The sequence below is a fragment of the Amphiura filiformis genome, unplaced genomic scaffold, assembly GCF_039555335.1.
Source record: "Amphiura filiformis unplaced genomic scaffold, Afil_fr2py scaffold_39, whole genome shotgun sequence".
NCBI lineage: Eukaryota > Metazoa > Echinodermata > Ophiuroidea > Amphilepidida > Amphiuridae > Amphiura > Amphiura filiformis.
This window is the reverse complement of record NW_027305503.1, coordinates 1-65,000: the sequence shown is the minus strand read 5'-3', so window position 1 is coordinate 65,000 and position 65,000 is coordinate 1. Positions and strand designations below refer to the sequence as shown.

Sequence of the window (65,000 nt, the reverse complement as noted above, 5' to 3'; positions counted from 1 at the left end):
TGCGGAGTGCGCGCCTTATGCATTATACACATATATTGTACCCCAGACATTTTTCTAACGTTTGTTCTGCCGATTATTTCTCGCTATCTACCAACGGTATTCACAGAAGCGGAACATAACTATAGCAACCTTAACCTGAACGTTACCATGAGAACCTACTACTAGTAAGAATTTCTCACCTACAAAAACGCTCATACGTTATATGACAATATGACGTACAATCACGTATGTGATGCATGGTTTGAGTTTTATTCAGCTAGTAAGTTAGATCTCGTCATACACATTATTGTCATGGTATATTGTAATTGTATACGTCAATTTTGTTCAGTTTGATTCAACCGGCTTATAAAGTTTTACTTTACACGGAAGGGCGAGGGGTGGTTTTGGGGGAAGGGGGGGACAAATAATATTTATAAAATTATAAGTAAGGCGAGAAAGAGAGAAACCCTGAGCTATGGTCGAACGGACCTTTCAAGTAGGTTCGGTCGGTCGGTTGGTATTTTTTTTTTAAATTTTTTAATAACCCAAAAAATCACAAAACTCTGTAAATAAATTTCAATTTGAGAAAATACAAAAAAAATTGTCCTGAGATTTCCGAAATTTGGGGTCGGCATTCATTTGTACAGGAAAAATTTGTTTCCCAATTTGTTCAAAATAGAACAGGGTTTTCGTTTTTCGTCGCATAAATAAATAAATAAATAAATAAATAAATAAATAAATAAATAAATAAATAAATAAATAAATAAATAAATAAATAAATAAATAAATAAAATAAATAAATAAACATTAGTTATGTTTGTACATGGGGGGTGCTGTGCAATAATCATGATCCTTTGATATCCATGATTTATCCTTGCAAATTTATAGCATCGAACCTCCAGCCAATGTTTCTTGCCAGTGCTAGCCACGAAACAAGGTCACAACTGTAGCCACTCCTTCAATGGTCACCATTTCAGTGATTGACAGTGATGTAATGCAAATATGGCGCTGGCCATCTGGTCACGTGCGCATTTATAAAAGCGCATTTATATATACAACCGAAGTCTACTGTTTAAGGTCAATATGGGTTTTAAAAACCTGTGATTCGTGCCTGATAATTGTTTTTCTAATGTTGTGATTACTGGAGTGTTCCTTTAATATTCGAAAAATATTTACGTTCTCTATTCTCATATAAAATCTCTTTTTTTTTCTGGAACAGCCAATGAGTCATTGGTTCGAAAATGGTTAAAGTTAGGATTTAGTGCTGAAGAATGGTTATGGTTTAGGTCAAAAATAGGGTTATAGTCGTTTTTAGGGATAAGGTTAGGCTATGTCTATGATTTTTAAAGTCAGTGTTAGGATTAGGATTAAGGCAAGATTATGAGTTAGAGTTACGATTAGGTTTAGAGTTAGGATTACGGTATAGATTATAGATTAGGGCTGGCGTGAACTTTAAATCAGGGTTAGGGTAAAGATTTGGGTCTAAAGTTAATTGTTTTATTACTTCCACGTGAATGACACTTCGGACAATTAATTCGCTCTATTTACTTTCTCTCACTTTCATGTCTCTTATTTTCCTCTCACCAACTACAAAATCATTCTTTTAATGTTGTCAAAATGCTCTTTTAAAGTTTTTTTGACAAATATTGTTGCAACATAAGTTGACAACGCTTCAGTTTCATTATGTCAATTTAGCCGCAGAATTTCAAATATGTTTTTGAATATTATTAAAACGTTTGATACCCTTTAAAACTCTTAACCTTTATAATCTTTATATATATGAACAATGTTAACAATATTTTGCATTTATACGCTGTATGCACGTAAAATCGGACCTCTCTTGGCATAAGTGAACTAATTTTGATTCAAAATTGGAAGAAAGAGGGCGTACAATACTTAGATAATTTTGCAGACGACCAGGTGGTATGCGCTGTGCATTCTCCAAATTCAGTAAATTTCCATCGTCAACCGTGTAATTGAATGGGATTATTTTGAAATTTTAAAACGCTTGAAATATCACAAACAAATAGGCCTATATTAATAAATAATATAAATACAAGCTAAAACCGTTGTGGTTCGATATTGAACCCCACAAATCTAACCGAGGTATTCGAAGTAAGAAAAAAATCCAAGGATCCTCCGGACCCTTGCGTTTGAAATTTCAAAGGTTCCTCACAAATTTTCAAGGGTCCGACCCCGGATCCAATTGCCTTTAAAATGTCAAGGTCCTCACTAATATTCAAGGGTCCGACTATTATAAAGTATTAAATGTTGGTGTAGATAATAGGATCAGTTAGCAACATCCCAACTTGTTGACGCAACCCGCTTGTTTACAATTTACTTCAAAGGTCCCCTACCCACTTGACCGAGTTTAGCGTGTGTAATGGTTCCGAATATTCTTTATGTTATTTGTTTTGGGGAGCTTGAAGCATTATGGGAACCAGATTTTCCAGTGGAACTACAAAATTAGGATTGTGTAAAAATTATTTGGTTTGTGTAAAAAACATGCCACATGATGCTAAAAACTACTGAATGAATAGATTAAAATAAACTTTTGTTCCAAACGTCACGCTTGGTATTAAGTTTTGTGTGTGCTTATCACGTACACCAAATCAGTTTGCGAAACGAAGTTTTGTCATGACTTTCACTTCAAGGGGATTAAGTTCCCGTAAAATGGCCTGGTTTTACTGCAGCAAGCAGTGGGAAGAATTAAACAGGTGCATAACATGTTTAAATGTAACATGTCATAGGTTGTGCCTGGTATACGGTAAGAGAGGGGTGGGGATGAGGAGAGGGAGGGGAAGTAGACAGGGAGGTGCATTGACGGTAGCCAGGGGGACAGCTCCCCACATGGGACATCTTGTCCTCCTTCTTGACCCTCCCCTGTTGGATGCTGGCCGCCGTGATATTTTACGCTTTTAGGCTTTTTTTCTGCCATATTTTGCCCATTTTTGTAAAAATGATTCCATTTGAGAATCGCCCTCACGCCCCCTGGGGAGGGTGAAAGAGGATCTAAGTGCGAGTGAGGTATTATAGGTGGGGGTCAAGTTTGAGAGAGCGAGTACAGATAGAGGGGAGAGGGAGGGGGGAATATGGAGAAGGTAGGGGAGGGGAAACAGGAGGGGAAGGGGAGTGAGATTGAAAAGGAGGGGAAGAAATAAAGAATAGGTATCTCATTAGGCTTTGCGTAGTAAATTGGAATATGAAATTGACAAAGCTGACGAACCTTTATTAAATAATATATATAGGCATATGACTATCGTAAGAATATTAATTGAAAATTAATATGATAAGGAGATTAGCGCTGGGTCCCGGCATAATCCTCGAAGCGTCTGAGATAAAGTCGTTTGTCTTGAAGTGGGACTAATAACTACTTGACTAAACAAAAGAGATACATTTTGATGCAGTCGGTTACAAATTGAACGCACATTGATACACATGTCCCGAGTTTAAGCGAAAAGACGCTGTTGGTGCAGTCACTAATCATACGTTCGAGTTGGAGTAAATTTGGGCAAGAAATCCAATCGATATTTCTAAAGTTGCCGTTCCAGTTGAAGTAAATTTTTAAACTTCATTTCGCAAACTCCCTAATTTTGATAACGTCCCCACCCACAATCCTCCTATTGTTTTGTCAGATCTTGGTGTTCTTGACGGTCATCTGAGAAAAAATAAAAAACAAACAAACAAACAAACAAACAAAAGAGCTTCTTGACGTTCGTCCGCCCGTTCTATGCAGGAAGATTTTGCAGGGAGTTGCCGAATAGAGAAATCCTGTATATCATACATCTAACGTCAGCGCCCACAATTAGCTTTGTTTTTTTTAATACAGCATAGTTTGAATACGGCACAGCCACATTATTATCCCAATGTAAAAGGTCTGGCCATGGGCGTCGATCCCCCGCACACACATTTCGGCATCTTGGTGTAAGTAGGCTTACTGTAAAAATACCGGCAATGTTCATCTTAAACCTTGATTTTTGGCTAAAATAGTATGACATTGTAAATTTTACCCTCTACATATTTAAATTCACATTGATTAGGGGCTAAAATAGTATCCCTGGAAGTAGGATTGCAGAAAGTGAAGAGGATGCAGATTGAGAAGCCAACTAAAATATTAAATCAGCAGGGACTAAATATTTCCTTAAAGTTCTTTCATTGACCCCCCCCACTCAAACTCAAAAAATTCCTTGTTCTTAGTTCTCTTTAAATATCTACACATTTTGGTAAACACTTTAATTTGGGTATAACATAGTGTAAAACTGCAAATATTTGCGCTATGAACCAAATGTGTATCAACTTTCCCGGGCAACTTTCACTTCAAGTAGTATCAAACTGAAATGTTCGCGCCCTGCGCGTGCATTATTATATCCCAGCTTTTTCCAACTAACATTTTACACATCCTCCAAATGCCTTCATTTGGCGCCCATTTTCTAAAATGTGTAGGTTTAGAGCTAGCCTTGTCATTCTGGCGATACGTTTAAGTGACCGCTTATATGAGTTCGGAATTCAACCAGCCTAATCATGAAGCTCCCTTGGCCGAGTGGTTAAGGCACAGGTCTCGTAAACCTGAGGTCCTGGGTTCGATTCCCAGCCGGGATCAATGTTTCTACTTGTCTCCTTTATTACTTGCGACGGCGAACCGGGTGACAAATTATGTTTTTTTACGTTTTGTAGAGTTGGCGCAGTGGTAGTTTCCTCGCCTTGTACCACTGAGGTCCCGGGTTCAAGCCCCGGCCCACAGTGGTCCAGAATCGTCTCAAAGTGTGCTAAAGTAGGAATGGAACTTAATCGTCAGATTTCAATGACGCCTTTTTTGAAACCGAATGACGTCATCAAATTGCTGAATTTTGATTGGTCGGTTTTATTTTAAATGCTCATGTATTATCTTTGTCTACACCGAAAGGCGAAATTTTAATGTTGGGGGTTTCTGGACCAATATAATCTGATTTTTTAATTTTTAAAATGTATGACGTCATCAAAATGCTTAATTTTGATTGGTCGGGTGAATTTCCAATACTTATATACCGTATTCACTCGATAGTTAGCACATGTGCCTACTATCGAGGGCTTTTGAAAACGATGCAAAAACGAAAAAATGAACAGCGCCATCCACAAAAGTGACAAAAGTGTAAAGGGTTTTGAGCAAATCATCGATACACATAGCTATATACGAACAAATAAACCTACAAATTTGTGTGTTAACTACATTAGCTCAGTTGGTAAAGCGACATAATTTGAATCATCTTAAGAAGAGCGAACTGAGCAGGAGTTCGAGGCTCGTTATAAACTTTTCCGTTGTTTAATTTTTATTCTGGGGTTTGAGCTTTTCTTGATAAATTTAATCTTTTTTTGCTTTGTTTTTCATTTTTTTCCTTATTGTTTCTTATTTGTCTTTTCTTTTTCCTCTTTCTTTCTTTTTGTTCTATTCATACTGGGGTCATGGGCTATTTATTCAACAATGTAGTTGGGTATGCTCTCAATGTTAATGAGGTGGTCATGGTCCTCTTTGCCATAACACGCTACAGAAATTCCATAATTTTCAAAGGCTCTGATGATGGTTCCCGTCTATCAAATGACTACCATTGAAGACTGAGTTTCGCAGTCTATTTCAAAATACTGACTTCGTTTTACATCAAGAAGGACACAATAACTGCGACTTAAACGTGATATGGACATGCTTTTTAACCGCAAAGAAATCTTTTGCATTTTATAATTTTAACCTTATCCATTATACTTTTATGATTTTGTGCAATACGAAAAATAAAAAAAAACAAAGAGCGTGTTTATAGTGAGCCAGATTATGCGGTATTTAGCTGGACTGTCACGCAGTCTATATTTGTTTATGTTTTACTAACCATTGCAAATCTAGACTACGCGGTAGTTTAGATAAATAACGGAAAGATTGTCTCACTATAAACACGCTCATTGTGTAACATGTAAAATCCCGCTCCGATTCAATTGTGCCTGTTACATTGTGTGCTTTATTGAATCAGGGACCTTGTATAGAGGCCCTGCATGCAATTATCGATTGGCTCCAGACAAAGGATTTGAACCGGTGTCCTTCACCGTAGTTATAGCGGAGTGCAGGGTTATGTGTGTGAGACGAACTGTCACGGTAGATTGCGCGTGGCTTGTCTTGTACATTGCGAAATGAGCCTACATGTTTGCCTATAATGACAGACTCTAGAAATGCCAACATAAATCTTCAAAGAACATCATCTTAAGAATTATTTCAGTATCGAAATCAGTAGGAATACCAAGCGTACGGTGTACACATTCCAGAAAAAATATAATTTTGTTTGTTCTAGCATTCTGTATCTCCACAAAATTATCACATTTTGTCTTCAAAATCCTATGTAAATGATTTTCCATGCTACACAGATAATGTATATCCAAGAACTATGTTTTTATTCAACATTACTGAAAAAAAAAGTTTTTTATTTGACCGGGAATTTTCAAAGCAAAAAGGCGTATTTCTGAATTGTGCTCAGTTCAACATGTATCGACTGACTTTTAGCACGACTATGCGTAACAATTCGCAAGGGAAATGTTACGTGTAATCCGATTATCACTGTCAGCTGGATCACGCTTTTGAGTTCTGCACCACGATCGATATGATCGCAACACAAAGTCTATGGCATTCAACGCCATTTATTGTTCTATTGTGTCCCAGCAGCTATGTCTGCCATTGAGGTGTAGCATGGGTGTAGGAATGCATGAAATTGGATGTAGGGGTGAAATTTTAAAGTTGATCCAATTATTCGCCAGCGAAGTGTTACGTGTATTCCGATTATCACTTTGTCTATTAGACACGAAATTAACGTATTTATTTGCCTTCAAAAAGGTGCGTGATCCAGTTACCAAGGAGTTATGTAACCACTCCACTTTCAATCCAACTGATCTCTAATTGTTCCTTTGGTAAAAATAAATAAATAAATAAATAAAAAGCCCACAAAAAAAACCTTCAAGAATTGTCAAATGTAGGCCTATATTCGTAGTTAAATAAAGACCTGTAAAACAAACATGGCAGAGAAAAAAAATCTAAATAGTGAAATACTGAACAGGTTTGAACTTCATCGAGTCTCGAAGTCTGGCGTTTTCCAAACTGAGCTAATGGGGTTCAGACATACATTTGCAGGTTGAATTGTTCGTATATAGGTATGTTTTGAATAAATAACACATGACCCCAGTATGAATAGAACAAAAAAGAAAGAAGAAAAAGAAAAGAAAAGAAACAACAAAACAAAATAAATCAAATAAGAAACAATAAAGAAACAAAATGAAAAACAAAGATTAAGTGGCATATTTTCTAAGCACCATGTGGCCTGTACACAAAGCTGAAAGATGAAGGTCAGCCAAATCCAATGGTATTTGGTACTTAGTCTAGTTAGGTCAGATGGTTCACAACTATGATAGTAAAAAATCAGGTGACCCCCTGGGGAAATTCCATGACCCCCTAAAATTGGCCCTCTTTTGACCTGCCTCAGAATTGATATAGCTTAAAAATGCCCAACATTTGACATCATGAAAATGTACTTTGAAATAACCTGGGTCTGACAGAAAGTTGAACATATTGGAATTGAACCATGCTTTATAAGATGATCTATTCAGAAAAAATTAATTCTTTTGATATAATTACGTAAAATCATGGTGGAATTTGGGCAAAAACAGGATTTTTCATAATTTTGAAAGTAGCGAAAAAAGAACATTTTCAAATCAGATTTTCTGCTATATTCAGGCTAACATTGGATCAAACCTTTTGGATAATATAACCAACATGTTGTACTTCTGAAATATGTTTAAATTAGCGTGGTACTTTTTTTCCTATACTGCAGGGGAGTTTGTTGATTTTGGTGGAGTTTCCGTTTTTGCTTGTTTTTTGTAGACTTAATTAACGTTTTCCAATGTATAAACATACTAATTATTTTACATTCACAATACGGCTTCAATTCTCAACCAAGGTTATTATTGATTTGAGTTTGATAACTATTTTCATGTGGATTTTGCTCTTTTATCATAGTGGAATTTGTTAATTTTCATGGAATTTGCATATGAATCTCCTGCAAACTAATGATATGAAACTTGGGTTTCCTAGATTGATATGATAATTATTTTGATTGCTGATTTTAGAAATATGTTTCCAATAACAGAATGTGTTTATTTTGTGTTAATGGAATTTGTTTTTCCAAGGAATTTGTGTCTTTTAACATATTTTCAAAGGTGGAATTTGCAACAAACATTACACTGTTTAGGTAATAAATCATATTTTAAATAAAATAGACTAATCTTTAGTTAAAAAAACATTTATAACAAAACAAACCAAACACCACACCATACTTCATATTATCTACTACCAATGCAATGGAATTTTCATTTCTTTTCAAAGGCGTATTTACCAAATAACAAGTACAGGTACTTTAAGCATGGTCTAAAATTGAATGTGAATATGTACATGTAATGATGTACGTTTACAATATCTCAATATCTCATTGAGCGTGAAACTCACGCATTCAGGGACTTTATCAGGTGTCAGGTCTATTGCCATTTGGTCTAATACCATTTGGTCTAATACCCATTTTATCTACAGACTTGACATTTAGTACCGTATGGAATATTTTCTCACAAAATTCAAGGACTGGGCTGGAATTTCGGACTTTATGCAAAATTGTTCTGTTATTGTCCAATGAACTCACGCTGCTTCTTTGTGTACAGTAAGATTATAACATTTCATCTGGCCCCAGGGGGCCATTCAAACTTTCTGAGTGCGTACCACTTTTAAGAGCTCTTCCCACTTTCAAAACGGGTAAATTACAAGTGCATTTCAGTTCTGATGAACACTTATTGGTATTAAGGTTCAGTAAACATCACCTTAAACCTCAATAAATTTGACAATAATGTTGCTCAAATTCAGAAATTTTACCCCACAAAAATCCAATTCAGTCTCCTTAAACCGCCATTTCAGACTAATTCACTACATTATGAGCGCCATAATGTAAACTAATGGAATTTGGAAAGCACATTTTCTGTCAAAAAATTATGTTACACCATCTCCCGACACACCCCGATTAATATTTAGTCTGTGCGGTTTATGCATACCCCTTCCAGACCAGTCTTGGAATTTTGCAAAAAAATATTCCATACTAAATATCAATTCTGTATATACAAAAGGTAGAGTACCAGAAAGGCTAATTACCACGTCTAATAATCATATAGTCTATAGTCATTTAGCATAATATTGTTTGGTCCAATAACCAGTAGGTCTACTGACCATATAGACTAATAACCATTTGGTCTAATATTTTTTTATGAACAATTTGGCCTAATTACCTTCTGATCTAATAACTGTTTGGTCTATTAACCGTATGGTCTAATAACCAGTTAGTCTAATACTATGTCGTGCATTTGCCAAAAATTCGTCTACAACTGGTTACGGGCTGTAAATATATGTAAATGAGACGAGCATGTGTATAAACATACTACATTCATCAAAACTTATGCATTATTCCTCGGAATTCTCAGAATTAATATTGTTTATTATTGTTTATAATGTACCAAAAAAATTAAGAAGAAGACATGCGGCCTGCATGTATTGAAAGTGACATTTTGCCGGGCTATTTGTTCTTCTTTTCCAGTCTTTACTTTACAAGGTATATAAATAATATAACCGACACTAGGCTCATCATGCATCACCGGGGGTGCCACAGGCATGAGACATGGGCCAGTACGAGTTACCTGCAACTCCAAACATTAAAACGAAATAGGTTTGCCTGTTTACGTCATTTGCATAGAGTTGGAATACTACATGTATTATAGGCCTGTTTATATAATCCCTGTTTATGAAACAAGCAAAGGTATCCTGCTTTTTTATACGACCACGGTAACCCCGGTCTATGACCTCATCATGTGTAGTAGCATCATTGCGCCTACATAGCCTCACACGTGCTATTAGACCAATCGGTTAGTAGACCAATTAATTAGTAGACTAAATGCTTGTTAGACCAAATGGTTTGTATACCAAAAGGGTAATATTAGACCAAATGGCTATTAGACTTAATGGTTATAGACCAGATGGGTATTAGACCAAATGGTTCATTGGAATAAATGGTTTTAGACTTTTTGGTTATTAGGGACCGTTCACAAACACTTGTTGGGAGGGTGGGCTGATGCAAAAAGGGTGGGGGCCTGAAAATTTTGATCCTCCTGGGGGGGGGCCTTAAAAAAATGACCACAAATTTTCCCGGGAAAATTGAATTTATATGCTTTTCTATGGGGTTGACCCATAATTTTCATGTCAAAAAAGGGGGGCTGAAATTTTTGAGGTCTGTAAAGGCGGGCCCCGAAAAAATTTCGCGATGAAATTTTTGGCATCAGGCCCCCTAACAAGTGTTTGTGAACGGTCCCTTAGACTAGTGGGTTTTGGTCGAAATGGTAAATAGGACCAAATGGTTATTGTACCAAATGATAATGGGACCAAGTGGATGTAGTAAAATCTAACAAATTCTCACACATCAAATTTAATTTATTAGGGATTCATTCATGAAAACCACGCTTATAGGCCTACCAGAACATTTTGTGATACTATACTATTTCTTCATCATATACCATTATTTCTCCAACTGAAATCCTCACGCAAATCAGCCGGTCCTAAACGCTGGGCCATATCGCCGTTGTTTAGTCTCAAACAATCAAGCGCACCGTTAGGTAGCGCGTATGTATGTAGGTATATATGAATGTAAATTATTGACCAAATACAGCCAAAAATGGGATATTTGGACATTAAAAAGTCACTTCTAGGTAAAAACTTGTACTCTACATACTGATGTTATATAATATTTTCTTTCTGAATAATACAGATTGTAAATAGTATTAGACAATATTAATATGCTCATTTTGATTTTGTTGATTTACGAACTAATGCAAAATGCAATATTTTAAAGACCCTCAAAAAAATTGGAAAAAGATACCACAATAGAGAAAGCATTTTTCTTTAGGCAAAGGATGGGAAATGTTTATCTAAAAGGTCATATCAAACTCAGCCTGAATAAAGGCGATAATTAAGTTAGAAATTAGGTAAAATTTGCATTTTTTTTTCTCATTTTCGACATTTTGAAAATATGGCTATATTGAGTTTATGAAAAATCCACCTTAATGAAATTGCTGGCTTCTGCAAATTTGTGAGGAGATTCACCAATATATGTATTTTCAATACCAATTTGTTTGGGACCTGTTGAATTATGGAGTTTCCTACAATATTTCCCGGAAATTCGATGAAAAACTGCTTTTTAAAACATATTTTAGGTGATTTTGGAGCGATTTTTAGGGGGTGGTCATATTTTTTAACGGGAGGCTCCAGAGAATTTTTTAGTGTTGTGATTGAAAAGTGTTATCAAAACCTATCAATGTCCCAAAATATTATTAATGGCGGCCGACCTTCATCTTTCACGTCTGCAAGAAATTAGAAAATATGCCACTTAAATTTATCAAGAAAAGCTCAAACCCCAAAATAAAATTAAAGCAACGGAAAAGATTATAACGAGCTTCGAACTCCTGCTCAGTTCGCTCTTATTAAGATGATTCAAAGCCTGTCGCTTTACCAACTGAGCTAATGTAGTTAACACACAAATTTGAAGGTTTAATTGTTCGTATATAGCTATGTGTATCGATGATTTGCTCAAAACCCTTTACACTTTTGTCACTTTTGTGGATGGCGCTGTTCATTTTATTTTCGTTTTTGCACGTTTTCAAAAGCCCTCGATAGTAGGCACATGTGCTAACTATCGAGTGAATACGGTATATGTTATATATTTTGTCTAATTTTCGAAATTGACATTTTTGGCCGTTTCTGGACCCAAAGAGCCCAAAGAAAGTACTTTTAAGAAACGTATGACGTCCTCAAAATATAGAGGTTTGATTGATTGGTTAAATTTTCACTGACAAAGTAATTATACCTGTCTATTAAAAGGCAAATTGGTATTTTGGGAATTTTTGTACCTGTGGAAGCAGATGAAAGTACTTTTAATAATGAGTATGTCATCAAAATGCACATTTTAAGATGGGTCTACCATTTTGGTTACGAGAACATATTTTGTAATTATTATGGTTCAACATTTCAGCGGTTTTTATAAGACCCTGATTCATGGTATTATTTCATATGAGTTTCTTTAAACTTGCACTTGAACATAAAACGTGTTAAAAACGTTATACGAACAAACCAATCAAAGTGGTATAACGTTTTTATATCTTATAATGCTGACTTTAGGAAACATTATGAGAAGGTTTTTAAAACAACTATACTATCAATAAATGTTATTACATTTTCTGCCAAACATTACTAAAATGTTATGCTAACTTACAAAGAACGTCATGTACAACATTTAATTAAACCTTATTAAAAACATTGTAAACATGTTATGAGAACGTTATGAACTTTACTTGAATCGAATTTTAGCGTTTTCTGACAGCCTTTGTGAGCCCTTTACAAACTTAATGTTGAAAAAAAAAATACATATTTTGCTTTTGCTGGGTTTATGTCCCAATTTAATTTCAGCATTAAATCAAATTGCAACATTTTCACTGTGATAACATTCTTACAATGTTTTCAGGAATAACACCAGGATACTTAATTCTGCACCCTAACCCTAAACCCCGATCCCAACCGTAACCCTAACCCTAATTCAATATACACAGCGGGTGTCCCACCCAAAAAAAAAGGTAATATGTAGATTTTTGAAAATAGTCTAAGTTAATGTTAAAATATAAATATCCTTTTCGTGACATTATCTATGTACCCTCTACTAATACCCCTGTGAATGTTAAGTTCACAACCTACGTACTTAGCCCGCATTCTAGGCATTCCTGACCAAGCTCTTTACGTGACCTAGCTCAAAGCCACCGTGCATTTGGCGGGGCGCTTGAGTAGGTCCAGCTATAGCATGGCAGATGTAGTATTTTATTCTAAAACAAAGAATAAAACTCATTCAGTTTTAATTCAAGAGTTAGAAATGTAAAAACAAACAGCAGCGATTTCAAGTCAACAAAATCCAAGTTTTGACATTATTAATTTCCATTGGTAGGGACACTTCATTACACATGTCATGTATTATGCTGTATTCGTAAGTAACATTTCAGTATTTGTAGGTAAGAATTATACTTTTGGTGGATAACGAAATCAAATGTTCATTTTATAAAGCATTTTATATGTATTATTTTCTTTATGGGCGTTTATTTATACTAGAGACCCTATCATGTATTAATAATGTCCGTTCACAGCGGTTGAATGAGGATTGAAGTAAGAAACACACTAAAGTAACTTTAATTTGCTTAATTGCACACAAATCGTTTAAAACTGTTATTACACACTTGTGAAGTCAATCTTGGAGTCAGTCAGAGGGCAACTAAAATTAGCTTTATACCAGTGTCCATCACTACTGTGTTGTCTAGATCACGAGACAATGAGAACAGTAGTTTTTGTCTATGGTATTCGTAGGTAACCTTAGCGAAAATGTCAGAAGTTACGTTTGAATAAATCAATTTGGACGCAAATTACTCAGAAACCAGAAGGTCGGGAAACGTTTAAAATGAAGCACACATGACAGCTGACAAATCCAAGTATTTACCTCCTTCTAATCTTCCTCGAATCTGATTTTTATTTCAAATGAGCAGACCGTCGTCTATTTCAGTACATATTTTTCAACAATTAAGCCGTATTCAGTTTTACATGGCAGACATGTATGTGAATTTGCAACTTTCATTGACATATGATTTGATAGCGAACGTACGGGCCTTCTGTATGTACCGATATGGGCATTGGCATGAATGGGGATTTGTTATTTGGCTAGTTATCATTTGGCTAGTTAAATTCAAAATCAATAGTGGGCGACCTATTTTGGCTAGTTAAATGTTGGTCGCTCAGGCTAGTTAAATTTTAGTCCCCCCAGGCTAGTTAAAATTTTGTCGCTCAGGCTAGTTAAATGTTAGTCCCTCAAGCTAGTTAAAATTTTGTCCCTCAGGCTAGTTAATTTTTTGTCGCTGAGGCTAGTTAACTTTTTGTCCCTTAGGCTAGTTAAATTTGTGTCCCTTAGGCTAGTTAAATTTTAGTCCCTAGCTCAGGCTAGTTAAATTTTAGTCCCTAGCTCAGGCTAGTTAAATTTTAGTCCCTAGCTCAGGCTAGTTAAATTTTAGTCGCTCAGTCTAGTTAAAATTTTGTCCCTTAGGCTAGTTAAATCAGATGAACATTTTCAATTGTTTTATACCACCCAGACAATTGAGCATGATATATGATGATAACACAAATGCTGAGGTAAGGCCAGCATGGTCTTGACATGGTGAAGATCAGCATGGTCAGTGCTGGTCTGACTAGTACTAGTAGTAGCCTAGACTACATGGTCTGAGATGGGGCAGGTCAAACTCCAAGGGGAACATATGCTAATGAGGGTGGGACAGGGAATTGGAAAGGTCATATTACATAAACAGGTTACTGAGCAGCATGGGGTGTAAGTGGTGAGGGTATTATTAAATAAAAATCTTTCATTTTGATGATATTTCAACCAATACTTTGTTTCAACACTGCTTCATAGCCAAATTTGCCTATTTATGACTTTAGAGCACCATCGGTAGCTTGATGGACACAAAATTAACTAGCCTGAGGCCAACATTTAACTAGCCTGTGAGACCAAAATTTAACTAGCTTGAGGAATGTTTAACTAGCCTAAGGGTCTAAAATTTAACTAGCCTGAGCAACAAAATTTTAACTAGCCTAAGGGACAAAATTTTAACTAGCCTGGGGGACAACATTTTAACTAGCTCAGGGACAAAATTTTAACTAGCCTGAGGGACAAATATTTAACTAGCCTAAGGGACAAAATGTTAACTAGCCTGGGTGACCAACATTTAACTAGCCAAAATAGGACGCCCTCTATTTATTTTGAATTTAACTAGCCAAATGCTAACTAGCCAAATAGTTATCCCCCATGAATGGCGGTGTTTCACAATAGGGTCATGATGTCAAATTGTATTTGTAGGCAACTTTCGGCTACCGAAAGTTACCTTTCGGCTACCGAAAGTTTCGGCTACCGAAAGTTACCTATTTATTTTGTTAATATCTCAGAAATAGTTAAATGCAGGCTATTGAAACTTTGTAGTATTCAAGAGTGTATTACCCTGCACCTACTGCTTAAATAATATAATTTACTATTCTCTCAGTTTGTGGAAACCACAGAGCTTTTAACATGTATTCGGAGGTAATGCACATTTTTTACCAAACCTACCTTTGTGCCATTTAGAATTTCTGGCAGCTAAACACAATAATAAAGATGTCTGAATGCAATACATTTCAGTATTGGACATATCAATGCTTGTATCGCCCATTTATTAGTGATTTCCATTTTTTAAAGATATATCTAGTGCTATGAAAAATTGTATTCGTAGGTAATGTAAAAAAATACCACTCAAAAATTATCACAAAAAATTATGTACAAACATGTGAAAAATTGAACAGGCAATCTCTGAATACACACCTTTCAGGAAATCAATTTAGATTCAATCCAATGACTGCTTTTCATAACTGACGTAGATGCATTTTTTTTAAATACCTTAAGAAATATTTTGAAAAAATGGGTCAAAATAGCATGTTTTTCGGTCTCTGTGTCTAAGTTTTTCACAGAAGGGGGTCTTATTATATATGGCGAATAAACACAATACAAAAACGAAAGCCAGTTGTTTTTAAATACTTTAAAGTTATGGCCCTGAACAGGCCGTGTACACTTTTCGTTGGATTCGACCATATGCGTAACATGTGGATGCGCAATCAAAATGAAATATATAGGATACATTAAACATGGACTGTGACGTAGAGTTGCAAATAGTCGCAAATTCCTGTAGTATCAACGAAAAGGTTAGACCTTGGTCAAAATGTCCATATTAAAATGTTGGCGGAAATCGGTGGAAATCCTAACTATAGTGGGAATTCCAATTGAATAAACTCAGCTTTCAATAGCGTGACGAATTTTTGCGTACACTGCGCGATGTACGCCAGCGTGTGCGACTGTGCGTGAGTAACGCGGAAGTGAATCAAACCATGCCAACGCACTCGTGATTGGATAGCATTGTAGCCAAGGTCGTGCGTTCGCGATGTAATTTGAAATACGCAATATACGATCGCGGTTGGATCGAGTGCAGCTGTTAAAAGCTGCGTTCATTCAATTGGAATTCTTACTATAACTGCTAATTGTATCCAAAAAGCCTAATTTTTGAGCGTTTTGGACCAAATTGACTGCCCTTAATTCCTAAATTAAAACGTAAAGCACAATTTGAAATTTTTATTCTAATTTGGTTACTTCTGTGTAAGAATCGTGTGCAGTAAGAAGTTGGTGGCATTCTGCTTGATAAAGTTACAATTCGTTTTTGAAAGATGCCACTTTGAATACTTAAAGAGCAGAACTTGTATATACTTTTTCATGTTCACGGGGGTAAATGACACTACCAGAAATCACAAAAAATTAAATAATGCTAGAAAAATATTCTTTATGATGTTTTTTTTTCTAGAAACAAGTTAAAAAGTTAAAAATTTCACATTCACCAATTTGGACTTTTGGCATACTTTGCCTTTGCCCCTGACCATTGTGCGGCCGTGCCCAAGGACAGTGTGTGCATTTGGTTTATGCCGGTTCCATGCTCGCTGACACAGGTTTTCCCCGGGATCTCTGGTTTCCATCTGCTTTCGAAAAATCGGTGATTAGTTGTTTAGTTATCAAAAACTTCATCCAATGGAATTTGGGGAGAAAAATTGGTGGATGTTACAATCTAAGTGCAGATAGTTCTGCGCCAGGTTCGGCTGCAACTGGTCTAGTTGATGCGATCTGATTGTGATGATTCACCATTGCAGCGAAATTACACCGCTTTACAGCATTTCAAAGATCTCGTTTGAAAAGCTTTATAACACCTTCTGAATGAAGTTTTTTCCATAATTCCCTTTCGTTGGCAATATCGTGTGCACCAGTTGGTGAATGTGTAATGTTGATAAATTTTCTGTCGTAGTAATGCACCGTAAATCGTGGATCATATCCAAACCCATAGATAGTTACTTCATCGCAAAGATACATGGCGGCGAACACTAATAAGGCACCTAATTATAAGATACAGATGATGAGAAATAATGAATTAATAGAGCAATAATATATAGCACAATCAGTATTATGTATTATGCCCCCTTACAGGGTAACCTTATCTTGATGTCAATGCTAATCTTGGCTGAGGCTTTACGAAAAAAAAATATTGACATTATAAGACGTGGGACTTGATTTTAACAAAAGTAGAGTTCTTACTGTTTTTTGTAACGCCGATTTTAATACAGCGTAATAATGACAATGCATTGTGGTTTTCTATCTATTTTTTTTTATTATATCAGCATTTTTGCCAGCTGACCCGCACCTTAGGCAAGTGGCTGCCGAATACAGTAACACGTGCAGTCACGGTAGAAGCATAATTGTTTGATTCTATCATGATTACTATCCCTTTCAGCTGAACCCTGGAAAATGTGCCGATTTGCTTAATGGCTCTGCGTTCTGATATTTAAAGAAGAAACATTTGTACCAGTGGTTGGTCTGTGACCCTTCAGGTCCATGAAATGTGTAAAAATATAACGAAAGAAGTCTGGATGGGTGATCTTGACTCTACTTTGATCTAGAAGCGGCGGTCTGAAGAATTTCCTGAAAGAAACAATCGATGGAAGTACAAAGTTGGTACTAATCGTTATTATAATAATGCATACATTACGCGGATTATTGTAATGTTAGTTATTTTACGTGAATGTGAAATTTCACTCCCTTTGTTTTAACAGTTCCTGTGTGATTATCATAATGTTTGGATATATGGATGTTTGTGATCTAAGCAAATCAACAATTGGGCCATTTTGTGGATAGCAATATTTCTGAAATAACTCCAATAATTGCGTTTAGCTTGTTCCATTGCCCTTTTGTTTGTCTTTTTTTCTTGTTTTTGCTTTTCAGGTTATGTTTTGTTCGCTTTGTATGTATGTCCTCCCTTAATTTAGTGCTCTTTGTTGCCTGTGCTTATTGCCAAATGTAATATACAAAATCGGCAGGTCTGGATTTTTATATCATGTCCCTACGATAAGTCGTCCGAAGTATTTTAAGAAATTATGACATGTACCCTACTTACTTCATTTTTCCTTCAACACTGAAATTACGGCTACTATTATCGCCACGTAACATACTCTCGGCGTAATAAAGATCTACTTTCTTGAATGGAGTAAAAAGGTAAGCAGCATTCTGCAATAATAATGATAATAATTATTATTATTATTGTAATCATTTACAAATGTAGATGGGATGGTTCTAGAGGTGAATTTACACCTGTTTATACCAACCTATTCGCTTTTCTTTTGAAATATTATTTTTTTAGAAAGTTTAAATTTTTATACATTTCAATATTTTAATGTATAATAATTTACCTGTTTATGTATCAGTGATTAAGTCTAATAAATAAAAATTAAATAAATAAACAAATATGTGGTTTTATTTATACATAATGTGGTTTTAAAGACAAAGGTATAGTCTTAATGGGATCATAAGGAAATTCAATCAACATATTCAATATATGATGTCAAAGGTCAACTTTCACTAAATAATGACCGCCCTTCCACGGATTGGCGGGAGTCAAGACGGATTGTAAAGCAATTGCTGTTTTAGAGCAGTGGCATTTTGCAAGAGCTAACAGTTTACAAAGATTTTACACCTGTTTCCCCGCCAGTGAAATAATTGAACATGATCTTGTTTAAAGGTACATAGTAAACCTACCGGATCCTTAACATTCCGGACATGTTGAGATTCCGGGAAGAATTCATAGAAACTCGTTTTCCTGCCGACATCTGAAGCGTGTTTTTCCGATGTTAATGCATGATTTACCCTGTTACGCAGCCCAAATAAAAAAATTAAAAAAACGAAACAAAAATAAATAAACAATTAAATAAATGGAAATTAATTAGACATGTACTGACTGTGCTGGTTTCTTTAATCCTTGTGTTTTTTCTTATTTTGATTTGTCTTATGACTATGGTAACAGGCCACACGTGGCTGGGGAAAGGTTTTGCATGAGAGGGTAGTGGGCTATTGCAGAAATTAACGGCACCTACGATTCTTAGGTTATTTACTAGGCTAGTCAAAGTATGAAAGCACTCACCACTATTTGCAATAGAATCCATTTAATTATCATTCGTTTCAGAAAAGTATACTAAATAAGACATCAAAAGTCCCGGTAAATCCCCGTAGTAGAACAGCTTCTAATTTGCATAAATCCAAAATGGTCGCTTATACAACGGTTGAAATTTCAAAGTTGGTTGAATATATATAAAACCATATACCAATGTATTCCTCACGTCCTAAGGATTTCAAACATATAGTTTGACGTATCTCCGATGTACAATTCTTTAGTTATAGGGTACACATATAAATGTTTAAATTTGGATTCCACAGGGGACAAAAATTGACAAATTCTCTGATTTCATACTTTGACTAGCATGCTATGGGTAAATATCGAATACTAGCTATGGTTTAAATAATCGTCAATGGTCAACAGTATTGAGGTATGTGTAGCGCCGGAAGAATCAACGGTATGGTCAATGACAAAACACAATTACACAAAGCTCACATCTGGCATCCAGGGAGATGCCGGGGGGCATTCCAACTTTGGATGTGACGCGTATGTAGGGCTGTTAAGACCCCCTTTTTCAGCATCGATGTCACCCAAAGACCCCATATATTTTTACAAACACATGCTCTGTCACCCAAAGACCCCTTATTTTTCCATTTGATCTGTCACCCACAGACCCTTACAAGTTCAATTTGAACAGCAACTTCCATTTATCACTGATTTTGTTACTTATTTTTGAAAAAACAAAGAAATTTGAAGCCACTTAGAACTAGAAATTCGATTTTCGAGGTCTCACCCAATGACCCCATATTTTTTACATTTTGCTCTCACCGAATGCCAAAAATCGTGCTCTCACCCAATGACCCCATATTTTTTACATTTTGCACCTTAGTGCGAAAGTGCCAGCCCTACACCTATATCCATTTCATATTGAAGTCCCCCCCCCCGGGGGAGATGGTTTGTTTCAAGAAGAGGCTAATACTGTAAGAACTCAGGAATGACCCTCTACCATTGTCTACCGAAGGACCTGGCCACCCGCCGTACTATTTGGCCTCGAATGTAAATATGAGAGTACGAAATCAAAAGCATACGAGAGTACCGGAAGGTGCGACCCGCAGGCCGGAAGATACGTCAACGGCTACTGGGGAAGAGAGAGATGCTGCTCAGAGTACAACTGTGGGTGATGACAGATCAGGATTAAAGCCTGCTACAGGAAGTCCTGTTCTTGACGGTCCCAGAAAGGAAAGGAACATCACCCCTTTAAGGAAGCCAATAAATATTGGTACATGGAATGTACGCAGTATGTCAGGAGGAAAGATTGAAATTGTGGAGAAGGAGATGGTTGCAAATAATATTAATATCCTAGGAGTAAAAGAGTTGTGGTGGCTTGGACAAGGGAGGTTCACTACAGATGATGGAAGTATGTTCATCTATTCTGGAAAATATACTGGAAGGAAACGAGGAGCTGTGGGTTCCATAATAGAAATACCCACAGAATTCATAGAAACTCGTTTTCCTGCCGACGTCTGAAGCGTGTTTTTCCGATGTTAATGCATCGGGCAAAATCATGAGCCACTCCCTGGCCCACCTGGGACAAATATCCGATACAAACCCCGTGTATGCCACGGCCCAAGTTCCCGGCCCTGGGCATCGGATATAGGCCTCAAACATAATTAGAATGTTCCCAAAAATATAAACTGGCCCAAGTGGGTTTTTCAAAGATGGCGTCCAAAATGGCCCCCAAATGCAGGTAATCACTATAAATGATCATATATGAATACTATTTCTGAATCAAACTAACATTTTTAGCTTAATTAAAGAGCCCAGCATAAACTCAAGTTGATATAAAGGATAAAACGTCCCAAAAGTCAGTGTATTTTCAAAATGGCGCCCAAAATGACCGCCAAATGCAGGTAATCACTACAAATGACCATAATATGAATACTATTTCTGAATCAAACTAACCTTTTTAGCTTAATTAAAAAGCCCATGTGATGTAAACTTGTAATAGGGAGGAAACAACATTTGCTATATCTTTTTTTTTTCATTCAGGGTCAAAGATGTCTCAAGTTTGACTTTATATTTGACTGAACAAGCATTAATATTTGAGACTTTTTAGTCATTTTTAGTATTGGTGCCAATTTTGGCGGCCATTTTGGGCGCCATTTTGAAAATACACTGACTTTTGGGACGCTTTATCCTTTATATCAACTTGAGCTTGAGCTTATGCTAGGCTATGTTACTCATGTCGGCAACAAATGTATATGGTTAATTCTGCTCTCCATAATCAATGCAAGTGACTTTGGGGTATATGTTAGGATGGTTAGTCACGCAAGTGTCCATGTACATACCCCAAAGGCACTTACATTATATATATATATATTATAGAGCGCAGAATTAACCATTCATTTGTTGCCGAAATGAGTAACATGTAGCCTAATTGTGGACATAGCTACATCTGGCTCTAAGCCCTCAATATGTAGCTATTTGACATTTGACCTACCGCCATCCGTGCAACGGTGGGAACATGTTGATATATAGCTATTGACATTTGACCCACCGCAATCTGTGTAACGGTGGGAACATTTTGATATGTAGCTATTTGACCTTTGACCTACCTGAATACGAAATCATGGCTATCAATTTCTTGTCCTGTATTAGATCCGTTCAGGATTCCACCACATCCGACTACGGCACACCGAACACACTTGTCGCTCAAGTCCGTTATAGGCGCATTGATGAAGTTTGGATTGTTCACTATTAACCCAAGAACTGTGGAAACAATTGAAGAGTTTGGTTCCAAAAGGCATTAAGTCCAAAGGCTGCTTTGTGGAATTTGTTTTTTGAAGATATTCCTAAGAGTAGTAGGAACCTTACCAATCTAAGAACATTAGCAGTAGAATAGTTATAACAAGTTTTTTTTCATATATTTAAAACATAATTGCACAGTCCAATGGCAGTCATTTTTAAACCTGAGGCTGATTATTGGAGAATTTTAGGGCACAAAATGATATTGAAAATAGTTAGAGAATAAGCTAGAGTTACAAACATATCCATTACAATCGTTAAATGTAAAAATATACCAGAAAAATGTGACATAAGGCAGCTATTGGATTTAGTGCCTTTTGGAAACAAACTCTTTAATTATGTTTTAGGCTAGCTAATGATATACAATCTGGAAATACTAATTAGAAGAGGGCTACTCCGACCACAACACTATGGACAGTGTAATAACGGGACCATGTGTAAGAGCTGTATACTTGATTTGCTGTGAGTGGCCTTCTTCTTCTTCAAATTCGCTTCTTTATTTTCCCTCATAATAGGACATGCTTATATAAACTTTTAAGCTTGGCTTGAGCATTTTCTCCCATCTGGACCCTCACGGCTGTTTGATGTATTATAGAATTTGCTTCATTATTAACTAAATGCAAACTATAGATGGCGCTATTTATCCTAAATCATATTTCTTTATTTGCAAGGGTTAGGTGAATAATACCGCCATTAAAACAGCTGGAATAGGTGAAACAAGCAACAAGGACATTTTATAAACATATTTTATCAAACAATAAAAGGAAATTTTTGTATTAAAAGCTTGAAAGGGTAATTTCCAGTAACACATTTTGGCATTAATACATACATTTTATATCCAAAAAAGCTTTAAAAAATAATTTTATAAAAGAGGGGAAATTAAAGTTGAGAACAACTAAAAAGCATCTGTATACATTAGCACGATATCACTTTTAGCTGTTTAAGCCTAAAATTTGGTTCTACATGATGTTTTGTTTGAAAAACTAATAAATGATCCCATCAAACAACCGTGCCCTAGCGTGTATCCACCGCCCTATAATATAATGGCCTTATTATACTCAACTGCTTCTGTCCACGGTGGCATATCCAAATGGCATTCCATAATGGGAAATTTTGAAATAATTGTCGAAGTTGTATATGTCCTTCTCATCCAGGAACATCTTAAGTCCAGGTTTAAATCGCTCTTTGAACCAAGATGAATATCTTGCAATGGTACCTAATGTTTTAGGACATTTCTGTAAAAATAATGTGAAATAAATTGTTAAAACAGAGATTCTCTTCAAGTTAGTCTTTTTGGTTTTTGTTTGTTTAACACTGTTTTTCTTAAACACGTTTAATGTTTTTAGCCGTGTTCACATGGCTACATCCCAAGCAAACACCATGGACTAGCAACCTTCATCAGCCAAGACACAGATGACTGGTCTCTTGAGGCCCAGTCCTCACCCGACTCTGATACTGAATGGATCGCTGTGAAAGTGCTTGGCATTAACATCATCAATGTGTACAAACCACCTCTAGTACGCCTGACCAACGCATCTCTACCTCATAAGCCAGAACCATGTGTATACGCAGGAGACTTCAACTGCCAGCACACTGACTGGGGCTACTCTCGCTGCAATAGTGATGGGACTTTGCTCGCGGAATGGGCTTCTACCAACAACCTGACCCTCTTGTTCAATCACCTGACAGCTTCTTCTCCTGACGGTGGAATACTGGCACCAACCCAGACCTGGCATTTGCTGAAACCATCCAAGGAAACCAACTCCCTGTGCGTAAAATCCTGGACAAGTTCCCAAGATCTCAGCACCGACCATCTCTGATAACCCAACCTGTAACTGTTTGTAAAGTTTCAATTCCGTACCTTAAAGGCAACTTAATTTATGAGCGCAAGATGACAGGGGTGTCAAGATTGGCTAACTATCAAAATATCGCACAACAAAAGTTGAACATAAGCAGAACTTTATTTCCAGGTTTCTTCTTTATTACTTTTTATGTTTCTCTTATTTCCATTGTTGAACTTATTACACAGACGAAACACAATGACAAATTAAATATTATACACTGAAAATAAATCAGTTTTAGAGCTTCTTGACTCTTGGTGGTAACAAATAAAGAATGATTAGAGAAGAACACATTTTGGTGAAAGCATTTCTGCACGTTGCATCTCCTGTCATCATCAACATAGTGAAATGAATAACAATCTTTTGCATTTAGGACTTGTTTAGATTTTGTTGACTTGAAATCGCTGCTGTTTGTTTTAACATTTCTGACCGATCTCTTGAAATAAAACTGAACAAGTGTTATTCTTTGTTAATCAGATTAAAATACTGCATCTGCCATGTTATGGCTGGGCCTACTCAATCAAGTGCCCCGCCAAATGCACGGTGGCTATGACGGTGGTATAAAAAATACCCTAAACATCGTGTAGCATTATGTCACGTAAAGAGCTTGGTCAGGAATGCCTGGAATGCGGCGAAGTACGTAGGTTGTGAACTTGACATTCACAGAGGTATTAGTAAAGGGTACATATATTATGCCATGAAAAGGATATTTATATTTGTTAACATTAACTTAGATTATATTCAAATATCTACATGCAACCTTTTTTGGGTCACCCGGTATAAAGCATAATGTTGTGATTGCCGGGATGTTCCTTTAATAAATCGAAAAGTTTTTACGTTCTTTATTCTTATATAAAATCTCTTTTTTCTGAAACAGCCCATGAGTTCGCAAGGTCATTGGTTCGAAAATGCTTAAAGTTAGGATTTAGTGCTGGATAGGGGTTAGGGTTAAGGTTAAAAATAGGGTTATAGTCATTTTCAGGGATAATGTTAGGCTATGCATGGCTAGGGTCAGAGTTACGATTGGAGTCAGGGTTAGGATTAGGATTAAGGCAAGGTTTAGGATTAGGGTTAGGATTAGGGTTAGGCTTAGTGTTAGGATTAGGGTTAGGTTTAGGGTTAGGATTATATGGTTTAGATCATATATAGATTAGAGCTGGCTTGAAGTTTAGATTCAGGGTTAGGATATTACAGATGCGGGTCTAAAGTTATTTTTTTATTACTTCCTTGATCTGTGCTGTGCATTGAATGTCCACGAGCGTAAACAGAAGCGATTAACAATCACGCTGATTGGCTGATCAACGGTCTTGACAAGAAGACGATGGACCCAATGGTCGTAAATGGGAAGACACACTACCAGTTATACGCGATCGCTGATCACCATCGCGTACCTGAACCACAGTTATATTGGGTTTGTAGACTAATAGACAGCATTATTTTAATGTTGCCCAAATGCTATTGTTAAGTTTGTTTGGCAATCGTTGTTGCAAAATAAGTAGACAACACTTCAGTTTCATTATATGCTTGGCCGCAGAGTTTCAAATATGTTTTTGAATATTATTAAAACGTTTTATACCCTTTTTGCACCCGACATTTCTGTATATGAACAATATTAACACTTCATCTTCATCTTCATCTTCATCTGATACTGTGCATCCCTCATCTGGAGAGGGTTACACTGTTTTGCGTTTACTTACTTATTTTATATTTTTATTTTATATTATTAAGTTTAGACCTTCTAGAATAGAAGTCGTTACTCTGAGTTTCACGCCTAAAGGCGATTGTCAGACGACAAGGTGGAGAAAATTTGGCTGGACGACCATCTCCTTGGAATGGAAGAATTTACATTCCATGGTGTCAACAGCCAAACTATTCCAGAGTCGGCCTGCACTATCATAGATAGTCAGAAAGTGCTCAACTGCATAACATGAGCATAATAACATGTATTCAAAGTTAGACTACCTTTTTTATACGTTCTCCCTTATTTGCACCGCTACAGAAAAAAATGCAGAAATTACTTTTCCCAGTGCAAACATTTCCAACTAAAAATTCACAATTTTGGATTAAAATGAATATGAAAAAATATCAAACATTTGTCTTTCCCCATGTCGAGGTTCGAACCCAGGCAACCCGCTTTACAGGCGAGAGGGTTAACAGCCAACGTTATAATTATTGAACATTTAAAGTCTATGTCATAACATATCGTGGCCATGCGCGAAAAAACACCGGTACTTTATAGTGGGGTGAAATAACATACCCCAACGGATTTATTTATTTATTTATTTATTTATTTATTTATTTATTTATTTATTTATTTATTTATTTATTTATTTATTTATTTATTTATTTATTTAATCAATTAATTAATTAATTAATTAATTAAATTATTTATTAATTTATTTATTTATTTTAATTAATTAATTAATTTATTTATTAATTTATTAATTTATTTATTTATTTATTTATTTATTTATTTATTTATTTATTTATTTATTTATTATTTTATTTATTTATTTATTTATTCAAGGTTTTTTAGAAAAATGCATTTTGCAATTTATAAGTACCGCGGAACATCATCTTACATGCAAGCTTTCATTCTCAATCTCGTGCAGGTTTTCGAATTTGAACAAAACCTAATTAAATGTTTTGCAAGAAACATAATATTTTAAAAGAAAGAAAAGGATTTCATGGTACAAAATATGAAGCCCATTAACCGTTAACTACTAGTGCGCATTGTGTTGAATGACCTTTCTTTCAAACTTTGAATGAAGTGAATTGACGCATGCGTTATGTAATCACTCATTTCCTCGCAATCAGTCAACCGATTCCAGCAACTTACTTCCAAATTGATTCGCCTGGTAATGTTTTTTCTGGTGCACCCTATTTACATTACAATCGTTTAAAAACAGAACGTTGAAATATTTCGAGGGCGGCCTCTTCAGCAAATGTTACAATGTGGCTCAGCCCCCTCAATAATTTTGGTGCGTGGGAAGGAATACCTTTCAGCCAACCCCCAATAATCCTTGGTGAAGTTTAAAAATCGTGATAAAATAGAGGGAAAATGGGTATTCTTATTCCTATCACAGTTGTTTGATGTGATAATTTATTAGTTTTTCAAACAAAACGTTTTAGGCTTAAACAGCTTAAAGCGGTGTCGTGCTAATATATACAGATGCTTTTTTAAAGTTAAAAAATACAGAGTCATTTTCAACTTTTATTTCCCCTTATTTACCACATTTTTTACTTTCACAGCATTTTTAAAGCTTTTTCGGATAACAAATGTACCTATTTATGACAAGATTGGTGGCGCTATTTAGATTCTGGAAATTACTATTTCAGGCTTTTAATACAATTACTTTGCTTTTATTTTTTGATGAAATATGTTAATCAAATTTCTTTGTTTCACCTATTCCACCTTTTATAATGGCAGTATTGATCACCTACCCCTTTCAAATTGAAATATGATTTATGATAAATAGCGCCACCTATAGTTTGCATTTACTTAATAATGAAGCCAATTCTATATACATCAAACAACCGTGCTATGTATTTCAAGTTACGTGACGTTTTATTTTTAATACCTGCTCTACTCTGTACTTATTTTTTTAAACCCATTTAACTGTGTGGCATTAACATAATTAGTAGAATGAATTATTTAGGTGATCAGAGAAGCAAGGCGAACCAAAGCAACTAACAATTATATATATCGATGTCACCATGGATACATATCAACGGTGGCTTAATTAGACGCCATATTCTTATTGAAACCGGTACGGTGTATTCATTCTGACGTTTCAATCATACACTGTAAAAATATTGATATACTAATAATAGTTGTATTACTTGATGAGGGTGGGGGTGCATTATACGCATCAACATCCTGGTACAAATGCATTATTTTGTACAATTTCTCAAGCAACAGGTTATAATTAACCTATTTTATACACGAGAAAAAAAGCCCTCGATTTTTTAACCTGAACGTTACCATGAGAACCTAATGTACTAGTAAGAATTTCTCACCTACAAAAATGCTTGCAGGTATGGCACTACTAATAACATGCATGCGCGTATATTGAGAGCGTTTTTCTTTCTTTTTTGGGGGGGCGAGCCAATAGGCAGGTAGTTCTCACGGGGTTATTAAAATAGGTATCTAATTAGTTTTAATCCTAGACACATACCATCAAAACTCAAAACATGAGTTGATTTAAACACGTTGTCTCATTTAAAACAAACTCATTTTTGTTTTAAGCATGTTTAAAGAAACACTCCAGCAATCACAACATTGTGCCTTAATAGATTAATAATTATTAAGCACGAATCACGTGATTTGATCTCAAATTGACATTAAAAAAACAAAAAAACAACAACAACAACAACAACAAAAAAACACAGCCGTCTCTCACCACTCGATATTCAAATTTCCCGGGCACCGTAATTCCCCGTGGCAATGACGTCCTACTGACGTCAGACAAGGCAGAATTTACATGGATAAATCTTAACCTTGATTAATTACCTAAGGAACTTGAACCAAATATGGGGCTTCCACTTTAAGGTCAATATGGGTTTTAAAAACCTGTGATTCATGCCTGATAATTGTTTTTCTAATGTTGTGATTGCCGGAGTGTTCCTTTAATATTCGAAAAATATTTAGGTTAGGGCTTGCGTGAACTTTAAATCAGGGTTAGGGTAAAGATTTGGGTCTAAAGTTAATTGTTTTTATTACTTCCACGTGGATGACACTTCGGACAATTAATTCACTCTATTTACTTTCTCTCACTTTCATGTCTCTTATTTTCCTCTCACCAACTACAAAATCATTCTTTTAATGCTCTTTTAAAGTTTTTTGGCAAATATTGTTGCAACATAAGTTGACAACGCTTCAGTTTCATTATGTCAATTTAGCCGCAGAATTTCAAATATGTTTTTGAATATTATTAAAACGTTTGATACCCTTTAAAACTCTTATATAATCTTTATAATCTTTATATATATGAACAATGTTAACATTATTTTGCATTTATACGTTGTATGCACGTAAAATCGGACCTCTCTTGGCATAAGTGAACTAATTTTGATTCAAAATTGGAAGAAAGAGGGCGTACAATACTTAGATAATTTTGCAGACGACCAGGTGGTATGCGCTGTGCATTCTCTAAATTCAGTAAATTTCCATCGTCAACCGTGTAATTGAATGGGATTATTTTGAAATTTTAAAACGCTTGAAATATCACAAACAAATAGGCCTATGTTAATAAATAATATAAATACAAGCTAAAACCGTTGTGGTTCGATATTGAACCCCACAAATCTAACCGAGGTATTCGAAATAAGAAAAAAATCCAAGGATCCTCCGGACCCTTGCCTTTGAAATTTCAAAGGTTCCTCACCAATTTTCAAGGGTCCGACCCCGGACCCAATTGCCTTTAAAATGTCAAGGTCCTCACTAATATTCAAGGGTCCGACTATTATGAAGTATTAAATGTTGGTGTAGATAATAGGATCAGCTAGCAACATCCCAACTTGTTGACGCAACCCGCTTGTTTACAATTTACTTCAAAGGTCCCCTACCCACTTGACCGAGTTTAGCGTGTGTAATGGTTCCGAATATTCTTTATGTTATTTGTTTTGGGGAGCTTGAAGCATTATGGGAACCAGATTTTCCAGTGGAACTACAAAATTAGGATTGTGTAAAAATTATTTGGTTTGTGTAAAAAACATGCCACATGATGCTAAAAACTACTGAATGAATTAGATTAAAATAAACTTTTGTTCCAAACGTCACGCTTGGTAGTAAGTTTTGTGTGTGCTTATCACGTACACCAAATCAGTTTGCGAAACGAAGTTTTGTCATGACTTTCACTTCAAGGGGATTAAGTTCCCGTAAAAATGGCCTGGCTTTACGTGAGCAAGCAGTCTACTATAGACGAATCCAATTTCACGCATTCCTACACCTCAATGGCCGCTATAGCTAGGTCCCCGTCGGCCCAATCTCACCTAAAATGTGTTACAAGTAGACAAAAGCATGGTGACAGTTTACAACACAAAAGAATCTGAGCAAGCATAACATTTTTAAATGTAACAAGTCATAGGTTGTGCCTGGTATACGGTAAGAGAGGGGGGTAGGGAGGAGGAGAGGCAGGATATTGGAAGTGGACCGGGAGGTGCATAGACGGTAGCCAGGGGGACAGCTCCCCCATGGGACATCTCGTCTTCCTTCTTGACCCTCCCCTGTTGGATGCTGGCAGCCGTGATATTTTACGCTTTTAGGCCTTTTTCTGCCATATTTTGCCCATTTTTGTAAAAATGATTCCATTTGAGAATCGCCCTCACGCCACCTAACGGAAAAACCCTGACATCGTCCCTGGGGAGGGTGAAACAGGAGTGCGAGGGAGGTATTATATGAGATTGAAAAGGAGGGGGAAGAAATAAAGAATAGGTATCTCATTAGGCTTTGCGTAGTAAATTGGAATATGGAATTGACAAAGCTGACGAGCCTTTATTAAATAATACATATATAGGCCTATGACTATAAAAGAATATTAATTGAAAATAATATGATAAGGAGATTAGCGCTGGGTCCCGGCATAATCCTCGAAGCGTCTGAGATAAAGTCGTTTGTCTTGAAGTGGGACTAATAACTACTTGACTAAACAAAAGAGATACATTTTGATGCAGTCGGTTACAAATTGAACGCACATTGATACACATGTCCCGAGTTTAAGCGAAAAGACGCTGTTGGTGCAGTCACTAATCATACGTTCGAGTTGGAGTAAATTTGGGCAAGAAATCCAATCGATATTTCTAAAGTTGCCGTTCCAGTTGAAGTAAATTTTTAAACTTCATTTCGCAAACTCCCTAATTTTGATAACGTCCCCACCCACAATCCCCCTATTATTTTGTCAGATCTTGGTGTTCTTGACGGTCATCTGAGAAGAAAAAAAACAAACAAACAAACAAACAAACAAACAAACAAACAAAAGAGGTTCTTGACGTTCGTCCGCCCGTTCTATGCAGGAAGATTTTGCAGGGAGTTGCCGAATAGAGGCATCCTGTATATCATACATCTAACGTCAGCGCCCACAATTAGCTTTGTTTTTTTAATACAGCATAGTTTGACTACGGCACAGCCACATTATTATCCCAATGTAAAAAGGTCTGGCCATGGGCGTCGATCCCCCCGCACACACATTTCGGCATCTTGGTGTAAGTAGGCTTACTGTAAACATACTGGCAATGTTCATCTTAAACCTTGATTTTTGGCTAAAATAGTATGACATTGTAAATTTTACCCTCTACATATTTAAATTCACATTGATTAGGGGCTAAAATAGTATCCCTGGAAGTAGGATTGAAGAAATAAAAGTGAAGAGGATGCAGATTGAGAAGCCAACTAAAATATTAAATCAGCAGGGACTAAATATTTCCTGAAAGTTCTTTCATTGACCTCCCCCCCAACTCAAACTCAAAAATTCCTTGTTCTTAGTTCTCTTTAAATATCTACACATTTTGGTAAACACTTTAATTTGGGTATAACATAGTGTAAAACTGCAAATATTTGCGCTACGAACCAAATGTGTATCAACTTTCCCGGGCAATTTTTACTTCAAGTAGTATCAAACTGAAATGTTCGCGCCCTGCGCGTGCATTATTATATCCCAGCTTTTTCCAACTAACATTTTACACATCCTCCAAATGCCTTCATTTGGCGCCCATTTTCTAAAATGTGTAGGTTTAGAGCTAGCCTTGTCATTCTGGCGCTCCTTTAAAAAAAATTGAGGCCCCGGGCGTATACTATTTTATATTTGGCATCCGCGCTCGTGACTTTTGCCCTCTGAATGCCAAGGTGGGCAAACGGCATATAAATAACTAGAGGACCATGCAAATAAATACAGCTATATTCGCATACTTAGAGCCTCTTCAAATGGGTATTCATGGGAAAGCTGAACGGTGCCTATCAATGTAAGATATAGTTCTGAATCTGTTATATTTGCTTACAAATGGCTGGCACTTGGTTTTCACACCTGGGCCCTATGGTCCAGTATACAAAATGTTATAAGATACAGAACCCGCAGGCTGCTTTGTTTACTGCGAAATATCACGGCGGGAAAAAATGATAGGACTTTGTACAGGGTCAAAATATCAATTTATTTTTATGTTTTAATAAAATGAAAATTTTATTTGATTCGTTTGACTGGTTGCGAAGAAATTAGCGATTACATAACGCGCACATCAATGCAGTTCATTGCCAATTTAATCAACGGTTTTTCTTCGTGACAAAATAACAAAAAAGGTTTTGTTAGCATGGTTTACAGATAAATATGATAACATTCTATTTTATATTCCGAATTTGTGTCATATTCTCTAGTATGTGCCTATGAACCGTAAGTTTCACACAATTTAGGCTTTCATATTGATGCGAATGCAATGCAGGATACTTTTGTTCTAAAAATACATTGATCAACATGTTTGGTAGAAAAATTATGTGTTTTTTTTCTGGTGAAAACTTATGTTTATTTATATAATTCCCGTCGACCATGCCACTGTTATTCCATGTAATATTTCCACGTAGCTACTATGTGCTATTTGCGGGGAGGAGATACGTTTAAGTGGCCGCTTATATGAGTTCGGAATTCAACCAGCCTAATCATGAAGCTCCCTTGGCCGAGTGGTTAAGGCACAGGTCTCGTAAACCTGAGGTCCTGGGTTCCATTCCCAACCGGGATCAATGTTTCTACTTGTCTCCTTTATTACTTGTGACGGCGAACCGGGTGACAAATTATGTTTTTTTTACGTTTTGTAGAGTTGGCGCAGTGAGTGGTAGTTTCCTCGCCTTGTACCACTGAGGTCCCGGGTTCAAGCCCCGGCCCACAGTGGTCCAGAATCGCCTCAAAGTGTGCTAAACTAGGAATGGAACTTAATCGTCAGATTTCAATGACGCCTTTTTTGAAACCGAATGACGTCATCAAATTGCTGAATTTTGATTGGTCGGTTTAATTTTAAATGCTCATGTATTATCTTTGTCTACACCGAAAGGCGAAATTTTATTGTTGGGGGTTTCTGGACCAATATAATCTGATAAAAGTAATTTTTAAAATGTATGACGTCATCAAAATGCTTAATTTTGATTGGTCGGGTGAATTTCCAATACTTATATGTTATATATTTTGTCTAATTTTCGAAATTGACATTTTTGGCCGTTTCTGGACCCAAAGAGCCCAAAGAAAGTACTTTTAAGAAACGTATGACGTCCTCAAAATTATAGAGGTTTGATTGATTGGTTAAATTTTTACTGACAAAGTAATTATACCTGTCTATTAAAAGGCAAATTGGTATTTTGGGAATTGTTGTACCTGTGGAAGCAGATGAAAGTACTTTTAATAATGAGTATGTCATCAAAATGCACATTTTGAGATGGGTCTACCATTTTGGTCACGAGAACATAATTTTGTAATTATTATGGTTCAACATTTCAGCGGTTTTTTAAGACCCTGATTCATGGTATTATTTCATATGAGTTTCTTTAAACTTGCACTTGAACATAAAACGTGTTAAAAACGTTATACGAACAAACCAATCAAAGTGGTATAACGTTTTTATATCTTATAATGCCGACTTTAGGAAACATTATGAGAAGGTTTTTAAAACAACTATACTATCAATAAATGTTATTACATTTTCTGCCAAACATTACTAAAATGTTATGCCAACTTACAAAGAACGTCATGTACAACATTTAATTAAACCTTATTAAAAACATTGTAAACATGTTATGAGAACGTTATGAACTTTACTTGAATCGAATTTTAGCGTTTTCTGACAACCTTTGTGAACCCTTTAAAAACGTAATGTTGAAAAAAAATACATATTTTGCTTTTGCTTGGTTTATGTCCCAATTTAATTTCAGCATTAAATTGCAACATTTTCACTGTGATAACATTCTTACAATGTTTTCAGGAATAACACCAGGATACTTAACTCTGCACCCTGACCCTAAACCCCGATCCCAACCTTAACCCTAACCCTAATTCAATATACACAGCGGGTGTCCCACCCAAAAAAAAGGTTACATGTAGATTTTTTAAAATAATCTAAGTTAATGTTAAAATATAAATATCCTTTTCGTGACATTATCTATGTACCCTCTACTAATATCCCTGTGAATGTTAAGTTCACAACCTACGTACTTAGCCCGCATTCTAGGCATTCCTGACCAAGCTCTTTACGCGACCTAGCTCAAAGCCACCGTGCATTTGGCGGGGCACTTGAGTAGGTCCAGCTATAGCATGGCAGATGTAGTATTTTATTCTAAAACAAAGAATAAAACTCATTCAGTTTTCATTCAAGAGTTAGAAATGTAAAAACAAACAGCAGCGATTTCAAGTCAACAAAATCCAAGTTTTGACAATGGAATACATGAATCCAAAACCCACCCAAGTCCATGGGAAGTGATTTTGAGAAAAAAAAAAACCTGTGTATCATTTTAATTCCTTCAGTTAGATTTACCTGGTCAATATGGTAAGTTGTACGTGCAAATGGGTGGGTTAAACTGTATTTGGTATGACGATTAGCATTTCAGGGACTTCGTGGGGTTAATTTTAAATTCTGGACTTGGGTGGTTTTTGAATCATATACAAAGACAATAATGTTGGAATGATATTACCACTAGTAAGATAATACAAAATAAAGCACACAGTTATGTACATTGTCAATATGTATATGTATATGTTGATAAGCATTCTGCCATGTAATATAAACCACACACTTTCCTTAATTAAACCCATTTTTTTCAAAAGTCACTCTCCAGCAATGAAGATGTTACAAATGGACTTTTATTCATACTGGATTTCAATCAATGTGTTACAAGACTCAAAGCATGGACTTGGGTTGATTCTTTCATACATGCTATTTTTCACATGCTCAATAGACACAGAGGATGAATTTGAGTTGTTCTTTCAAACATATGACAGGCCTATGTATAGCAACACTTTCCCATGCTTAACTCAATTTGGCCAAAGTATGGACTTGGGTGGCTTTTGTATTCATATATTCAATTAATTTCCATTGGTAGGGACACTTCATTACACATGTCATGTATTATGCTGTATTCGTAAGTAACATTTCAGTATTTGTAGGTAAGAATTATACACTCTTGTTCCGGCAGTTAACAGTCGCCAAGTATAAGAAGAAAAGTTTAAGATTAATGTTCAAAGGCGTGATTTTGCGCTTAATCTGCAAAGTTTAACGTATGTTAAAAGACTGTTAAACTCGAGCGTATAAAGGTGGTTATTTTTTGTTACGTTAAAAGGCGTTAAACTGTGTAATGTTTAGTGGAATTGTACTTTACCTGTTTAACGATACATCTCGCGCCACGGAATTTTAACCAATTATTGTTTAAAATGACAAAAGCAAATGGCGGCCACGAGTGAATGCTGGTCGTGCTGCTTATGGTCTTCTGAAACTTCGTTCAAATAGGTAGGTTTGAGTCAATCAGGTTGCACCAAACTCGAGATTCGTTTGATAAGTTATGCATAGACATCGTTGAGACATATAAAGGATGGATATTGATGCGTTCATTTGCTAGATTTAACAACGTCATTGGGATTGACATTCTATTGTCTGTCCAATTAACTTAGACACCCAGTTTTTGTTACTTATTTGAAAATATATCCACTTTCAAAGAAAGTCATGAAAGAAAAGTGTTAACATTCGCTGAGACCTAACGGGGTTTTTGTGTTTCCAAAACATTGAGTGAGTGTTTACCAGAAATTCTATTGAAATTGGAAGGTTTTTCTCAACACTTTAAAAATAATCCGGTAGAAGTTGGGTACCACTATTTTGGAAGGTCTCATTATACAGATTTGTAGGTATTGTGATTTTGGATAGTGAATGGATGAATTCTAAATTAATTATACTCCTCACCAAAAACATTTTATAAAAATAAAAAATATAATTCAGTTCATAAAATGCAGACAGTGTTTCTAATTTGCATATTTATTCTTAGTATATTAACTCATTGATCCCAGCTGTCCCTCAACCAATTACAACAATTCGGCGCGGTTTTTGAATCTTGTTCTGTGCATGCTTTTGGCTTGCCCAATTCCAAGAAAATACAAATTGTATGCCCTATGAATGTTCTTATGTTATTGGTGAGGAGTATAATTCACAATACTCCAGACGCATAGTAACTTGCCCTATCATTTGTTATAATGCACCAACTGACATCTTTTGAGTTATAGAGGTTGTGCATGACATTATTGATTGGCTCCAAACAAAGGATTTGAACCGGTGTCCTTCACCGAAATCATGGCACAGTGCAGTCCATTCAATCAAATATTGTCATCAACCTATTTGATCGTAGTGTATTTGTTATGCGTGTGAGACGACCTCTCGCGGTAGATTGCAAACATGCTTTTGTTGAATGCATTTGAGTAGACCACCATTATTGTGAATTAGTAAAAGGATCAAAGAAAAAAAAGGTGGGATCACTGATCAATATGCATGATTACAATGTTCAAACACCCCTTACTGTAAATATATTATCCCATCAAAAGTTTCAAGTCATTAGGAATATTCGGCTGGACCCAGATATCTTGCTGTAAATCGGTCAAAATTGAATAAAAGTAGACAAGGAAGAATATTTTTCATCGCTTTACTAATAATTTCTGTTAGGTCTGACCGTGTTTAGCAACTTTTCTTTCATGACTTTTTGCCAAAGTAAAAACTTTTCGAAATATATCCTAAAAACCGGGTGTCTAAGTTATTTGGACAGACAATAGCGATACTGTACTGTACTGTTCTACGTGCACGGTACATGTATATCACCAACGCGATGTTCAGTTTTGGGCATGACGCACAATAGCTTACAATGTAGACGAGATGCATTGAAGTATCGGTAGGCCTATGCTGGATACCGTATCGAGTGTGTGAATTTATTAGCGTTGATGTATTGTATTTTAGCATTGTATCGTAATGCATGCGAGAGAGAAAGGCTTACTAGATTTTAATTTTTACTCGGATACATTGCCCGGATACATAGCGGGTTGAAATAAAAAAAAAAAACTTTATGCATGAAATTGTATTTTTGAACGAATCTCACAGGTGACCAAGATCTGATGACTTCAAATCTATCATGAATTATGTTTCAGTATAAAATTTTAAAAAAAGAAAGAAAGAAAGTCCCAATCATAATTAAATCCAATACAACCATTGATTAAGCAGTTGTATTTCTTAAACAATCCTTAGATAAAATAGAACATATAAATCATTATCTGTTTAGAGTTATTAAGCAAATATTGATTAAAAGACCTTAAACAACCTAGTTGGTTAAGCACTTAAACTTGAAGCTGGTTAAAGTGCTATATGCATTTATTGGTTAAAAGTTTTAACCAACTATTGATTTGAGCCTTAAACAACAAGAAAATTAAGGGCCCTTAACCAATATTTCGACGAGAGGACCATGTAACTAACACGAGTTTAAGATTGATTAAGATTGTTTAAGACTTTTTTAATTGGCGAAATAAGAGTGTACTTTTGGTGGATAACGAAATCAAATGTTCATTTTATAAAGCATTTTATATGTATTATTTTCTTTATGGGCGTTTATTTGGGCCCTATCATGTATTAATAATATCCGTTCACAGCGGTTGAATGAGGATTGAAGTAAGAAACAAAGGCACTAAAGTAACTTTAATTTGCTTAATTGCACACAAATCGTTTAAAACTGTTATTACAGACTTGTGAAGTCCATCTTGGCAACTAAAATTCACCCGATTCTACCATTAGTATACATTGGCTAATGCATACTAATAGATATTAGTATGCCTTGCTCATTGTCTTGTGATATATTTTGGTACCACACGAGAAATTAGTATTCGATGACCAATGTTTACTATACTATTTTGTTTATAACCCCTCAACGGCATGGTATAAACGCTGTTGGGAATGATTTAATATCCTAAAACCAGTAAAAACTTTTAGTAGGCCCCTCGTCGAATCAAAACGCCCAATTGGGCTTCTTTTAATATTGGCCTAGGGGGCTACTAATAAAATGTATGGATAACTTTTGCTGCATCTTAGTCTGCGACCACGGGTTGGTAGTCCTAGTCCCGATGCAATTGCATTAACCAGTCTTATTGAAAAAATTGCTTATTTTTAAATATTTTGACTTTTAAAATTAAGCCGAATTTCGAGTTTGTTTTGCCGCATCGCTATACATTAGTCTCAGGCATAGATTCTAGCCTGATCTATAACGGCGACAAGAACAGGCTGTAAAGGAGACTATCGTATATTTCAGCCACCGAACACGTGTGGCCACAGAAGTAATTTAAAGGTTGTAAGGTCAAGGTCAAATATTCTAGACCAGCTTAAAATGTTTATATTAACCAAAAAACAAAAATTGATGAATATTCATTAGGTAACGTCATAGTAATGCTCTCTGCCAAGTTACTAGTATTTCAGGATTCTGGTAAAGGGCTGTGCAATAATTATGAACCCCGTGGTGGGAGGGTAAAACGGTGGAGGGGCAAGCGATTTTTGGCGAGCCGAAAGGGGGGCAAGCAATTTTGGCAAGCCGAGGGGGGGGGGCAAGCGATTTTGACACATTCACGGGGCACCTTTTTAATAAAACGTTCTAAAAAGGCTTAGGAAAACAGTACGGAAACGCTTAAATATGCAAATTTTCCTGCTCGCTGCGCTCGCAACATAGGCCTACATCTAGACCATTTAAGGTTTACAATTTGGGATCCCAAAATTTGGCATGTTCAAGGGGGGGCAAAGAATTTTTCGCTTGCCCCCCCTTCGGCCTGCCAAAATCGCTTGCCCCCCCTGGGCCCGCCAAAAATCTTTGCCACCCCCCCCACTTTGAACATGCCACATTTTTGGGATCCCAATTTGCAAACTTTATGTAGGCCTATGTTGCGAGCGCAGCGAGCAGGAAAATTTGCATATTTAAGCATTTCCGTACTGTTTTCCTAAGCCTTTTTAGAGCGTTTTATATAGACTATTTAAAGTTTGCAAATTGGGATCCCAAAAATTTGGCATCTTTAAAGAAAGGGGGGGCAAGCGATTTTTGGCGAACCGTTTGGAAATTTTACCGGGGGGGGGGGGCTCATAATTATTGCACAGCCCCTACTTACAACAACAACAACTGTACATGTAATAAAATTGTTTATCGTAAATAAATTAAGTAGGCTGGCATTTTCTTCGGAAGGGGGTGGCTCCCATATATACTGGGGGAGGGGAGGTCATAGAATTTTTAGACCAAAAATAGTGGGGTTATAACTTTTTAGCACCCAAAATAGGGGGGTTATAGAATTTTTAAGGGCTGGTAGTACAATCAGGGGCTGTGCAATAATTATGCCCTGGGGAAGGTGAAATTGTGGGGGGGCAAGAAATTTTTGGCGAGCCGAAGGGCAAGCAATTTTGGCAAGCCAAGAGGGGGAAATCGATTTTTGGCATGCATTCATGGGGCGCCTTTAATCAAACGCTCTACTGGGCTTAGAAAAACAGTACGGAAACGCTTAAATATGCAAATTTTCATGCTCGCTGCACTCGCAACATAGGCCTACATCTAGACCATTTAAGGTTTACAATTTGGGATCCCAAAAATTTGGCATGTTCAAGGGGGGGGGGGGGCAAAGAATTTTTTCGCTTGCCCCCCCCTTCGGCCTGCCAAAAATCGCTTGCCCCCCCTGGGCCCGCCAAAAATCTTTGCCACCCCCCACTTTGAACATGCCAAATTTTGGGATCCCAATTTGCAAACTTTATGTAGGCCTATGTTGCGAGCGCAGCGAGCAGGAAAATTTGCATATTTAAGCATTTCCGACGGTACTGTTTTCCTAAGCCTTTTAGAGCGTTTTATTAAAAAGGCGCCCCGTGAATGTGTGTCAAAAATCACTTGCCCCCTCCCTCTCGGCTTGCCAAAATGGCTTGCCCCCCCTTTCGGCTCGCCAAAGATTTCTTACCCCCCGGGTAGCATTAAGGCCCGAAAGTCGGGGGTTGTTTTCCCGTGTTTTTCACTCCCGAGCTTGCAGAAAATCCAAATACATAGGGTGAAAATTAAATCTCGGGGGTGAAAAATATTTTGCAGTGTAGTCAAGGGTAGGAGTAAGGTCCAAAAGTAGAGGGTCAGAGTTCACCCCCGAGCTTGCACATATACCCAATATAGAGGGTGAAAAATTAATATTTTTTAATTTAGGGGGTCATTCACCCTGATCGGGGTTAACGCTTACCCTGCCCCCATTTATTTATTTATTTATCAATAAATGAATTATTTTACTAATTATTTAATTAATTAATTAATTAATTAATTAATTAATTAATTAATTAATTAATTAATTAATTAATTAATTAATTAATTAATATTTATTTATTTATTTATCAATAAATGAATTATTTTATCTTTTTTTATTAATTAATTAATTTATTTATTTACTTAATTTAAAGGGCCTATATAGTCCTATATTTATACATAAAGTCGTGTTCTTCTTTCATGAAAAAGAGTGCTCAATCCTATGAAGGAGAGCATGTCATATATAAAATTAAAACAAACAAATAATCAAACTTATAAACAAATAAGCAAAAAATCATCAAAACAACTTACAAACAAGTAAACAAACAATAAATAAACAAAGTAATAAAATAAACAAACAGATAAATAAACAAATAAATAATGTAATTAACCAAAAGATAAACAAACAAACAAACAAATTAACAACCAACAAAGTTATAAACAAGCAAATAAACAAACTTATTAACAGATTAATAAACAAACAAACTTATAAACAAACAAACAAAACGCAGACAAATAAACAAAAAACAAAGATAAACAAAAAGCAAACAAGCAAACAAACAAAGTATAAACAAACAAATGAACAATACAATACACAAACAATCAAATAAAGAAAATAACTAACAAGCAATAAAAAACAAATAAACAAAAAAAAACCAAAGAAACCAAATACAAACAAATACGTAAAATAATTAATAAACAATAACAAACAAATTTAAAAAAAATCAATAAACAAAAAATAAACAAGTAAACAAATAAATCAAAACTTATAAACAAATAAACAAAGAAATAAACAATTAACACAAATAAACAAACAAATAAATAAAATACTAGTAATTAATAAAATCGGAAAAAATAAATAATTAATAAAAACTGAAAATAAATAAATAAATAAATAAATAAATAAATGAATAAATAAATAAATAAATAAATAAATAAATAAATAAATAAATAAATAAATAAATAAATAAATAAATAAATAAATAAATAAATAAATAAATATCATACCAGAGAAGATCTTCTCTGATCTGATCATCCGTAGTGCTTGACAAGCCTCTATAATCTCTGAAAACTCGTGATGACGTCAGATAATTAATTATTCATACCTGCTTCCGGGTTTGATCTGTCATAATTAGAAGCTTATAATAATTGGGCGACTTTTGACATTTTTCTTGTGATATTGGTCAGTTTTTGCATTGTTGGTTTACGTGTTCCAGTATCTGCAGTTTTTCTCCCATTTAGTCCCATAGAAGTCAAAAACAACAACAACAACAATAAAGAATTTTCCAAAGTCGATGTGAATGACCATGAATGATGACAGGTAAGCTTAACAATTTAAAAGTTTGAGTAAAGTTGGTATAAAACTAAACATAATGCATAATAGTATGGTTCAAAATATCTGACTACTCGCCATTTATTTATATGACGTAAGACAACGTATTTCCTTGTAGTTGTAGTAGTATGCAGTTCCAATAATTGAAACTCCCGGCTCCGACCAGGAGTTCCAACAGGTTGAACAGGTACTGTGCATGTGTTTGTATGTGTTTAATGTGCATTCAGATGCACACTTAGCCGTCGGTACGCAGAAATCGTTGCTCCAAAAATGACTGCAAATTACACATTTGTAATCATCTTTGAGAACAAGTCCTCAAACGTTCGCACTGAGTAGTATGTTACATGTACATCAAATGTGTGTCGTCAGCCCTCAGATCGGCCCTCGGACTGTAGGAACCCATGGATTTGATCCATGTAAAGTAAATTTTTAAACTTCCGTGGTTCGAGCTGTGCGCCAAGCGTCTACGAGCGTACACACCGAAAAAATAAGCAATCACGCTGATTGGCTGATCAACGCACTTGACAACAAGTCGGTTGACCCATTGGTTGTCTGTTCGGCGCGTAGTAGGCGACCTTGTCACTTTACGCGATCGCAATTCACCAGCGCGTACTCCGACCACGGAAGTTAAAAAAAAAAACTTTAGTAGTATGTTGACGTTGTCAATGGTTGTTGAAAATTAAATCATCATCTGAGCTGACATGTGTTGTTTTACATGATAATGTGTACTATTCTGAATACACGAGTCATGAATCTCATGATATGATGTAGAAATCAGTAGTCATGTACTGTATTAGCCCGAGGTACTCACACCTCCGTCACTACGATTTCCACTGTCCTTCTCCGTACGAAGGTCTGAGACTCCTGAGCATATCTGGTCCAGGGTAGGCCTACACATAAAATACCACTTTTTCTCATAAAAACCCCTTCCTACCATTCCTCGCGTGAAGATGAGACATAACAAAACATATTTGGTACATGTTCATAAATTTTGAGCACATTTGAGGATGTAAAATAAAAGACCAGACTTGTGACTGTTATCGTCGCCGTGTTTGAATTCTTCCCAAGTGACTTCACGGTGCCCCGTTTTACGTACATATATGGCATTCATGGCCCTAGTGAGGAAGGAACAGGGCCATGATGTTTCGGGCTGGTACTGTATGTATTCTTAGTACCGGTACTTAGAAGTTTCAATTTAATGAACATTTGAACCAGGGCTGTCAACTCTCACGCATTGGCTGTGAGTCTCACACATTGGGTCACTTTCTCACGGTCTCACACGCCAAGGTAGTATTCTAGTATATTCTCACTCATAGGTAGTAAATCTCATGCAAAATGCTGAAAAATGCATAAAGGGTATAATCTTCTTCCACGGTAAACCAAACAGCTTCTGTGGTAAACCTTATAGCGCCATCACTTGATGAAAGTACGTTATTAGTAGGCATGAGTTAAAAGCTATCTGGGCTAGAACTATTGCGACTGTAGGGGTGAGCTTGCCTACAGGTAAAAAAAATACTTGTGGCGGTTATATTACACGTCTAGTTTAGGGCAATGGGGTGGAAAGGAGGGTAGGCCTACTATGGGGATGTGCGACAGATTCGGGGTGCATTTTGGTTTATTGATGTCCCTCAATTTCATGAAAATTTGGTTTAAGAAAGATTGTATTTATTTTTTTTTTTTTTAAATTAATTTGTTTCCCAAATTTTATATCGGAAAGTGTGCCATTTTTTTATTGTTACCATGGTGTGCGATAATAAATAGGCCTATTAATATAATTTTTAAATGCTATTTTATTATTTTGTTATTAATTGAAAATCTAAAATAGTATAAAATCGTATATGATGCCTTAAATTAACCCTAACCCTACCCGTGGTTTTTGTGCTATCGGAAGGGAAAGAAGGAACGAAAAAGGAGAGAAGATGAAGAAGAAAGTCACTTGGCACCCCCGGGATTCGAACCTCGGACCCCTCGCATGCCACGCAGAAGATCCCCAGCATGTAGCTACACAGGTGACGTTGGCCCGGCCAACGATTCCCTGGGTATATATGACTTGGTCTGATTGCGTCATCAAGTCCCGTGGAATCCATGCACGCAGAGTGGTTTTAATAGTGAGCTTTAGTGAGTCCTAGTTGGGTTAGGGTTAAGAAGGCATATAGGGAAAACATGCATATAGCTTAACCCTAACCCTACCCGTGGTTTTTGTGCTATCGGAAGGGAAAGAAGGAACGAAAAAGGAGAGAAGATGAAGAAGAAAGTCACTTGGCACCCCTGGGATTCGAACCTCGGACCCCTCGCATGCCACGCAGAAGATCCCCAGCACGTAGCCACACAGGTGACGTTGGCCCGGCCAACGATTCCCTGGGTATATATGACTTGGTCTGATTGCGTCATCAAGTCCCGTGGAATCCATGCACGCAGAGTGGTTTTAATAGTGAGCTTTAGTGAGTCCTAGTTGGGTTAGGGTTAAAGTTTAAAACGTTCTTCCAATATTAATAACTATTATTAAATAATTCCTAACATCTTGGACAACATGCCCCTCCCCCAATACACACTCCCCCACACCCCACACCCCTATACCAACAACCACATGCCAAGTCTTGGCGAAAGTCTACCTTGCACATCGTGCACGCGTGCGTGCACCATCCAGCATTGTCCCGCTAAAATAGACTACCCTATTACGAGCAATGGAATAGCCCGTCAATCATGCACAGTGGTTGCTCCTGGAAGGAAGATTATACCCGATGTGACGCAGTTGCTCATGGAAGACAAGAAGGATTATACCCCTTTTCGAAAAATGAGTGCAATCTTGCGCATCGTCAAAATAATTTGTTGTTCCCTACCCTACCCATGTACATGTATACGTCAGGCTGTGTCCATTCAATTGAAATTTCTACTTGTTTAAGTTTAACCCGTTGGTCTGGGTGGACACACAAGGGTCCTGATGGGACCCAGACATAGACTTTAAGCATCATATTCCGAGGCGCGGAAGTACACCAAATTGGTGTCGTATGACCTTTGACATTCTTTTGTGGCGAGTGACATGTCTTTCAATTCACGCCGAGTGTCCTTGACAGGGTTGACTATGCTTCAGTGGTCATGAAGGAATTCAAAAGATAACCTCTACCCCTATAATCCCGAGCTATTGTCTGAAACTGCACCACGGAAGATGTATGGTAACAACTCAGTCCTCAAATGATAGTCATATAACGACCAAAAGATAAGTGACTGACTATCATTGAGGACTGAGTTCCGCAGTCTAGATGGGACCATCAAGCAAAATGCTTAAGCCAAGCCTTAAAAGATTTAGATTAAGCTTTACGGTTACATGCATTTATAAGCAGAGTAGCTTTAAATACACAAGAAATAGCCACAAATTGCTCAGTGATGAGCTTCACATTGGAGACTAGAGCCTGGGGCTAGAGAATGTTGTGTTCGAAATCTAGTCAGATTCGCTGAAGCATGACACCATGTAAAGGAATGGAACTTGCAGAGTAACCCATGGGACGGGGTGGGGTGGATGGGGGTACTCAAGTTTGGTTTTAGTAAGGGTGTGCTGCTGAGAATTTGAAAATGAACCCATAGGCCTACAGTGTATACCAATTTAAAGAAAATTGGACCCATCGGTATAAATTTAGTATGTACCGGTACCAAAATTTACAATTTTCGGCCGAATTTAACCCAAATCATCAAGTAATTGGTACGATTACCAAATAGGATGCAACTTGCTAGACTAGAGTCCAGTCCACGTTTACGGAGTTCAGGGTTAGGGGTTATGGTTGGGGTAGAAAAAGACTAGTCGAGTTGCACCCCTATTCGGCAATCATTCCAAGTAATGTTTACCAATTTTCCCCATAAATTGACATTTCAAATATTTCGGCTAGATTGAGGCAAAATTGGGCTATTTTCCAAGTTAAATGTACTGATTTACCCCCCGAAAAAGTAAACACAGCCGATTATGACAGGCGATCACATCAAAAATGTTGCTAATTGCACTTCAACAAAATTTTGGACTGTTAAAAAAATAGGCAATATTTATAGAACTTTAACTCATTCAAAATAACTTCCAAATTTCAACATTAAAGGTCCGTAACCTGATCAACATCATCCCCCCATACCCCACCCCCAATTTTTCTCATTGTTGATGAGGTTTTGATATCATAAAAGGAATCGTATTTTTCTCATTACCATCGTGCAATTTGACGCTTCAAATCAATGTATTTCCTAAAGAATAATATATAATAAGATTTGGTCTGTGCAATATGGCTTTTAAAGGGCAGTCATCTCTCATGTATTTCGTGTCATGCGTTAGTCTCACACATTTTTACACATTTAGACACTTTCTATCATGCTCGCTTTCACAGACCAACAGTAAAACCTGACGTACCGTATTGTCAAAATATAGTTTGAGAAAATATGTATTTTATCGCCACTCCCTACCCCCACCCCCCAGAAAAACAACAACAAAAACCAACACACACACTTTTTGGCTTCTCAAGCACCCTGGTGACAAAAATCAGGGGTGAACAAGTCAACAATTTCCAATTTTAGTCACCAAACAATATTTCAGTCCCGGTATGCCCCTGTTCAACAATATCTCATGTCAAGCAATCTGGAAAATTGTTGACAGTCCTGCTTTTATTAGTTTGATCTAAATTCCAGCAAAATATCTAGACGTTTTTTTTCTATAGTCAAGGTACCATACTAGCTCTCTACTATTTCACTTACAAAAAATGATCTGACAATTTAGAAACTAAGCTTGCACAACAGGTGTTCTTATCTGCGACGTCAAAACTCTGCGCATATCTCTGCGCAAATTATCCATTTCCTTCAAAATGTACATGTTCCTGCAAAATTTCCCTGCACAAATGGCTATTTTCAAAATTTTGTTGATTGATTTCTAAAGATGGTTGTATCCAACCAAGGTGGTTGTAGAATACCACAGGGTTGTAAACTCAATTTCAAAGAAAAAAATTAAAGTATTGCAACCTGAAATCACTTCATTTACATTGATTTCTTAGGATGGTTGTATCTAACCAAAATGGTTGTGGAATTCCATTACCAATATAAACAGGGCTGTATTTATAGGTTTTAGACATGTATCACTTCTTGGGAGTGAAATTGTGCAAAATAATGCACACATACTGAAATGTCTAATGCATGATGAGCCCTAAAAGGGGGGAGTGCATTAGATGCATCAACATCTCAGTACTACAAGTGCAGTTTGTAAATTTCTCGAGCAACAAGTACATGTAATAAGCATTTACACTAGGCTATTTCATATACAAGAAATCAACAACATGGTTTTTGCTGCTTTTTAAACAAAATTATTAAGTTTTTTGAAACCAGAACCAAATTATACTAGTATAATGCATCATCCCGCCAAAAATGAATCAATCCTACATGGCACGAACACATGCAAATAATCAGTGCACGTAGATCACGGAGTGCCATTATATACAAGTTCATTTCATTCGGCTGCGAAGCAGGCTAAAGTTTCTCCATGTACATGTACTATGATTTGAAGCGAAAGTGGTAATGGCATCTGGCAGTAAAACGTTGTCGAAGTCACCCAACAGTTTTTGCACATAAGACAAGTAGGATGTTCTTTGCCTTCCCTTTATACCATGTAATGGGGTGTAAACAGCTCATATCTATTATTTTGCATGGTTTATCTTCCTGCATCCTCAGGATATACCACAGGAATCATAGTTGTGATTTGACATGATAAGAGGCACGGTGATGGTATTACTTTCATTACTAACAACATGGTCAGTGCAGTTGATGTTCAGCATTATCCTGTAACATGATGTACCAAAAGCATTGATCTTATTTTCCATGTCAGTAGATATCACCTGGACTCACAGCCATAAAGCAATACTGTAACACATGGGGTGTGGTGCCATTATACAAGTACACTCCTTGTACTTTTTTAACCACTTTTGTGATTGGCTGCCTTGATATAGGAGTGTATGAACAGTAAATATTAAACATTGGACATCTCAAACAATTCATTTACATTGATTTCTTACCACCATCAATAAACAGGGTTGTAAACTCAATATAAATTTATATTTTATCTTTCATTGATTTCTAAAGATGGTTGTATCCAACCAAAATTGTTATAAACTCAATCCAAAAAGTGATTAATTTGAATCATAAGAATTTCATTTGAGGACAGATTACTGATGAATAGAGGCCACTGTCTACCAAAATGTTCAAAACAGTGTTGAAGGCAATCTAATCTTTTAACAATTCCAATGTTATTTACAGGTATATGAAAAGATCACTGCTGGCACACCATTCTATCTACAGATGCTACATGTATTGTAAGGTAAGCTTTGCCAGCCCACCGCCTTATACCCAAAACTTTTTGAACCAAAAGAAGGAATATGAAATGAAAAATATGTGTGTGTTCAAACGTAATGTACCAGTGGCAAAAATTGCCTATTTGGGCCCCTGCCCCCTAGTGCAAGGAAAAAGGAGGGAGAGAGAGGAAAAAAGAGAGAAGAAGAGAGGGAGAAGACGGGAAGAGAGATATGGGAATCCATACGATATGCAATACCATACGATTATTATCAATAAGCCTGGCAAAATTGTCTATTCGGGTCCCTGACCCCCTAGTTTGGGCTCCCGCCCCATACAGGCTTGCCCCCGGGAAAAATCCCAGCTACGCCGCTGTAATGTACATGTAGGGAGTAACGGAAGTTGTTGTCAGTAATTACAGTTAATTACGCGGTTCGTAAATGCATAGAGTTTGGACTTGATTGCTTGCAAGTGTTACATGAAATCTTTGCATTTTGTGACCATTGGAGGATTAAGTTGCTGAAGGCATCATCAGATTAAGCCCACTCCCTGAAAAGAATAAAAGTCCCCCATACAACCACAAAGTCCCTAAAAATAGGGCTACAGTTGAATCTTCGCCCCCATACAGCATATTCCAAAATGTTTATAGAGCTTATTAGGCATAAGTTAATGTAACCTGCAATGGACATGATAAATGTGATCCTCAGTCTGGTGGTGTTTTAGAGAGAGTGATGGTCTGATGGGGTATAAGAGAGAGTGAAAGTTTGGTAGGGTATTAGAGAGAGTGTGGGCCAGTCTGGTGGTGTTTTAGAGAAAGTGAGTGTATAGTGGGGTATAAGAGAGAGTGAAGGCTTGGTGGGGTATTAGAGAGAGTAGGGCCCGTCTGGTGGTGTTTTAGAGCGAGTGAGTGTCTGGTGGAGTATAAGAGAGAATGAGGGTCTGGTGGGGTATTAGAGAGAGTATGGCCCAGTCTGGTGGTGTTTTAGAGCGAGTGAGTGTCTGGTGGAGTATAAGAGAGAATGAGGGTCTGGTGGGGTATTAGAGAGAGTATGGTCCAGTCTGGTAGTGTTTTAGAGCGATTGATGGTCTGATGGGGTATAAGATAGAGTGAAGGCATGGTGGGGTATTAGAGAGAGTAGGGCCAGCTTGGTGGTGTTTTAGAGCGAGTGAGTGAGTGTCTGGTGGAGTATAAGAGAGTGATGGTCTGGTGGGGTGTTAGAGAGTGTGGGCCACGGGCATAGATATTCGTGTTTGGTCAAACACAACTGTGGTTTCTAGTTTAGTCTTCTTTTTCAGTCTTTTATTTTTAAAACTTGCTGGTCACGGCTAGCGCATGACTCTAATACAACTTCCGGTGTGGTAACCACCAGGTGTTAGACCTGGGATTGGGTGGTAAAAAACTGCATTTTTCTTATTTTCTGTCATCAAAAACAAAACTGTGTTTTGCTTTTTATTTGACTGAAATCTGACTTTCCATTCAAACATTAGAACTTATCAAACATTTGCTAATGACAACAATTTTGAATCCTAAATTGCTTTCCCATAGAAAATGTGTACATATTCAATTTCTTATGTATTTTATTGTTTTTTGCCGAGGAATATTGACCAAATTTATTAATTAACATTAGAATATCAGAACCAATGCTGAACAAAACACATGTTTTTGACAGAAAATTGATGATTTCTCCCAATGATGTTACTATCTCTCAAAAAAGACTAATTGAAGTGAAAATCATGATTTTCTGTGTTTTTTAATTAAGGAATTTAAACTAATTACTTTCAATGCAAATTTCCTGTCATTTCATTTTTCATGAGTTTAAGATCTCCAAAAAAAATGTGGAGTCGATCAAGACTACACCCCTTATGAACTTGAAACTTTGCATGATTGTGCTTTAATCTGTGATCTGTATTTTAAACCTCAATTGAAAAATGTAAAAGTATATATATTGTATTGACTGAAATGACAAATTCTGATAATTGAGCAATATTTGATCATTCCCGATTGTGGTTTTTCACAGACAGTGAATAACCTAATTACCAAGTCTTTGCAAAGAAGTTATCTTGGAAAGAGCTTTAATTTGATACCACAATGAGGTTTATACAATGTTCGGTTCAGGCTCCATTTTTTTTATAGAAAATATGACCTTATCGACTAATTAATTATGCTAATTAGCTAATTAATATTTTTTTAAATGTTTACGGTAGTCACATGCTACTTTTATTTATTCCCAGGTCTACCACCTTAAACTACCATGATTTTGTTCATACCACCTAGTCGAAACACATTCCAGGTTAATCAATGTTTGCGCTGGCAGGGAAGGGGTTCTTTACTACATGTAGTGTGTGCAGGGCCGCGGTAGGGGACACTTGACATTGTCAAGGGGGTACCATCCTTGAGCTTGTCTTGTCTAAAAGCACCCCAAACACATATTAAGCATTGATTTGAAAATGCACTCAAACAAGTATGGCAAATGTCACTGGCATTATCTTATTCCCTATAACTAGTAAGTAAAGTATCAATTTTATGGACTCTAAACCAGTTAGTAACCCACTGAGCACTACCTGCCGATCTAACATTGCCTCTGATTGGTTAATTACATGATATCATTACTTCAATCGCCAATCAGAATGGGGCTCTGCAAGTATTTCACCCCGCTGTTTTTGCGTGGTGAAATTATTCTAACAATGTTGATGATTGGTCCTATTGATAATGAAAACTTCTTTTTGGCCAATCGGCAGGTAGTTCTCATGGGGTTATGACACTACTTGAAAACTGCTGCTTAAAACTCACAAGGTCAGAAAGTTTGCATAGGACCTTCAATATGCATGATCTATTGAGCAATACCTTTTTCTCAAATTTGCTTGTCTTAGATACAATATTCATGTTACATATGTACAGCAGTCTTGAAAATAACAATTTTTCATGAATTTGTTTTTCATATAATTATGATAGATACCCACTGATCAATAACCAGGGATTTCCATGGGATGTAGGGCAAAAAGAGGGTGCCCTTGCAGGCAACAGGCATGCAGACCAGGAGGTTCATACATTTATGCTGTTCCATTTGTTCTATGAGGGACAATTTTAATAGTTTTTTGTTTTGCTTTTTTTTTTACTATTCAAAAGAAAAAAAACATCTAAATTCATTAAGGTACAGTAGTGCACCCTGTTAATATTATAGGTTTAATTTACTGAAAACCACATAACATATGTGCAAAATCATTGTGTGTTCATTCTTCCAGGTTTGTCATGCTCCCCTTTTAGAGCCTGTTTGGTCTTTTGATCCTTTAATGAGTATTTTCGTTTGTTTGCTTGCTTGGTTGTTTTACAGATAATTCATCACAATGAGTGACAATAGTGCAACTGGTGATTCAGATCAGGGCTGTCAGCGGAGTGCAGTGATTAGTGAAGTATGTGATTTCGAGATAAAACAAAGGAGAAAAGGGTCTTTAAAGGTCCTGCTGAAAAAGAGGGTAAGGTATGGTAAAAGTTTCTGTCTTCATGACAAGTGGCCACACAAAGTGTTATATGATGTAAAATGAGATAATACTCATAAATTTTGATTCATTAAAGACAGCTTTTTACTTTTATGAAATAATAATATTTATATTACTGGTATCATCTAGTCAACTGGACTTAATATTTTGAGTAGGAAATTTTCATGTTCAACCCTGTACGCATCATTAGCCCTTCTGATCATCTGTTAGTAAAGTTCATTGATTTGTGAAGCGGATGTTGTTGTATCACAGGTCGCATTGGAGTTCAATCTGAGATATATCTTTTGATCACTGGACTGTAGGCTTCTACCAAGTTACGACTATTGGCAGGACGTCCTGCCAAGTTTGCAAAACGCATGTACCAGCATAGACGAGCCAGCACTGGTTGTGGAGACGCTGCAAACAAGGATATTAAAATCTTGGACAGATAAAGCAGATGGTATGAGCAAATTTATGTGAAATGGGAGGAGGGAGTGGCCTACGTCATAACTTTGCAGGAGCCTATACAGTTTAAAAAAAAAAAGATATCTATCAGGTTGAATTCAAATGTGACATGTGATACAAAAACATCCGCGTCACAGTTCAATGAACATTTACTGCCAAAAGATCGGTAGGGCTAATTGAACGTGAAAATTTCCCACTCAAAAATAGAAAGTCCAGTTGACTAGACTATAATACAAATATTATTATTATTTACTACCTGGATGAATGATAATCTTCACAAATGTAAAGCTTTTATTGGATATTTGAGCTCCAATGGCTTTTGGCATCTGGAAGGAATAAAGAGTTTGTTTGGGTCAGGGTTCGGACCCGACCCCTCTCATGCCAAGCACTAGGTCGGCTACTGGTAGCTGACCGGTAGCTATGGGTATTTTGCTGGCCCAGCCAACGAAAGCATGCTATCTCTAATGGTGATTGTGCCATCACATCATGCGTGTGCCGTGCATATATCTGGTAGTACTATTTAAGTATATTTGTATATACCTGGATTCCAGTTACATACAAACGATGACAACAATGTACAGGGTACTGTGCCAGTGTTGTAGTCAAGTCCTCAATGTTCGAGTCCGAGTCCTTGGTGTTCGAGTCCGAGTCCCTGCCAATTTCTGATGTCCGAGTCTGAGTCCTCAATGTCCGAGTCCAAGTCCTTATGTATCAGAGTCGAGCCCAAGGCTTTTCACCAATATATTAAAGGGATCAGCCGGTCATGTTATGTTTAAGAAAATAAAGGTATTGTTTTAGCCCCTGTAGTGCATCTACTGTCTCATATAACACGGGCGACATCATTATCGCCGAGTTGTTTTACGCCAAAAATAATGATGTCGCCCGTGTTATATGAGACGATAGATGCACGACAGCGGCTAAAACAATACCTTTATTCTCATTCTTAAACACTTCAATTCAAATAAAAATATCATACAAATTTTAATCAAATTAAATCCCACATTTTGCAAGGAATTACCCAAGGCTTAAAATCGATCAGGCCCGTTGTTGCTGTGCGCCTCCGATTGGTCCAAATAGCGAGTACGCGTATCGCGTCGACGCACATGCGCTGACCCATGTGATATCGTGTCATATCACACGGGTAAAGCTGGGTAAGAACCAATAAGATTACAGGAACATTCTCAAGTGTTTAAGAATTTGCCATATTATCATTGTTTATGAATTAGTAAACATACCTGGTTGTTTAAAGTACCAAAAACCTCTCTGTTATAAAGAAATGCAGTTAAAATATCTTTAACTTTCCTGGTATTGGGGAGGGGGCAGCCATTTTCCATCATTTCTTGACGTCACTACAGCGCAAGTATCGATACAGCCGAGTGGACAATGCTAGTTTTTCCTATGGAGGTTATCCACTTCACTCATGTGTGACTAACAAACTGATTTGTTCTCGCTGTTTAGCATGTTTATGAATGTGTATGAATCTATATCAATACACAGTGTTACCGTCAACATTCGTCTAATGACAGTATGGGCTCCCTTGACATAAGTGGAATTTAGGCACAACCTAAAAGTGCCCTCCGTAAAATTCCCACAATCAAATAATGGCATGGACCCTTAATTGTTGGGATTTCAGAGGAGGGGGCTCTCTATTTGCACATGAAATTGACCCCAAGGCAAAGGAAGGAGCCCAGGTGCGCCATTTTTTATTTGCCTTTTAAACCAAACAAACTTTAGGGCTTCAGTGGGGGCTCCAAGAAAATGGGGGTATTATGTGTGGACACGCTAAAATTAGGTGTCATTGGCCGTGAAAAATAACTTTCTGGACAAAAAAGGATGAAATGCTTGTTAAATTTGTTCAAAATGCACACAAAGATTTGCGGTAAATTTTAAATAATTGGTCATTGGGTGTAAGCAGATAAACTCCAGGATATAATTTAACTTCCTTTGTATTTCACTATCATGTTTGAAGCAATACTAAAATGACAATATCTTTCAAATTTCAACCCCAATCGCAGGGGGGGGGGGGGGCATTCGTCACATACCTGTGCCCACCAGTGTACGAAACTAGAGGTGTATCGGTGTAGAAATTTTTAGAAAAAGGGGGTCATTTGGTGTTGGTAATGTCAAAAATGGGGTGATTTATATTGGAGCGCCCAAAATTTCACATCATTGGCAATCAAAAATAGCTTTTACCCAATTTTACAGTACAAAATAGACAAAACTCATTTATTTTACTCAAATTCCACGTGAAGCGTGCCAAAATGTCAATTTTGAGGACTAATTGTTCAAAAAAGGGGGTCATTCAGTGTAGGCTACAGAAAAACTTGGTCATTGGGTGTAGCAAAAATACCGGAGTCTTTTCATGGGCACATGACCTATATCAATATATGGGAGTGCCTCCCCCCCCCCCGGCCAATTTGATGCAACCCAAGCCAGCAAATCCATGGCTATGTGGGTGTTGATTTCGCCCAAACATCTGCTCATTTCTGCATAAGCAGAATTGCACACACAACCATTTGTATGACATTATCTTTTCATAGGGCATGTAAAAGCACCTGTGTGCATTAAAATGGGTGTGCATTCGAGCCAAATTGCATTAGTATGGCATTGATTCCATTGAACTTAAAGCTCCTTGCCATTGTGACAACCATCATATATTTGTAGTATACAAAAAGTCCCACACATCAGCAGGTAAAATAACTTATGAATCGATTTAATTAGCTCATTAAAATGAACGAAAATAAAAGACCTAAAAAGACCCAATTTTGTTGGACTCGAGGAGGACTTGAGTCCTCCAACACTGTATTTTGCACAAATTATAATTTGTCCAGTTAAATTGGCCTTGTAAACTGTACTTATATAAAACAAAATTAATGAGACCTGCTCCCACGAAAACCTGGGCAAAGTTTGGAAACGCCCTAAAAATGTGTAGAAAAACAGTATGAAAATGTTCACATGCGGAATGTTGGCCATCACATAATTTGAATTTCGAAAACCTTATATGTAAAAGGGAGGGGGCAAAGATTTTTTCATGTTGTAAGGGGGATATGTTGTCAGTGTCACATGAAAAGGGTAAAAACAATTTTGGCAATCCATTTTGAGAATTCACCCTGGGGTAGCCCATATAATTTTTTCGACAGCTCCCATGGGGGTGAATTCTCAAAATGATTTTTAAAAAACCCTGCTGGCCCCTCCCCCTCCCCCATTTGATGTGCTAAATTTATTTAACCTCCCCTTTGTCACTAATACTTATTCACTTTTCGTCATACCTAAAAATGTCCAGGCACATGTTCCCGTATTGCGCTCTCAGATTACCTCTGGAAATCATTTATTTACAACCTTCTTAAAGGCATCATGAAATATATGCTGAATGCTTTTCTTGATACCCTTCCCACCAAAAGTCACTGGGTAATACAAATTTTAAATATCAAATCATATTTTTCATAATAAGCGTCCAGTCTCTATTAAACGCCCAACCCAAAAAATGTCTAATATGCAAAGTGATTAATGATTATTAATGATTTCAATGTGTATACAAATTCAATGCTTTTGTCTACTGTCAGCGACCGGTGCCCCTCACCCATACAAATTCAGCGCTATTGTAATTGTTTATCACCAAGACAGTGCTGTTGGTGACCGGTGCCCTCCCCTGTGGCATTGTCGCTTGAAACAGCTTTTATAAAGGTAAAAACGTACACTATTAATTAGTCCCTAATAAACGCCCACCCTTCATAAAATGTCACGCCCATGGGCGCTTATTAGGAACAATACATTATAGAAATTGCAGAAATCACAAGACCCTTCATCATATGTTGAGAGTATACACAGTGTCCTTCATCATGTTATTAATCATTGTAAAATCATGAAATTGAAAAAAAATTGTATATATGTAGTTCCTCCTGATATTCTTCCCATGCAGCAAAGATCAGATCTGGTTCTCATTTATGAAAGCTCAAAATATTCCTTCGAGCAAAATATCCACAAAACTCATGATTACATTGCTTTGTTCATAAATAATTATGCTAGTTTAACCATAGGTTGACATGCAAGAACAGGGATATTCTATTGAAATAGACAGTAGAGCTATTTTATTCTATTGAAATAGACAGTAGAGCTATTTTATTCTATTTTATTCTATTGAAATGAACAGTAGAGCTATTTTATTCTATTGAAATAACAGTAGAGTTATTGAGTAGCTATTTTATTCTATTGAAATAGACAGTAGAGCTATTTTATTCTATTGAAATAGACAGTAGAGCTATTTTTATTCTATTGAAATAGACAGTAGAGCTTTTATTCTATTGAAATAGACAGTAGAGCTATTTTATTCTATTGAAATAGACAGTATTGAAAGAGACAGTAGAGCTATTTTATTCTATTGAAATAGACAGTAGAGCTATTTTATTCTATTGAAATAGACAGTAGAGCTATTTTATTCTATTGAAATAGACAGTAGAGCTATTTTATTCTATTGAAATAGACAGTAGAGCTATTTTATTCTATTGAAATAGACAGTAGAGCTATTTTATTCTATTGAAATAGACAGTAGAGCACGCATATCATACTCAAACAAATGTATTATAAGAACCATTTCCCAACTAAGTCTTAAAAAAAAAAAAAAAAAAAACAATGAAGCAGGTATTTGGCAAATTTTCCAAATTGCTCAGTCAACATGCAATCATGTGTTCTTATTCAATTCTTTACTCAAAATAAGACCAAGACTGGTCCATTTAATATGCTGTCTTTGTACCACTTAAAAGCTCTTTATGCTGATTAGATCGCATTCAAAGTTTCACTCGGTATTCAAATGGTTCCGATTCTGTTGAGGCAGTCAAGCAGTTATCTGCTTTGGATCTGTAATTACAAATTTGTCAAACTTTCTAATTTATAATAGAAGTTTGGTGAATTTGTACTGCTACAAGCTTGACTACAACACTGTATGTTTTTGAATAGTCGCGCCTTCAATTAAACACCCCACCATTCTTTTCACCAAGATGTTTAAAAAATGTGGATATTTCCATGTGTAGTGTGTAGTAAGCAGCTTTCCAAGGTGCACACATGGTCACTAATGGTGTCGGTAATTGGCGAATATCTGGTTGAGTATAAACCCAGTAGTGAACAGGAAGTCATCATTCCTAAGTTCATAGTTTGTCATTTCGGCGTGAGTTTCAATGATTTTAATAGGAATTATCGTTTTAAAATGACCTCTAATAATTAAATCCCCCCCTCTTTTTTGGGAGTGACTATTCAAGGAAATATTGTATTTCAGGAAAAGAGTTTTTGCAATATGTAGAATAAGGGTTGTATATATCTGATGATGGTATATGGTGGCAATATAACTTGCTTCAATCATGATCCATTATTACAACGAATGTGTACTAAGTCAACCCTGCTTTATGGCATGTATACATGTATGTGATCAGCATTATACATGCATTGTAACTGTAACTTCATGTATATCATTGAGCTATCATTGATAGTGCTGTCAGGAAATGTGAATAACAGTTGTGTGCATCTGCTACATGACATGTACATGTACTTTTAAATTAAAACAATCCACCTTGTTATTATAATATATTTGTAAACATGGTAAATGAAAATCTCACATCATTAATCACATTAAATATAGAACATTTACACACCCAAAATCAAAGTACCATTAACCAACCGTTAATTGTGGTGACCGCGAAAGATGGTTACTGCGAAGCAGGTGTGACCGCTAGTATTAAAAAATTTGCCAATAAATATAATTTTTTTTTCTTAATATCATAAGAAACCATACTGGTTTACTGGTTTCAACAAACAGACCTATGGACAGTGGAATATTCAGTGGTTGCAATGATGCTGTTAATTTTAAATTCCTTCCAGCATTGTATTTGACAGCTTTGATGAAGAGCTGAAGAAGATTGAATCAAGACATCACATGCAAGGGAGATGGACATAATCAGACAGTGAATACAGGAGAGCACCCAGACAGCTGGAATTACAACAGAAAGCAGCACTGATCAAAAAGTTGAAGCATGATGTTGTTGAATATCTATGCATGCAAGAGGCAGTAACTAAACATGGAGGTAAGAGGTTAAATGAATGTTGTATTTATATGAGTTCCTTTTCAGTAATTTAGGGAATGGAGTGAGATTGTAATGGCATGATCAAATTCAGTCTCGGTCCCAGCCTGTTTGTGCTCCTCCCTCACCAAACAAACCATCTCCTCCCTCACCAAACAACCTCGTTACTTCATATTATGTCTTTTCTGATTGGCGAACATCAACTCCGTTTAAAATCGGTATTTATACCACCGCAGATTAGCTTATCAACCACAGAATCCAATTTCTTGATTGGCAGCCATTTCATCCTAGTCTGTAAAGAAGGACCACACTATTTTAAGAGAGATCGTACTATTTTTATTATAACAATAGTGTGGTCCTTCTAGATAGACTATGATGAATTTGCTATCAATCAATCATTGGGCTTCAGTGGTTGATTCAGATAGCCATGCAGTGGTATAAATCCACACAATGTGACTTCTCTGTCATGAAAGGCTTATATCAGACGATTGGGGTTTCAGTGGCTGCCGCCGCTAATCTATTCCTATTGTAGATATTGCAATTAATAATTGTTTACACAATATTTCTACATAGAAAGAAGGATGATTTCTTTATGTGCATTTTGATATCACATGCCTGAGGACTTGTAGCAAGTCTAAGTGAGACCAATGTTATGGCACGTGCACACTGCATACATTTGATTGGTCAAAGTTTGTATTTCAACTTGTTTGAGTCATTATTTCATTGACGAAACAGCAGTGAATTAATCCAATGATTGCATTGCATGCTTGGGTGCTAAGATAATCTCCAAATGACACTTTTTAGGTACTTAAAAGCAAACCAGAGTAACTAGATGCAGTTGAAACTCACACAGTAGATAGTGTCTGAGATTTTGCTATTCAATTCTGCACATTCAATTACATTGGATTATTGTTTTTAAGATATTTGAAGAAAAAAATAGGAAATTGTGGTAAAAGTCATCAAAGAAAAGTGCTAGCTTACCCTTACACCCAAGGTGATTTATACTTTACAAATTCCAAAGTTCAATTTGAAACCCCATTTATTTTCAATTTTGCCTCATTTTAGGCAGTTCCTTGGGTCCTAGGGTTTACAACCTTCTCACAAATCGAGTGGGATGGTCCATTCTTAACTTAGAGAGGTCATAGACAATTGAATTTAAAAAATTCACCCAAGAGGCCTCAAAGGGTTAATTTTGATTATAATACAATAGTTAAAAAAATAGGTGATATGTATGAATGGTTGTAGTTCAAACTAGGGACATGTCACTCTGACACTAAGAACTGTCTTGGCTGCCCTCAGCCCTTTCAATTGTTATACCGTTCAGGTTTAGGGTGTATAGGTGATGATGGTCCACTGGGTTTTTTGTACGAAATTAGGTGAGGCTATATAAGTGTATAAGTATGCAATGAATGCATTTATGTAAGCCAGGCCTATGTTCTGATAATCTTAGTTCATCTTCACATTTTTATAATAAAGTAATGTTTCAACAGTGGGTTTCAACACAAATTACTGGCAAATATTGCTATTTTGCCAGATAATATGCCCTGATACGGGTGGTCGAATAAATACTATCTCAGCGTATCTATTTATTATAATTGTAACATTATTCCCCATTGCTCTAAATGGATGAATTAAAAAAAAGTTTATAGTACCCGACGTTCTACTGCATTTTATAAGAATATCGCAGGAAAATACCAAAATTTAAAAGAAATGTGAGGTTCGAATTGAACTTTGGAATTTGAAAAGTATAAACTACGCTGGGTCTAAGGTGTGCCAACACTTTTCTTTGATGGTTTTGACCACAATTTTGTATTTGTTTCAAATATCTTTAAAAAAAAACAATAATCTAAGCTAACAGAATGGACAGTAGTATCCTCTTTTTATGGTAACAACAAACCATTGACTGATTTGTTGACATTTTTAAAGAAAAATATTAAAAAAAAAATTCTTTTCAAGAAATTGAGGGTCAATAATAAACCAAAATGGCTGAAATTGCATCCTCAATCTGCCGTGATATCCCTGTACCCACATTCCTACTGAGAACCCTCCTCTTGGGAGTCCGAGATTGTAGAAATCATTTGAGACCCCAAAAAGACAAAGACATTTACCATTATTATTGATTATGATATCATATGCTTTGTTCAGTGAAATTGCTTGCATAAAGGTAACACCAAAAATTGAGACACACAGTGTTTAAGTTCTTCCAAAACAGAATAAACAATACCCCCTGGGAATGTGTTATACCCCTTCAAAGGAAAAGTTCACTATTGAAAGGGTACAAAATTTTTTGAAACAAACCTTGCTTTAGATTCCATCAAATGCATTAATGTTTACTGTTTGGTCTTTATTTTCTTGCAGAGAACCAATGTCAACCTAAGGCTCCACAATGCCTGTGCATCTCTTCAATTTGGCACAATGTGCAGAGGAGGACAAAGGATTTCTCCAGGCAGAGAACTAGAAGAACCACATATTATAACGTTATCAACAAAGTTGTGGCAGGCTAAATGCATCCATACAAAGAGCACAAGACATGTGTATGATCATGGACATCTGATAAGTCAAAAATGTATGAGTACAAGATGCCATCAGACACTTACAGAACAAGTGTTGTTCATATGGTCATTTAAATGATCGTGTACTGTGTAGCCAGATAATGTAGCTGCCAGGCGAAGTTCGCTATTCTGAAGGTTCGCTATTCTGAATGTTTGCTATTACGAATGTTCACTATTCTGAAAATTAAAAAGGTTCTCTATTGCGAAGGTTCTCAATTCCGAAAACAGAAAAGGTTCTCTATTCTGAATATGAAAATGGTTTATCTATTACATTATGAAAATATGGGTTCTTTATTCCAAAACGAAAAATATTTATTCTGAAAAGTCACTGTGTTTTCAATTCCGAATATGAAAAAGTTCCCTATTCAGAATATGAAAAAAGGGTTCTCCATTCCAAAATCTAAAAAAGGTTCTTTATTCCGAAATGAGTCACTGTGATCTCTATTTCGAATTATAAAAGAGTTTATTTTCCGAATCTGTCGTTGTTGAATCATGTTGCGCCCTCTAGCAAAGTCCTTAAGGTTTGGCCTGTGCAGTATAATTTAGGGTGCTTTGCCATAGTTTAGGGTTGGATGATGGTATGCCATTGGGTTTTGACAGTATGTTTTTAAGGAATGGGTTTCGAGAGCACGTAATGGCCCCATTAAACCAGGGACCATTTTTCTTACCAGCTTGGGTCGAAAACTCTCTATTTATACTACTATTACGGGAGAAAATCCATAGAATATAAACTTTTAGTATTATTTCCAGGGGATATTTCTGGAATCTATAGCAATGAAAATCAAACCATCATTTGGATTGAACCATGTTGAATTTTAGGCCATTTTACGAAGCTAATAATTAGGAGGGTTACGCATGCGCAAAGGATCATGGGTAAATTTAGGTCTCATACAGTGGTGTAGCCTGGGGCAAAGGGGAGCAGCTCCCCCTCCCTGTGAGAAGTCTTGCACAATGGATTGTTTCAATGGAGAATGAATGGTGCAAACAATGCCAAAGTAAAATAAAATATGAAATTTATATGTTTCTGCATATCAGAAATATTTATAAAACATTTTCAAGATGTTTTTCTGTGATTTCTCAACCAATCTAAAACCACACTTTTAATTAACATTATTATAACATTTTAAAAACAGCAAATGTGAAAATGTTTTGTGTTTTCTATGCTATCAGCTATCTTCAGTAGATAGCAATGACTTCACAGAACAATCTGCTATCTTCCTTTGATAGCACTGACTTCACCTAGTCATCAGCTATCTTCAGTGGATATTAATGACTTCTTATAGCTATCAGCTATCTTCAGTAGATAGCAATGACTTCATAGTCATCAGCTACATTCAGTAGATATTAATGACTTATCATAGCCATCAGCTATCTTCAGTATATAGAAATGACTTCACAAAGCCATCGGCTAACCTCAGTAGATTTTTTTTTTCCTTGGTTATAGCTATACTCAGTGTAAAGTTTGTCAAAATTTACCCCTTCTATCAGGCACATTTCTCCATGGAAGCAGTAAAATGTCAGTCATGGAATGAAGCATGTCTAGCATTAATTCTGGGGTATAGGCCTAGTCCATGCAGTCATCATGGTAAAGCCCCACAATGTTACGCAAGTGAGTGTTTCTGACCAAATTTAGACTAATATTTTAGTCGACAAATTTGTTTGCTACATGTGTCTCTTTTTTACATAATTAGCTTGAACAAAACAAGACTCATCTCAAGTAGAGGTGATTTCAAATCATCCCCAATTCACATGGTTTGAGAGTACAGCTAGAACATTCCCTAAACCATGACTTTGGGATGATTTGAAGGACCTCCAGATGAGATGATTCTGGTATTTATTCCTAGGTATCAGTACGACAGCATCTTAGCTCACTTCCAGTAATTTTTACCGGCATGACCTTTGCTGTGTTGAAAAATTTTGCAAATAAGACGGCAAAGATGGTTTTTTGGAAATACTCAAAAAATGGAATACACAAGCCATTTCTCGCTTAATTCCTGTACTGGGCCCATAGATAAGATATGAAACATGAGTTTAAAGCAAACAGTAACGTGTAAAAGTCCAATTATTGTGGACAAAATGAATGTTTATTGTGTGTGAAGTAGCCTAAAAATGAGAAAAAATGCATGTCACGATCACCAAAATGGTTATATCTACAACTATGAGCAAACGCCGGTCGTATGCTTTTCCGTAATGATAGATATTAACTAATGTGAGCTTGTATTAAATAACAGAAAAAATGATTTGTGGAATAATCGAATTGTAGGTTGGAAAGTTGCTTTCAAAACGGCTTCGTGTCACAATCGTGCGTGACCATTGGTAACCAGTGTCACTAGCAAAATAGCAGCCGGCTCTGTCCATATATAAATCGATTAATAATTGTCAGAATCGTCCAGTTGACTCCAGTGATATTTATTTATTCATACAAAATACTACCCTGTCTTACAAAATATCGAAGTCAATATAAAAAGTAATTTCATCCCATTTGACTGAACTTACAAACAGTTTAAAAAAGATTATTGTTGAACGAGACACTGAATTAGAAATAACATTGTTAAAGGTGCAAGAATAAGGTAGCAAGATGTGATGGTATAGTGGCTAGGGCCGAGCCTGTAGTGCGGGAGGTTGAAAGGGTTTTTTTTTTGGTTTTTTTGTTGAAAATTATGAAAATATTTACGATATTAGTAAACTTTCAGGAAATATTTCTGGTCATTTAAAGTAGAAATAATGAGGTAAAATGATAGAAAGCATTTTTATCTTGACCGCTTAACTGTGGTGTTCTATTGAGATCATCAAAGTTGCTCTAGACAACGAGCCGCTGATTCCAATTAGGTGTATATCTGTGTATAGTGTAAGGACATTTGTAAAAATTACAAAAATGCAAAAAAATCAGGTTTGAAATACATACATTATGGCTGACGCTATCTCATTATTTGATATGTACGCATAAAGAAAAACATTGCAGGGACGACTGTGGCAAAACAAACGTGTTGCATATAAATATTTCTAAATGATCATAATATTCATAGGCCTAACAGAACAAAAGAGGAAAAAAAATCATATTTCTACGGTAAGGTTCGAACAAATTTTTGATGATGCGTGAGATTTTACTGATTTCCCAGCATTTTGCTACCTTGGCGTGAGACAGTGAGAAAGTGACCCAATGCGGAGACTTATGGCCAATGCGTGAGAGTTGACAGCCCGGCTAGTGACACTAGTCACCAATGGTCATGCACGATTGCGACACAGGGCTGTTTTGAGAGTAACTTACTCCCTGTTGTAGATATAACCATTTTGGTGATCGTGACATGCAATTTTTCTCATTTTCCGGCTACTTTGGACATGTTCAAGTTTCTTTATTTTCAATATAATTCAACTTTTACTTGTTTTTTTGATGCTTTACACAAATGTTTGGTATCTTATCTGTGGTAAAGGTACAGTTGTACGTAATTTAAGCAAAAAACGAAATGTGTCTCACATTTCTGGAGCTATTTCGCTAAAACATGTTTGCCGGCCAAATTTTCAACATTGTGTTATGAAACACCGTGCTCACCAACCCGAAATAATTTTCTATCGAACAAAAGAGGTCACAAAGTTGCTGTCGTACTGTATTATCATGTAAAAAGAGAAATTGCCCAAATTTGTTAAAATTTATGCAAATTTATGTAGATTAGGAACAACAATGTTTAAAATTTGCTTCATTAATTTTGTATGTGATTTTGTGATGTAAGCCTACATATACCCTAATGGTTAAATTTTGTTCAATTTTCAGTTTGTCATCTTAATATATGCAAATTGTATGCAAAGTAGCTAGTTTTCTATTGTTCTGCACATGCAAAACATTGCAGACTGCACAGTTACAAACTTCAAACTGTTCTTTACCTTTACAAGTAATCAGAGGAACTCCAGATACATGAAGCTCTATCGAAATTGAAAAAAAAAACAGACATTTATTAGCTGGTTCTTCCGCACATGACACATTGGTTTAACAGTGCTTTGCTCAACTCCGATTGGCCTTAGGGCGTAAAGATGATTCAACATAGACAAATACGGAAAAATGAACCTTTTTTATAATTCGGAATTTGTGACTCATTTTGAATAAAGAAACCTATTTAGATTTAGGAATGGAAATTTTATTCATATTCTAAATAGAGAACCTTTTTCATATTCGAGTAGAGAACACGGGGACTTGTTTTGGAATAAAGAACCATTATTTGTTTTTGGAATAGAGAACCTATTTCTTCATATTCGGAATAGAGAACTTTTTCCTATTCGGAATAGAGAACCTTTTTGTTTTCGGAATAGAGAATCTGTTTGTGTTTTGAGAATTTTAGGAATAGAGAACCTTCGGATTAGAGAACCGTTTTTTTCGGAATAGCGAACCTTTTTCGGAATAGCGAATGGTAAAATTGCACGTTCGGAAATCGAACCTTTGGAATGGCAGACCTTTGGAAAAGTGAGAGTACCCCTAGCTGGCTTTCAAAGATGGATAAGGATAGAATTCCAAAATAGTTTCAACAAAGTTTGTTAAATAAAATTTGGTCTTGATCTTATTATACAAGGATCATTCAAAAAGTTATACCTCCATCGTCATCTCTCTATTTATCTTATGTGCCAGGAAATTGAAATTACTCATATTTTCTATGTACAAATTATTGCAGATTTTGTTCTGAAAATTATTTAATCAATATCTAATGCTTGCAGATAGTACAGTTTTTCCAA

The 65,000-nt window shown here is 36.3% G+C and overlaps 1 protein-coding gene and 1 long non-coding RNA gene across 2 annotated transcripts; one reads left to right on the top strand and one right to left on the bottom strand.

The window, feature by feature from the left end:
• Positions 1-15,298: 15,298 nt before the first annotated feature.
• LOC140144096 (alpha-N-acetylgalactosaminide alpha-2,6-sialyltransferase 1-like) lies at positions 15,299-23,184 on the bottom strand. Its single transcript, XM_072165931.1, has 6 exons — positions 23,018-23,184; positions 21,765-21,918; positions 18,795-18,903; positions 18,157-18,266; positions 17,569-17,684; positions 15,299-17,101 (listed from the first exon to the last, which is right to left on the bottom strand). Exons 1-6 carry the CDS (start codon positions 23,112-23,114, stop codon positions 16,887-16,889), a joined length of 801 nt encoding a protein of 266 aa, XP_072022032.1. The 5' UTR covers positions 23,115-23,184; the 3' UTR covers positions 15,299-16,886.
• An 18,016-nt stretch (positions 23,185-41,200) lies between these two features.
• On the top strand, positions 41,201-60,985 carry LOC140144101 (uncharacterized). Its single transcript, XR_011857833.1, has 5 exons — positions 41,201-41,404; positions 47,687-47,747; positions 51,052-51,193; positions 57,530-57,732; positions 60,088-60,985. It is a non-coding gene; the product is annotated as an uncharacterized lncRNA (long non-coding RNA).
• The last annotated feature ends 4,015 nt before the right edge of the window (positions 60,986-65,000 follow it).

Bases quoted from the DNA above. Each gene is read 5' to 3' on its own strand.
- LOC140144096 (XM_072165931.1), bottom strand. From the start codon at position 23,114: ATGTTCCTGGATGAGAAGGACATATACAACTTCGACAATTATTTCAAA. The intron at 21,919-23,017 runs GTTGAGTATAAT...TTGTTTCCACAG, and splicing joins TGCCACCGTGGACAGAAGCA to TTCTTGGGTTAATAGTGAAC. The intron at 18,267-18,794 runs GTAGGTTTACTA...TTATTATTGCAG, and splicing joins TCCGGAATGTTAAGGATCCG to AATGCTGCTTACCTTTTTAC.